The sequence below is a fragment of the Triturus cristatus genome, chromosome 12 (genome assembly GCF_964204655.1).
Source record: "Triturus cristatus chromosome 12, aTriCri1.1, whole genome shotgun sequence".
Lineage (NCBI taxonomy): Eukaryota > Metazoa > Chordata > Amphibia > Caudata > Salamandridae > Triturus > Triturus cristatus.
In genome coordinates this window covers 814,983,716-815,053,600 of record NC_140595.1, presented here as the reverse complement: position 1 = coordinate 815,053,600, position 69,885 = coordinate 814,983,716, and the positions used below count along the sequence as shown (strand labels likewise).

Sequence of the window (69,885 nt, the reverse complement as noted above, 5' to 3'; positions counted from 1 at the left end):
AAAAATAAAATGATAATAAAATAGTTACGAGGACGGGCTATTCTCCGGAGCTTCAGTAGTTGTGGGCACTACTAAGTGCGCATGGCGGTTTTGCCGGTCGTTTTAGGCCGGGTGGAGAAAAGCCACAGGTTCTCAGTCGCTATCTGAGCGGCAAAGCAGCCCACTCAGACCAATCCACGCACTTCTTTTATGCTGGGAATACTATTCCCAGCATGAGAGAAGCGCTGGGATTGGCATCTGGGAGCCTGCGCAGTGTGCACCAGTCAAGGATCAGGAGAGGAGGAAGACGAAGCAGACGCAGTGTCAGGTAAGTCGTAATTTTTTTTATATATATGCATATATGTATATATTTTTTGTTTTTGTTTATGTATTTATATTCCCCCTTCCCCACACTTGCCACCCTACCACGCTGCATCAGGAGCAGCCGCCACTGAGCTTTATATTTTATGTCATCTGCTTCTTCAAAGTGGTAAAAGCAATATCCAATTCATAGAGTCATAATCATGCAAACTCAATCTTACCCATTCTATAAGTTATTTTTGTTTATGCTATTCTTTTACACTTGATTTTCCTTCTTTTATCACTTGTTATTTCTCACCTTTTAATTTATATTTGAACAATTCTTTATAAGGTCGAGCCTAGAGCAGCGCATGCGCTGCATGCTCAACTTTTAGTAAGGGGGTTTTCAAAGTGCTACCAGAGGCTATTGTTGGCCTCAAGCTGGAAATTGAAATAAATAAACTCTTGGCTGCAAATGCTAGGTAGGGAACTGGTGTTAATGAATGTGTGAAACATTAAAGGCCAACTCTTTGAGTCAGCGCTGGAACATCTTTCGAAAACAACATTTCATGTGTGCCACTTACTTTTTCACGTGAGAGGGATACTTGCTAAAGAACAGGAAAAAGTAACTGCTTTGTGTACTTTGTTTTGGAATAAAGCTATTTGTTTTCTGCCAATTGTTCTCTAAAGAATGAAAAAAAGGATCCTTTTCCCTTCTGTGAACTGAATCATTAAATGTATTAATGTGCTGTAATACCTGTATGTATGGAAGACTTACTAAGAAGGGACAAAGACAGTAGCTTTGGCAATAGCGTCATGCTTGCAGTTTTCAAAGAAGTTTTTTGCCGCCACACTCGACAAACTAGCCTACATTACATGTGTTACATGCGTTCCTCTTTCTAATAATACAAGGCAGATGTGACCCATTTTCCTTTAATTTCTTGCCAGATGACTTTTTTTAAACTTGGTATTATGGTGCTTGTCTTTGTTTACACTCAGTTTCTTTTTTGTAGTTTCTGGCGTTTGTTTGCTTTCCTTTACTCTTGATAGAGAACTATAGAGTGAACCAAATTGTTAGAAATGGGATTTCTGGTTGGCTAGGGCTTGCGCCAAAGCCAGGCAGAAACCACCACTCTAGTCAGGGCTGGGGAGTTACACGCCAAAGATAACCCCTGCTCACGCCCTTGGTAGCTTGGCACGAGCAGTCAGGCTTATCCCGGAGGCGATGTGTAAAGCGTTTGCGCGCGCACCCAGCAACAACACCCAAGGCCCACCACAAAAGAAACTCCACACAAGGTATTATATAAAAATAGCCTTTGTATTATACCAAAACACATTAGGTACTATTCACACAATTTACACTGTGCCAACTGGCACTGGGCAGAATTTTACAAGGGATTATATGTACAGGGGACAGGGCCACATGGACCACTGTCAGGAATTAGCACTTTTAGAACTTAGCACTTAGAACATAGGATATAAAATTACTGTAGCACAAAATAACACATGTAGCACACAACCAGTAATTACTGGTAACAGGTAAGTACCACCTACGCAACCCTAACCACCTTAGGAAAATGTTACGCAGGGAACCAGGAACACACTAGTAACACTATACTAGGGAGAATAACCACCTACGTATCACAATACCTGTAGGGGTAGAAGCACATTACACATGATGCATCACAACACATTCAGAGGTGTAGGTTAGGAACAATAGCGCAAAACTCACATTAGCCATCACTTGTGGCGGTCCCTAGGCCAACTGGCCTCGTAGGGGCTAGGACGCCCTGTGTCCAGCAGAGTCAGGGCAAGACGGCGCAGGAGGCGCAAGCCAAAGCGTAAAGGGGGGCACAACCTACACGTTGCAGCTGCCCACTAAGTGCTGGGCAGCTGGGGAAAGGAACTTGGCACCGGCGTGCCTCCTGAGCCCTCTCTGGGCTCTGGGATGCCCCACGACAATGGGGGAGCCTCGTGGGCTCTGGAACAATGTGCCCCCGACGTTGGAGCCTCCCTCGGGGCTCTGACAACTATGCCCCGTCGTTGGGAGTCCCTCTGGACTCGTAAGCAACAATGCCCCCAACCGTTGGAGCGCACTGGCGCTCGAAGAAACAATTGCGGGCCGTTGGAGCACACCAGCGCTCGACACAAATAATGCTGGCCCCGTCGGAGCGCACTCGCGCTCTGCAGCCAACCAGGCTGCTCCGTGCACCCTCCAGGCCAGAGCCCCACTCACCGGACCGACGCGGGCCTCCTCGCGGCGGGGGACTCCTCCTCGTGGCCTGGCTTCACCCGGGCCCTCGTAGCGGGAACGGGACTTCGTCTTTCGGCAGGACCGGCGGCGCGGGGTAGGCGCCTGCCTGCTCTGGTGCCCAAAACAGCCGCGAGTCTTCGGTGGGAGGCGGGGTAGGCTCCCGCCCTCCTACTTCCGGTTCTGGTTGTCCCGGAGGCCCACCCCCGGCCTGCCTGACTTCCTGGTCGGGCACCGGAGGGGCGATTTGCGGGCAAATGCCGGGTGGGCACCGGCTCTTTCAAAATGCAATAAATCGAGGTGGGCACTCGATATGGGCGGCAATGTCCCTGGCAGGGTGGGCACCTGCCAGGGGACTTCAGGATCGGTCCAGAACAGGGCAAACGCCGGGTGGGCACCGGTTTTCAGAAATAAAGCGCTCCTAGCGCTAAGGATAAAAGTGAAAGCGCTCTCAGCGCTAAAGGCAAGTCCAGCGCTTCCAGGCGCTGGAGGCTTCAGCACAGCACCAAGTAAAGCGCTCCTCGATGCTGGGGTCCCAAATAAAGCGCTCCTAGCGCTATAAGTCAAATACAAGCGCTTCCAGGCACTCAGAGATACAAATAAAGCGCTCCTAGCGCTTAGGGGAGAATAAAAACAAGTCCAGCAAAGTTCTCCTCTGTATGCAGCAAGGCAGGGGGGGGGGGGCAAGGCTGGGCCCAGAGCCAGCTCACTGGGCCTCCAGGCAGGGAGGTAGTCCAAGTGGCGGTCCTCTGGCCCAGCAACAGCAGAAGCCCCCTCAGGCAGGATCCTGAAAGAGGACACAGCCCCATTTTTATACACCTTTTCCCTTTGTTCTGGGTTCAGGGTGAGGGGGAAAACCAGTCGCAGCTGGTTGGGGAGCACCCTTGATGTGCTCAGCCCCTCACTCTATTCACTGGCAGGGCTAGGGTCATCAGTCGCACCACAGGGGGCGGAGCCAGCATTGTGTGGGGAAATCCCAGCCCTATTCACAGGACCCACGTGCACCACTCCCTCACATCACACATGCTGATCTCAACACTCACCACCGGGGCAGACCCATCCAGACTCCTGGAGCCAGGCTCACCAGCCAGCTCCAGCCAATCACGTGTCAGCACCTTTACAGCACACGCACAGCCATGTCTAGAAGTGGCACTTCCACACTAGACACATACACGCTGCATACATCATTGCGCAGCATTCAATCACACGAGTCCGCACATACCAGACTCGACCCTGCACACCCCACGCATCAGGAACTACCAGGGACACCTACATTCCCCATGCATTCCAATGGGAGGGCAGGCCTATCTCACCACATGCACTCAGAGTGCGCACGCACTTTACTCTGGGACACGGGGAAAGTGCGCAGAAACCAAAAAATCACTACCACCAGGTCACCAGTAAAAGCAAAAAGTTTAGGGGTGAACCTGCCAGAAGGGCCAAGTCCAACACAAATTATTTTCAGTATAATTGTTAAAATGGTTAATGACAGAAGGTTATATGAGATTATATTCAAAAACGATTATATGGAATAAAATTACAGAGATTCCATTTAATCTAAACTTTTTAATGGACATTTTCACAATGAATGGCATTAAATTATTCATAGAAACCAATTCATAGAAAGTCTTTTGGGTCAAAATTGGCTTATGGGTGCTTATTTATTATGTGTAAATGCAATGGTTGCAGGTCTTAATTTCAGAAACTTTTTGTCGGAGATTTTTATTCGTTATTTACTTTAGGGTACATTATTTCATATTTATATTGTCTACATTGCCAGATAATTACTTCAGATGCTTTTAATTTTCTTATCTATCACCACCCATAAACGACATCCATCACTGATCCCTCATAACCTCTACACCCCATCACTCTGTGTCCCCTAAGACCCCGCACAACACCTAAATAACTCATCCCTGCAGCCTGAAAGTCATTTCTACCCAAAAGCCACCATTCATGAATTCTAATATTACGCACTGTCCCTAACCTTACCCATTCCTGAAACCTAAAACCCCTTCCTATGCCTAAACCCCACTCATCCCATACCCCTTAGCACACCCAACCTCCACCTCTCCGTGAACTCTAAAAAAAACCCTCACCGCCCTTAAACATTAGCCATCCATGATGCATAAGAACTCATCACCATAAACTACTCATCCATGAACCCAAAAAAAAACCCTTCCTACTTCTAAACTCAACCCATCCCTGAATCCTTAAAACTCCTAACCACCCTAAGCTCCACCCCATCCTGAACCATAAAAATATTTCACCACCCTATCCGCTACCCATAATTGAACCTTAAAAACCCTCACCAGCCATAAAATCCACCCATCCATATACCCTAAAACCTCTTGACACCCATACATTCCACCGTCCCTGAAGACTAAAATACCTCATCACACCTAAACACCACACATCCTGCACTGCTGGCCAATACCCTCCCCTTCTGTTCCTGGACCCTACCACCTGCCTGTAAATCCTGGGTGGCCCACCCCCAAAACCCTATTGTCGTGCTAGCACCCCCCTAACTCTCCAACAGTTCACACAGCCACCAACCACCCTGCTGCTCTCCCTCCACACCATTGCACCTCACCGGTCACTCGCAGTCCCGTATCTCTCCCTCAGACCTCTCCAAAAGCTCTCACAGTCACCTGTCATCAGAGCTCTTCCTCTGTTCTCTCACTTGTGATTATCTACCCCAGCTCAAACGTTACCTCTTCTGCCAGTATTTCACTCACTTCTCCTGTAAGAAAATGTCAGAGACACAACCCCTCAGGACAATAATAAAATTTGACTCCCACCGAAGGCAACAAGCATTGGCATAGCCAATAGTCCGCGCCTTTGGGACCTTATAAGTGTTTAGCCATGCAACACTTGATGTTGTTGCACCAAGGATATTGTGCTGGATAACCAAACACTTATAAGGTCCCAAAGGCGAGACCTATTGGCTATGCCAATGCTTGTTTTTATCATTTGATTGATACTGTGGACTGCGGCTTGATGTGATTCGATAAAAAATCCTTTATGCCCTGAAGGAGTGACATTGCAGTGGTGAGACACGTGTTGGTAGATTTTGTACAACAAAGAAGCCCAGTCGATGATACAAGAAGTAGATGATAGCTATCCTGCTGCACTGTAAGAATTTGCATTTGCATGGTTCTGTGGAATAAAAGAAGGATTAACTTAACTTAATTCGAGTCTGACCACTAATCACCGGCCTCATCAAGTCCGTTTTTTTGATGAGAACGATCTTTACCATGCTTTGTTAGGGCCAAATCGACCCTTTTCCTAGTTGTAGGAGGTAAAGGTGAAGAGTAGTGTTGAGTTTAACTGGCCCAGGACCTCTTCCCAGCCCATATCTGCATACTGTTCTCCAGTCCTGCTATTCTCCTCTCTAAGGGGCCTATTTACAAGAATGTCACACAATGCAGATCAGCAACTCACCTTGCTGCCCTGCACTGCGTGACAGCAAAAGGACAGTATTGCACCATATTTAAGGCAATATGGCGCATTCCTGCCTTCTCCCACCGTACTAGCACCGTTTTGGCAGCCTAGTGTCAACGCAGGCATCCTTGGGGTGCCTGCGTTGCATGCAGGATTGTTTTTTTGCAGGAAGTAATGAGGAAAAATAAAGATATTTCTCTTTTTTATGCCTCACCTGAGAAGGTGTAGCATTTTGGCGCATTCCCAAGTCTACCAGTTCAGGTAAATCTGTGGAAGCGTAAACAACCATGGGAGTTGCGTCGGAGCACCCACGCAATGCCCATAAAACACCTTCTGAGGGCATAATAAGGCAATGCAGTGATTTGCACGGTGTTGCCGTACTCCAGATACATGGAGCCACTCAGGGTCACGCAAAGTGGCCTTGCGTGGCTTCATAAATCACATGTAAGGTTTGTGTAGCTCTTGTACCATGTTGTGTGGTGCATGAAGCAATGCACACCGGCTCAAACATAGGCCCCCGAATCTTTCAAATTCCATGGGGAACTGCCATAGTCGAACCATGGGGTTCAGTATTGGATTATCTATGCACACAGGTGTGTGAGAGTGATCTAATAATGTTCGAGGGAGTATGTCGGTGGCAGTAACCCAAAGTGGGAGATCTTTGGGTGCTAGCCAATAATCAATGCAAGACTTGGAGTCACAATGATGAATAAAAGAAAACTGCCTTTTGCTTGCCATTTTTCAGCTGCCATATCTCCAGAAAATTTATCATGTCCAAAATGTGTTAACACCAATAGAAGAGTATTCAAAGTTGGGGAGCAAACGAGGGCTCTGTTCAAGAGAGTGTTGAAATTGTCCACCACATAATGCTATAGACATTCATTTCACAAGACTGATAGAGGACCCCGTCAGAACGATAACAGGAAGTCTCTGCTTAGGCCATATGTAGTCATCACTGTACCTAAGAAGCTCCCTTGCACTCTGAGAGACCTGCCATCGACACTGACATAGGACTGAGGATTTGACATCAAGAGGCTTATCCATGTCATGACTCCCCGGGAAGACAAGCGCGTCTCTTGTAATGCTGGAGCCATGCTATTCAAGATGGGCCAGTATCTTTACACAATGACGCTCTAGGCTGTCTCCACTCAGCAGGGGCAGTCACGCCAGCAGTTTAATTCGGCTCTTTCTGCCTGTGACCAGACCAGTATATCAGGGAGACAGAGCCTGGATCAAACCGCAACCCCACTTTCGCCCTGGGCTAACCCTCCACCACAGCTGAGAGGTGGGGAAGGACTCTGGCACACACCATCAAGGGCTTCATTAAACAAACAGGAATGTGTCCCACCCCAGCAGACCAGGCACGTTCAAGCTATTGTCATGCCACGTCCCTAACACGCCAAGGCAACATCACCTTATGCCAGTTCAGATCAATGGCAGTAGCACATGCACATCCCTGTACCCGGTGCAACTGAATATTTAACAAGGGGAGGGGGTGGCTCTTTCGCCTTCATGGTTGGCCACTATTTCTCCAACACAGGTTCACCATGGACAGGCTTGGCCCACACCCAAAGGCTTGTCATTGGCCTTTGTCGATGCCTGGCTACCATGGGGGGGAGTCTAAGTATGGTGTGAGGGATCATAGATTCCTTGCAGTCACCACCGACCTACCCAAGATGTCCACGTTCCTTCAGCGGACACCACCACCCCTTGAGCCATGTCCTTCCTTTGGTAAGCAGGTGGTCCAATTTCAGACCGACTGTGGCCTGGGTACCAGAGCTCTTACTAACGCTGCCATCGTGGAAGGCTGGTTCACTGGCACAAATTAGGAATAGCAATCTTAACATGATTTTGGTAAAAATGTATTTTCTTGATCATTTTGAAATCGTATAAAAAATTGTTCAAGGTCTGCTAATTTGTGAGCCATTTTTCAAAGTGCCATTCAAAGTAGTAGCAACTGCAGGGGGGCGAGTAACAGAATTCTGCAGAAAGACAGGGATTGTTATCCCTTGACAACAAATGTGGCTGCAAAGTCATGTTAGTGAGCAAAATCTAAACACGTGTGTAACTGCTAACCTTGGGGGTCGAGGATATATCCCTTTGACTTGTTATATTTCGCTGCACCCTGCTCCAGTTCCAGGCACATGAAGGTCAGATAGCAGGTTAAGGGTATTAACTATTAGATATCTGGACAAGACACAGTGTGTTATCAAAATCCTGATTGTGAATGTATTCATTGTGTAGTGGATGCTCTGGCTGTTCGATGTGCCAGAAGAGCATTCGATGACGGCGCCACTAGTATAGAATCGTCTGTGTATAGCAAAAAGGGATCTGACTTTGTCCGGCTTGTGGAGCATAGTTATGTGAACCCCATTGTTCCGTGCCACTTCATCCCACAATTCTTTATCCAGAGAGTGAGTCAACACAACAGTCAGTAAAACTAGACTTAGGATACAGCCTGCTGTAAATGATCTCTCTCCAATGTATCTTGAATTTGTGTCACTAGCACAAATGCAAGCATTCTATTGCAACCAATGGAGAGTCGACTAAGAAGGTGGATTGTCCTAAGTAACAAGAATCTCCAACGGAACAATCCTCTGTGACTTTTTTAACCCATCCTCAGATTTCCCATTTCTAAATGTCTTCCTATTCCCGTCTGTTCTAGGATTATCAAAGCCAGAAGAAGGAATCAGCCACATCGCATCAATAACACCCGTCTCCTTTAGCTCCAAAAATAATCCCCGATTTCTTCATTTTGTGTTTAGTTCCAGATTTACATACGTGCAAAATTACCCAAGAATTGAAACATAAATTCTGCTACAAAATCCTCCATGTGTGTTTACACCTTTGGCGATGCACCCAATGCAGGTGAGAATTATTGAGCACCAGGTTGATTGTCCCGTTTGTACCCTACTTACCACCAATATTTTATTTATTTATTTATTTTAAAGGTTTTATATAGAGCTAGCTAGACCTGGAGGTATCAGAGCGCTTTACATGAGTATCAGATCATAGTTGCAGGTTACATTGTTACAAAGGTTATACAGTTATTAGAGCCTGGCAACATAGTTACATGCAAGGTTGAGACAAACAATAAGGACATACGTAAGGGAAAAAGCAGGCAAGGGGAGAGATTCAGGGGAGGGGGGTAGGAGCAGGGGAAGTAGACAGAGAATGAAGGAGGAAAAGAGGAGGGGAGGGTTAGAGACACAGCATGGAAAGAGGAGGGGGAGGGCGACGGGGACACAAACCGGTAGACGAGTCAAAGCTGCGTCCAAAGTCCAGTAAGCTGTGATCCCAGGGGAAGTGGTATCATTTCCCCATCTCTGTTGCGAGAGGCTCCCTTTACGCAGTGGACTCTCTCAGAGGGATCTCTGAGACTCCAAGGCCTACCTACTGGATCCCTCCCCAAAAAGGGGAGAGGGAGTGCTTTGGCAAGGGGGGCCATACCATACCTCAGTTGTGAGTGGCCCCCTTGGCGCTGTGGACTCTCTCAGTGGGTTCGCTGAGACTCCAGAGTATAAATATTGGATCTTTCCCCAACAAGGGGAGAAGGAGCGCTTAGTCAAAGGGCACAAAGGACAGGGGGTAGGCGGTGTAGCAGGCAAGGGGAGAGATTCAGGGGAGAGGTGATAGGAGCAAAGGAAGTAGACAAAGAAAGAAAGAGTACTAAATGGGAACAAACAGCATCAGTTTGGGGAACAGACTGTTTTCTCTCTGTGGCCATGAGTTTGCCCATCTCTAAGGTAAGAGCCTAGCACAGGCCATTCCAGAAGCATTGCCATCCAGGACATGAAGCACACAGTTTGTAATTCGAATTATTTTTCTCAATTCATATTTAGTGTTCTTAATTTCTTACACTCAGAAGGACGTCACTTAGAGCTATTAACATCCAATCTTGAGGTCACTATTGACACCATGGTAAATATCACTGGTGAAAATGTGAAATCCCCTTATAGCCACCTCACTGATAAACCAGTTTTTTTCTAACTGTAAAATTTACAACAGTAGAGAAATACCAGTCAGAATCAGATTCACTTTAGACTAGCAATGGTAGGAGACATCTTCAAGTAACTGGTGCAACAGTAAGGGCCATGCCTCTTGTGGGGGCTTCTTGGACCATACCACATTTAGAGCTCCCTTCAATCCTTTTCATCCCAATTAAGGCACTGAGCAGAATGTGAAATGTGTGTAAACAACAGTGGAATTATGACTTTCCAACAAGTAAAGTTCTACTTTTATTATATATTTCTATACATGTTGCATTTGAATTGTACAGGTAAAGTTATAATGATGCAGCGTGAGAATGCAGCTTTTTCCAGACAATTATGTGAGCATCAGTAGCGAGGGCCTTTGCTCCTCCCACGTTTGGAGCCAGAAGTAAATTTTTTGATTGGCCTGAAATTGTGTGTGCTGGAGCAGAGTTTTCAGTTTGAAAATTCTGGGGCTTTTGAAGCTCTGGCATGTCTATTCGTTGTACTAATTTATTAATAATTAATAATTAATTATTTGTCTTGTGCAAGTGCGTTTATATTAATCAATCCGTTTGTCCTAACAAGACAAGAGAGAGTTACACGTGGGTGTGCATAAATGTGCTGTTTTAAAAATAACGTGCGTGTTTTCATGTTTAAACGTTGCTATGTGCTGTTTATTTTTTAGCACAAAACGCTTTCCGAATTAATGCTTTTCTATGTTGCAAGTGCTAGATAAATGCATACACATAAGGGTATTAGTGGGGTTAACACTGTTTAATCACTATGCTGTGGTAATGTTGTTTTGTCTCTTTTAATTAAGATGGTCTATTGAGGCCTATGTTGGCCTAAGAAAAGATGGCCGACTTGTGAGCCTGGCTGTGATTTATAATATGAAAACTGTGACGAGGGAGACCCCTGCTGGAAATGGTCCTGAAGCTAACTGACCATGGTCCTTGCTTGAAAAACTTTCCATGAGGACAGCAGCAGTTTTTGGGAAGTCTCCAAGTGAAATAAAAGTGTCCTTGGCAGCCTTGGGAAACAAAGGAGCCTTAGAGAGAAGCTCTGAACTGTGGCTCGATAGCCGAGGAGAAGCAGGATTAATATGATACATGTTTTATTTTCTTGGTTCCTGTTCCGTAGTCTTCATTATGTGTACTTTTCCTGAGCGGAGATTCTCAAATGTAGCGATGTTACATCCTTTCCTTCTCGTTCTGTTCAGCAAGTCCGGCGGACATTATAGTTTTTTCTATGTTCCCAATGTATCTTTCTATTGTTTAGAAACTATAAGAGATGTTAGCCTAGAGAGGGTCTTTGCCACTTGCCATTTTGCCTTTGCCGCGTACCAAATCTGCGTTGCTGAGGATTGATGCTGAAGGGACTTCGTCTTGAGAGACATTTACCGAGAGACTTGTCCTGACCCGTTCTGACATTTAGCTAGAATAGGTAACTATGAGAAATGATTTACTCTGATTGATTTTCTTTGACTAATTTTAGATAAAGCAATATAATTTAAAACATGGTGTTGGATATTCTTTCTTGTCAATTATTGGGTTTGCATTATTGATTATTGTTGTATATATTGTATAGATTATGCTTAGGGACAGTCACAAAAACCAGGTCTTATCGACCTCGGTATAGATGCAGGGTGTTTAGGAGTGTTTTCCTTCCACAGGTTTATTGCTGGTAGAGTATTTGAGCGTATGTTAGTGAAATGGGCCCTAGCGTATGATGTATGCATGTGCATGTAACTGTGAGATTACTTTATCCGTGGTAGTGGGCATATTGTACACACCCTGATCTCTATCAATTTCCTGGTAGCAGAGATTGATGGTTTTTGATGATTGTCTTGATCTGATAAGATTGTTTTATTGATTATTGATTATTGGTTGATGTTGGTATATGTACTAATACTATATGTTGGAGTCGTAATGTTGAGTTATATGTAGTGCTTCTGGAACTTGGAAGCTGTAGCAGTTCCGTAGTAGGGCAGAGGGAAGTATATGCTGCTCTCGGGAAAGACGGAATTGGGGAATAACGTGTGACAATCGAAGTTACGCGTCACATTGTCTGGGTTCGGAATTAGTGACATCGTCGTATGTTACTATTAGATATTTCTGGCATATAAGGAGTGTGTATGATAGTGAAGGTTATCTGTGAAACTCTGGTCTTAAGTCCCAGGGATCCGTAAGGATTTCCGTTAAAGCTTATCGCGGGAGGAGTAATAGGTATTCTCTGAGCTTATTTGAAGAACTGGGCAAAGAAAGCTTGCTTAGTTGGTGTATGTTATAATTCTGTAGTGGAGCAGATTGTCTGTTCTCGGGAAGCAGGATTCTGTGCGTATGTACTATATTTCCTTGTATGAATGTGCGTGAATGTTTGTACATTTAGTTGATTGTAAGACTCTTTGGACAAGTCCTAGAGGAAACAGTTAATGAATGTATGTTAGTAGGGCAGAGTAGAAGAAGTGCTACTGTGTCAATGAAAGGTTTCTTATGAAATAGACTCTCTTTTACTATTCTGTGGTTAGCGAAGCAGACAATGGAGATGTTTTTATGTTGTAACTAATAGATTTTGTAGAAATTTTGACACGAAGTCTACTGAAAAGATTTTGTAAAGGAGGGGTAGACGAGTGACAGAAGACAGGAGACAAACTGCAGCGACTGTTGACGTCAGAAAGACCGCGCTCTGATTGGATGGTAGATCAGAATAGTGCTCGCGCTAGGATTGGTGCGTTAGTGTGAGCCGCGCAAGGATTGGAAGGGCTATTTAGTGACGTAGACGTTCCAGGATTGGTGCGTTAGTGTGAGTCGCGCTGCAATTGGTTGAAAAATCGTATTGTATATTTATAATACGGAAAGAGTAGAGAGTTCTTTGTAAACGCTAAAATGTATTACCAAGAAGAGAAAAAGAAGGAGACATTTTTTGGTAAAATTAAAAAGTGGTTTAGCAAGGATAAAGATGTTAAAACAAGAGAGGGTGAGTTGTTACCTCCACCGAAAACACCTGCATCCTTTATGGCTGCAAGACATGGGTTTCATACCTGTATATGGTTGGAGAATTGGGTTAGGTATACTAAAGAAGATGGTGTTCCAGCATTTCCAGAACATGGTTCATTTAATCTGGCCGTGTTGAGAAATTTACGGGAAAAGATGCTATGTCTTGACCCGAAACCAAGACCTACACAGTTCGAGGCTTTAGTGGAATGGGAAGAGGAAGTACATGAGAGAGAAAAACAAAGATCTGGAGGGTATTATAGGTATATGTTTGGGAGGAGACATGATCGTGAGACTCATCATGATCGAATGAAAAGGTGGCGAGATGTTAGTATGTCAGAGGGATTATATCCGATGAGGACAGTTGAAGGAGGAGCAGAAAGGGTTCCTGAGTCAGAAATAAGAAAATATGGAGTTAATGAGTATGAGGATGAGGTCTTGAATGACATGATTTACAAAAGACCACCTCCATATAGACCAGAACCGGACAAAAGTACACCAGTTGTTTCTCCGATAAGAGATACAGTGTGTGTTAGTGAGACAGAAAATGAGACACCTGAGGTAAGGAGTGATCATTACCTTGATGAGAATGCCAGACAATTAGCCAGAACTACAACAGAGTTGACTGAGAAGATTAGGGAGTTAACGAAGAATCTAGAAGCTGTTACGGTGCCTGTAACAATAGGTCCAGTTATGCCTGTGTTTGACAAACAGAGGACAGGTGAGAATGGACTGGTGATTCCATATGTTGGGAATAATCTGACAAATTCAGTTGGTCCTTCAGGAGATTCAGGCAAAAGAGCAGAAAGAAGAGACTTGAGACAATCAAGACATGACACATGTAGTGAAATATTGGATGCTAGTGAAGCTAGTTGTTCAGGGATGCCAATTTTAGAACCGCAAAAGAGAGTGGTTCCAGTGAGAAAAACTGCTGAAATAACAGTTGATGATTTGAATGATTGGATGAAGGTTCTACAGAAAAAGGATAAAGATTCACAAGTAATTGATGTAGCTAAGTTACGTGTAGAACTAGAAGAGCTTGTCACAGGAACAGTTCCAACAGAGATTCTGAAGAGTCATCATGATGGTGAACTAATGTTTATGTGCAAGAGTGTTACCTGGAGAGCAAGAAATACACATGACAGGCTAAGAGCAATAGCAAATGAGCAGGGAGTTGACATTGATAAAGTGAAAGCTTTACAAAGAACTTACAGGATGGATTTTACAGAGAAGGACATTGAAAATTTGAATGCTACTGGTAGAACAGGACAGATTAAGGAAATGGTAGCATTATTGCGAAGATGGGGTGATGTAGAAAAATGGAAGGATAGGTGGTACAAGAAAAGAGATGAGGCTGAAGATAGAACAACTTATTCAGCATTTCCAGTGAGAGAAAAGGAGAAACCAGTGGATAATTATCCTATGAGAGAAATACCTGGAGGAGGATATGTACATGTTCCATGGACCAGACAGGATATTTTATCATTTACGAATGATTTCCCTCGATTGAGAGAAAAGCCCGTCGAGTGGTATAGGCAGGTAGATAGGTTTGTGAAATTGTCAAAAGTGCTGTGGGTTGACCTGAATAGTCTGTTTGATATAATTGTTCCAGCAGACTTGTGGACTGAGTGTAAAATAGTTGTGAGTTGGCCTACTGAGGAATATCCAAGAGACCCAAGAACAGGGGCACCAGATCCAGAGGTAATGAGGAAGTATGATCAGGTGATGGTATACCTGAAGAGTAAAGTACCTGCAAAAGAGACAGACTGGGTAAAGATAGATTGAACACAACAGGAAGCGAAAGAATCAGTTTATGCTTTTTACGAGAGGCTGATACTGGCATTTAAACAATTCAGTGGAGATGAACACCTGGGTGACAAAGATTTGAGTCATTTTGTATACAGATTTGTATATGGCCTTAGACCTGAAATTGGTGAGAGAATTCGTGAGCACACAGTGGATTGGCAGAGTAAGAAAGTAGATGAGATCCTGAGGCATGCAAAATACTTCAGTGATGAAATTGAAGCAAAACAAAGAAAGCTGAAAGAGAAAGCAATGTGGGCACAAGTGAAAGTTGCGGAGAGACAGGAAGTACAGTTAGTGGAACAGGCGAATAATCCAGGAAATAATGCAGGGAATAGACCTAGATATGCAGGGAAAGGAAAAGGAAGTCTTGAGGAAGCGAAGAAAAAGTTTCCTTGTCACAATTGTGGCCAATTGGGGCATTGGAGATCGGAGTGTCCTAATCCACCATTAGTAAGTAATGAAAACAAATCCTTAAATCAACAGGTGCAGAACGAAGGAAATAATCAACAGCAGCAACAACAGAAAGTTGTGAGACAGCAGAGTCAAGAGCCAAAACCGCCCTTGCCGCAGAATAGAGGGTTACAAAAGTATAATCAGGATTCAGGATTCTACAATGATGAGCAGGTAAACAAACCAAGACGTTCTAACAAAGTACAGCAGTACTTGTTAAAGAGTGAAGGGAGTGAGTCTGAGGGTGATTATTGACGGTGCCGAGGAGAGGAAGAAGAGTGCATACTTGGTGCAACTCTAGAAATAGACCAGGCAGGACCATTTGTGGATGGGAAAATAAATGAAGAGAGTGTTACTTTTTTGGTAGACACAGGTGCGACAAGATCAACTGTCAGGTCAACAGATGTTAGAAATCTTCCTCTCTCGGATGAAGCAATCCAAGTAGTTGGTGTAGCCAATACACAAATCAAAACACGTCTTACTGAACCTGTAAGAGTACAGATAGGGAAATTTTCAGACATGCACAGATTTATTGTCTGTGACACGAGTCCAGTGAACCTATTGGGTAGGGACTTGTTGTGCAAAATGAACTGCACAATTTTTTGTACACCGGATGGAATAGCCTTTGAGACACCAGATGAAGATGTTTTGTACCGAGTGACTCTAGAAAATAGAAAAAGTGAGTTAATTGGTGCATTTGCTGTGTTTAATCCGGAGGATTTGCCTCAAGAGCTGAGAGACACAGTGAAAAGGACAGTTTGGGATTTTACTGGAGAGGATGTGGGATTGATGAATAATGTAGATCCAGTGAAAATTGCAGTAAAAGAAGGAATCACATATCCTAACATTCCTCAATACAAAATGACACCAGAAATAATTGAAGGGATAACTCCTATAATTGAGAAAATGATTCAGCAAGGAGTCCTGAGAGAACTACTGAGTAGTCCGTGTAATTCACCGATAATGGGACTAAAAAAGCCCAATGGGAAATTTAGGATCGTACAGGATTTGAGAAAAGTTAATCAAATTGTGGTGGCATGTTGTCCTATTGTGCCAAATCCATCAGTGATCCTGTATCAAATTCCACATGATGCTGAGTGGTATACAGTGATTGATTTGTGTCATGCATTCTTTTCAATTCCATTGCATCATGATAGCCAGCCGATTTTTGCATTTAGGTTTGGCCAGCGTATCTTAGCATGGTGTCGAATCCCACAGGGGTATACGGAGAGTCCTTCGATATTCAATCAATTATTGAAGAAATCGTTGGAAAGTTTGATCATGCCCGAGAGTTCAGTGCTAGTGCAGTACATTGATGACCTACTGGTGGCATCAAAGACACGTGAAGCTTGTGAAGTAGATACCATAGCTTTACTGAATCATCTGGCAGATGGAGGGTTAAAGGTATCTCCAGCCAAATTACAGTTTTGCAAGAAAGAGGTGCATTATCTTGGACACAATATTGAAAAGGGTCTGAGAAAAGTGACTACTGACAGGATCAGAATAATCAGAGAAATGAAAGCTCCAAAAACCCAGAGAGAAGTGAGAATGTTCCTGGGTATGGTGGGTTATTGTCGTCAGTGGATAATTAATTTTTCCTTGATAGCAAAGCCACTGATTAAACTGACAAAAAGTGAAATGACGGATCCATTGGATCTAGATGCAGAACAAATGGCAGCATTTGAAGAGCTCAAAAGTAAAATGTGTGAGGCTCCAGCTTTGGGTATGCCTGACTATGAAAAAGAATTTGAGCTGTACTGCAGTGAAAGAAATGGATGTGCACTTTCAGTGTTAATTCAGAAGCATGGATTACTGAGAAGGCCTATTGCGTACTTCTCATCGACACTTGACCCTGTAGCTGTGGGTTTACCAGGTTGTCTGAAATCTGTGGCTGCAACATGCAGGAGTCTGGAACAGAGTGAGGGAATCATAATGGGATATCCTGTAAGGGTATTCGTACCTCACAATGTGGCAATTCTTTTGACAAGAAGCAGGACTCAGTACATGTCACATAGTCGATTGACTAAATATGAAAAAGTGATTCTGGGAGCATCAAATGTGACTCTTGAGAGATGTGTAAATGTGAATCCAGCGACACTTTTACCAGATGTTGAAAATGTGGGTGTGAAAATGGAAGATGATCATGATTGTTTGGATGTGCTTGAGTACTGTACAAAACCGAGACCAGACATAAGGGATCTACCCTTGAATGAGAGTGATCATGTGTTGTTTGTGGATGGATCATGCCTGAGAAATGATGATGGTGTGCTATGTGCAGCATATGCGGTATGCAAAGTTTCAGAGGTCATGGAAGCATCACCATTGAAAGGAGTGAAATCTGCGCAAGTTGCTGAATTGATAGCATTGACAAAAGCTTGCGAAATTGGGAAAGATTTGAGGACAACTGTATTGACTGATAGTCAGTATGGATTTGGAGTGGTGCATGATTTTGGCCAACTTTGGCTACAAAGAGGTTTCTTGACATCGAGTGGAACTCCGATAAAGAATGCTGAAATGATTGGTAAATTGCTTGAGGCGATACAGCTGCCTAAGGAGTTAGCAGTTGTAAAATGTGCTGCCCATGGACTAGGGGAGGATTTTATAACGGTCGGAAACCGTTATGCGAACGATGTTGCACAATATTGTGCCAAAACAAATCAGTCCATCAACAGGGACAGAGAAGGGGAAATGTCTTTATTCTCTGTGATGTTTACTAATGTCTTAGAAACCTGGGATGAAGTGAAACAGTTGCAAGATGAGGCAGGAGAGGAAGAGAAAAAAGATTGGATTAAGGCAGGATGTGCTCCAAGAGAAACAGACCATGTTTGGGTCTACAGAGATGGCAGACCAGTGATGCCCAACTCCATCTTGTCGTCAATGGCAAGGATGTATCATGGCCAGGGACATTTGGGGAGGGACGCGATGGTTAGGTCGTTCAAGCAAACCTGGTACAATGCAAAGTTCAGGACAATTGCAGAAAGCATCTGTCAGAGGTGTTTAGTTTGTCAGCAATTTAACACTGGGAAAAAGACAGTGGTGAGTCTGGGGACAATAGGCAGAGAAGGAGGTCCTTTTACAAGAATGCAGATTGATTTCATTGAGATGCCCCAAGTAAACAGACTGAAGTATGTTCTAGTGGTAGTCTGTTTGTTTTCAAGGTGGGTGGAAGCTTACCAGACTAGAAGAAATGATGGATTAACAGTGGCAAAGTTACTGTTAAAGGAGTTGATTCCTAGGTACGGGTTTCCAGTAACAGTTGAGTCTGATAGAGGTGGACATTTTCAAAATGAGCTTATGGCTTTAATTTGTGAAGCATTGAAAATACAGCAGAAGCTACATTGTGCATACCGACCAGAGGCTTCTGGTGTGGTTGAGCAGATTAATGGCACAATCAAGAATAGAATTGGAAAAATGTGCTTAGCCACTGGCATGAAATGGCCAGATGTTTTACCTCTAGTTCTGATGACTATGAGATCTACTCCAGATAGAACTACTGGATTGAGTCCGCATGAGATAATCATGGGACGTGCTATGCGCCATGCATTCGTGCCTGTCAATAAATTGGTGACAATAACTGATGACATGATTTTGGATTACTGTAAAGGCCTGGCTGACGCAGTTCATTCTGTGTTTCACCAGGTTGGAGAAGAAGCTACCACACTTGAGAAGAAGCAAGCCCATGATCTGAGTCCAGGAGACTGGGTGAGGATAAAAGTTCACAGAAGAAGAAATTGCTTGATTCCAAGGTGGGGAAGGCCGAGACAAGTTATTCTGACTACGACGACTGCAGTAAAGTGTGCTGGAGTGAAGCACTGGGTACATGCAAGTCATACTCTGAGAGTTCCAAACCCAAAAGAAGGGACTGGTAAAGAGTATTTTGAAGAGTCAGATTCCAGTGATGATGAAGATACAGAATCAGTGGGGAAAGAAGTAGGAAGAGCTTCGAATGAACCACTGCGAGTATCAGAGAAGAGATCAAATTCTGTAAAAGAGCCTGAAGTTTCAAACAGCAGTGAAGGAAAAAGAAAAGAAAAGAGAAATCACACTACTCCTGAATCAGAAGAGGAGGAGATTGAAGAACCACTTGAGATTATACTTGAAGAAGTAGGGTCAGAAGAAGATAGAGAGGGACAGATTGCGGAAGACCCCCGAGGAGGTGTAGGGAACATTCTTGATGAGCCAGGTGAAGGGACAAGTAGACAGCAAGAAGATTGCGTGTCGGAGATCCGAGGAGGGACAGGAGTAGGGAAGTCTCAAACAGTGGTGAGAAAATCTGTGGAAAAAAAGATAGCTGCTGGAAAACGGAAACAAGAGGCACTTGAAACAGATGATGAGGATGAACAAACAGAGGGTCGAGTTCTGAGAAAGAGAACTTGGATTGGAGAAAGAAGTAATAAAGAAATAAAGCCGAAAAAGGTGTTAAGAGGAGATCGTTGGCCTAACAACAGAGTTAAGAGGTTGAGATACAAAATAATAAGAGCAAATACATCGAAAGCTGAACAAGTGAATGAAGTTTCGAGTCAAAGTTCAAAAGCTGAAGGAGAAGAATCAAAGGAGTCAAACGAACCAGTGGAAATAAGAAGAGTAAGAAAACCCAACCAAAAGTACAGATCGCCGGAATGGTCTTATGTGGCACTGTCTGAAGGAGGAAAAGAAGAAGCAGTGACTCGAGATAATCCGGAAGAGATCTTGAGAGAAGTGGTTGAGGAAGATACTGGTGAAATTCTGAAAGTACTCTTGACTGACATTGGAGAAGAGTCGAGTACTGAAGATTTTGATGTTGGAGATCTAATACAATTTGATGTTGAAGAAATTGAAGTGAAGAATGACAAGTATCCAAACTGAATAAAGAAAGGATTCACTTGGATTTAGTGAACGAAGAGATCATTTGGATAAACTGAAACCTGAGGAATTGCTGAAGAATTTAAATTGAAGAAGTTCAAACAGTAGTGGAGTAGTAGAGGCTAAACTAAAATGGCTAACATAGAGGATAATAAAAATAGATGTGCCTTTCTTAAGAGGTGGTGTAGGATGTGCTGCTGCTGTACTGGATTATTAATGCTTCTATGGGGTGTTTTAGTTTTATTAGTTACTTTTAAAGTAGAGTTTGAAATGCATACAGAGAATGTGACAAATGTAGAGAAGAATTCACAAAAAGTAGTTCCAATTAGAATTAGTAATACTTACATACACAAAGATAGGTCAATTAATAACTTTTCTAGTAATGTTTTTTCAAAACTGTTATATGAATATGTGAAAACAGTGGAAGTAAGGGATTGCTACGTCTGTATGCAATTACCTGCATCCGTTTCAGAGGGTGTTACTTATCATCATTTACCAGCTACATATGGTATTTCCTGTAGTATTTTAAGTAGTGTTTTTTATTTGTTAGGGAAAGTAGATTATAAGATGTCTAACAGAGATAGTATTTTTGGGCATTTGCCAATGAACAAAGAGCTGAATCCAGCTAAAGAAGCTAACACTTTTGGTGAGATTTTTATTGAAGAAAAAGGATTAACATTAGATTACATTTTTAAGAATAATTTAACTTGCAGTTTGAAAGGAGAGGAGAAAGCTTTCCTGGATATGGTAGAAGAAAGGAGATTGAACATGCATGAGAAAGCAGGAAAATATAAAGTGAGTGAGACAATTTGGGACATTGAGATGGGAAAAGAGTTGAAGAATGGGGCTAGTCCAACTTTAGCTCTAGATGCACCACAGAAGGGTAAACTTTGCATTACAAGAAGGAAATCCCAATATGATACATATTTTGTCGGGACTAGTGAGTGCCATGATACATACTTCATTGCAACAGGTTGGGGTTTCAGAGGTGGAGAAGATACAATTTTTCCAGGAGTATATTATGTTTGTGGGAATAAGGCTTATTACAAGTTGCCTGACCATTGGTATGGCACGTGTTATGTGGGCCTAGTTTTTCCAAAGATTTTTCATATAGATAAAATAACAGATGTAGAACATATTAACTTACTAATGCGTTTTAAGAGAGAAACTTGGTCTGAAATAGTGGGTGATATTTTTGGGGTTTTGATTCCAGCAGTGGGAATTTCTTTGAATGCTTATGGAATTCGGAAACTGTCCACAGTGGTTGATCGCTTATCGACAAATACCGCTGGAGGGTTTCTTTTGGTGAATACGGAATTAAGTGCCGTACGTGCCATGTCTATGCAAAATCGACTTGCCCTTGATATTCTATTGGCCAAGGAGGGTGGAGTCTGTGGAATGCTGAAAGTTCAACATTGTTGCACTTACATTCCAGACGAAAGCAAAGACCTGAAGGTCTATATCAAAAATATTACTGATTTGCATGAAGAATTAGTACCACTTGAAGCTGAGAGTTTATGGACTAAAATAGCTAATAAAATGATAGCTGTTAAGGATTTTATTGCAAAAATAGGTAGTACTATTATAGGTAGAATTTTGTTTCCCTTAACTTGTATAATTGTTGCTTTATTGATAATAAGATTGGTGTGTGTGTGTTGTAAAAACAGGGGAGGGAGGAAGAAATTGAATAATGAAAAGAAAAACAAGAAATTGAAAAGAGAACCTCAAGAAATTGAACTAGAAGAATTTAGGGAGAGTGTTTACTTAGAGACAAAGAGGGATGATGAAAGAGTGACTGGTGTCTAATGTTGTGTAAAGGGGAAAAGACATTTCCGATTTCTCCTAAAATGGGACTAAAATTTTCACTAATTTTTTTTTTTGGGGGGTTTATTTGGTGATAAAATCACCAAAGGGGGGATTGCTGGAGCAGAGTTTTCAGTTTGAAAATTCTGGGGCTTTTGAAGCTCTGGCATGTCTATTCGTTGTACTAATTTATTAATAATTAATAATTAATTATTTGTCTTGTGCAAGTGCGTTTATATTAATCAATCCGTTTGTCCTAACAAGACAAGAGAGAGTTACACGTGGGTGTGCATAAATGTGCTGTTTTAAAAATAACGTGCGTGTTTTCATGTTTAAACGTTGCTATGTGCTGTTTATTTTTGAGCACAAAACGCTTTCCGAATTAATGCTTTTATATGTTGCAAGTGCTAGATAAATGCATACACATAAGGGTATTAGTGGGGTTAACACTGTTTAATCACTATGCTGTGGTAACGTTGTTTTTGTCTCTTTTAATTAAGATGGTCTATTAAGGCCTATGTTGGCCTAAGAAAAGATGGCCGACTTGTGAGCCTGGCTGTGATTTATAATATGAAAACTGTGACGAGGGAGACCCCTGCTGGAAATGGTCCTGAAGCTAACTGACCATGGTCCTTGCTTGAAAAACTTTCCATGAGGACAGCAGCAGTTTTTGGGAAGTCTCCAAGTGAAATGAAAGTGTCCTTGGCAGCCTTGGGAAACAAAGGAGCCTTAGAGAGAAGCTCTGAACTGTGGCTCGATAGCCGAGGAGAAGCAGGATTAATATGATACATGTTTTATTTTCTTGGTTCCAGTTCCGTAGTCTTCATTATGTGTACTTTTCCTGAGCGGAGATTCTCAAATGTAGCGGTGTTACATCCTTTCCTTCTCGTTCTGTTCAGCAAGTCCGGCGGACATTATAGTTTTTTCTATGTTCCCAATGTATCTTTCTATTGTTTAGAAACTATAAGAGATGTTAGCCTAGAGAGGGTCTTTGCCACTTGCCATTTTGCCTTTGCCGCGTACCAAATCTGCGTTGCTGAGGATTGATGCTGAAGGGACTTCGTCTTGAGAGACATTTACCGAGAGACTTGTCCTGACCCGTTCTGACATTTAGCTAGAATAGGTAACTATGAGAAATGATTTACTCTGATTGATTTTCTTTGACTAATTTTAGATAAAGCAATATAATTTAAAACATGGTGTTGGATATTCTTTCTTGTCAATTATTGGGTTTGCATTATTGATTATTGTTGTATATATTGTATAGATTATGCTTAGGGACAGTCACAAAAACCAGGTCTTATCGACCTCGGTATAGATGCAGGGTGTTTAGGAGTGTTTTCCTTCCACAGGTTTATTGCTGGTAGAGTATTTGAGCGTATGTTAGTGAAATGGGCCCTAGCGTATGATGTATGCATGTGCGTGTAACTGTGAGATTACTTTATCCGTGGTAGTGGGAATATTGTACACACCCTGATCTCTATCATGTGCGTCCACAAAAAAAGTGCTTGCCTTCCACACAGCTGTGATCATTTTGTTTATTTCTCCAGCTGCCTAAGCTTGACCGTTTAGGGTCACACACAACACTGTAATGCTTCTTGGATAACGAGAACATTTATTAGGGTTTTCTCTGGGAGCAGAACAGATGGGAGGAGGGGAGTCTACCCTACATGGATATTTAAGTCTGGCCACTGTCACCAGGCCTTCCTTTAAAGCCGGATGTATTGGCTTTGCCAATGCTTATTTTACAATGTTTCCAGTTGTGAGGGATCCATCAGGGTAGGGCATGACACCACCAGTGACATCATAATTCCAGTTGTGAGGGATCCATTAGGGTAGGGCATGACACCACCAGTGACATCACAATGCCTTGCCACTCCCACCTGTGACATCAAAAGGGGAAGGCAGAAGATGAAGAGAGAGAAAAAGGAGTGGGGTGGGGTATGTGGAGGTGGTGTGACCTCCTACCCAGATGTCGTTGGTTTCTTTCCCAGGATGAGAACAAAGAGAAATGCATCCTCGGCAGAGACGATACTGCAGACACTTTTGGACTGCTGCTCGTTGTGGTCATTGGGGTGCACATTGCGGTCAATCTCGCACGGCTGGTAAGAAAGGAAACGCTGCCAAGCAGATGTGGATGGCTCGGGTTGGGGGAGTGAGCACTTTGGTAGCCTAAAGATAGCCCCTTGGCGGTAATAAAGCAATTGAATTCTGGTCTCTACCTGTCTGTACAGTGTCATGGTTTAGTGGAGATCTATGAAACAATATCGTGGTAAACAATATTGTTGACAAAAATATTGTGTTAAAAATATTGTGTACCACAATATTGTTCTCCTATACTTATGATAGTAAGTACAAAACTATCAGAAAAAAACACATTGACACCAATATAAAAAAATATACAAAAATGTCTATTTTTTAAATACAAATAGAGTTTAAAGTAGTAAATGTTAAATATTTCAATATATAAATGTAATATAATGTAAATAAGTATATTCCACTAATATTTAATACTATATATATATAAATATATACATATATAAACACACAAGCATAAATATATGTGTTTGTGCGTGTGTGTGTGTGTGTGTGTGTATATATATATATATATATACACACATATGTATATAGTGTAATATTAATAAAATATTTATTTTACATTATATTTTTTTTTATCAAATAAATGTGAAAATATACATAATATAAATAAAAGATATCTACTTAATATTGTATTACGTTTTAAAAAATATTTATTTTTATTTATATTAAAATATATATGTATATATGTAGTAATAAATATAAAACTAATCAAAGTAATATAACGATAAATATATCTTTTTATTAATTATGTTACACTATATATATATATATATATATATATATATATATATATATATATATATATATATATATGTTTTTGCTACTACTGAAGATAAGATATATTTACACAAGAAACTACTGGCATGAGTTAGATACATTTTGGCGGAGCTCAGGTTACGTTCAGGACTTTATTACCCTGCTAGCCTTTTGAGGGAAATATCAAACCATTAAGACAGATCTTGCTTAGGGGCATAGCAAGCAATGGTGTTGTCCATATGCATCGAGGCAGAGTCCGCTATGATTCTGAGCCACATAGTCATGAAGAATGTGAACCCCTAAAAAGATTAAAAGGGAGAAGAACAAGTAAACTGTTAGGGAGGAGGACAACTGAACAGCAGTACAAGCAAGAGCTGGGAAGGTGAACTCAGGTAATCCATGTGTAGGCGTGGGCCCCACAAAGGACAGCCATCTATGGCACCATCGCCACCCACTGGACACACCGTTCTATATATATAGATTTTATTTATTGTCTACATTAATTAATATTTTTTTTCTTATTCAATTTTTAATATTTGTTAGGGTTTTACTGTGTATGTATGATATAATATACACATACATATGTAGGTATATATATTAGATAATTATATATACAATATAAATAAATATATATATATATATATATATATATATATATATCATACATACATACACAATAAAACCATAAAATAGATAAACAATCGAATAAGAAAAAATATATTAATTAATGTAGACTTTATGTAAACTATTAACAATTAAAAAACACACAAAAATACATATACAAAAAATAATATAAACATTAAAATAAGTGTAAAAATAACAAATAATATAAAATATTTTAAAAAATAATGATAATAAAAAAACTATTGGAGTCTATTAATATTAAATATACTATTCCCACTAGAGGTTACACAACAGTAGGGAAAGCGGTGGACTTCGGAGGAGTTAGATTCACTATTCCTACTCCAGTCAGTGCAACAGTAGGAAAAGCAATGAACTTCGGAGGGGTGAAATTTACTATTCCCACTCCAGTCTACACAAAAGTAGGGTATTTTTGGGTTTTGGAGGGGTTAAATTTACTATTCCCACTCCAGTCTGTGCAACAGTAGGGAAAGTGTTGGATTTTGGAGGGGTTACATTTACTATTCCCACTCCAAACAGCACAACAGTAGGGAAAGTGATGAACTACTAATAGGATAATTTTGCTATTTCCTGTGCAGTCTACGCAATAATATGGAAAATACTTCACTTCAAACAAATTTCATATATGAGTAACCCCATGAGTTTAGAAAAAATATTAAACACAAAAAAATAAAAAATGTATATATATGTATTAAAAAACTAAAAACTTTTAATCAATGTGCATAGTTACTATTCAATAAAAAATGGATCAATTGATAAATAATTGTTATTGAATTATTAATTAACTATCCACCCTGTACCCCTACAACCCTAGTAGTTCGCACCTAAAATCTAATAACAAAAAAAAAAAACTCCCTCATGTTCCCGGCTTGGCCGCGCATAACAGTAAAGGGACAAACGAGGTTCTTTGAAACAGCAGCAGAGACATGGGATTGGCTGGAAGATGCGGGACTGCTGACTGGGCGCAAACAACCGGCAGATACACACTAACTTCATTGGACTAAACGAAACCACTGCAGGGCTCGGGAGAAGGGCCCCAGGAAGGTGCACTCGCGAGCGGCAGTGCCTAACAAGGAACAAAGACAGCTGGAGCACCAGGAGGCTCTTAACTATGCTAGCCCCATAGCTTCTGAACTGGAATCACACTCGAGCTGCTCACCAAGCCCCTACTGATCATCACTGGCAAGATCCGACGATCAAGACTCCCTCCAGACCCCAACTGTCACGCCACAGACATCGGATGAAATTATCTAAATCTGAACAGTTGTTTACTGGCATGTATTCTTTTGTTTGGCACTAGGCTTGGTACATCACACACAGACCCTCACAGTGACACATTTGAATTGCTGAGCACTCATTTTAGCGGGCATGCTGCTTGGCGACAATGTCACATCTGCTAGATACCCTAAACTAGGCGCGCCCCTGAGTAATGCATGCCACACAGATGCAGCACAGGTATAATACAAGTAAAGGATATAGCAGGGCGAGACCCAACAACTTAATCAGAGGCATACGGTGGGGTGTACCACAAGCCACGCTGCAATGCAACACGCTGCCTCACGCAGTTGCAATTCACGTATGTTAATGGCCGCAGGTAAGCCTCACAGTTTGGACTTGCACCGCCCAGGTAATTGCCCTCATGTGGTTTCATGCAGCCTAGCTACACTTTTAAGATTTCCCCCTCATTGTGTTGATTCCCTCCTGTTAAAAGCACCGGCAAGTGATCCCTCCCTACCCAAATCACTGGCGCCCCACGCGCAAGACATTATAGAACTCACACATGGCGCAGACTAATATTGTAACCTGGAATGTTAGGGGCATGCACACACCCGCATGTAGGTACTCGGTATATACCTACCTGCAGCGCAGGCACACACACATTGGTTTCCTATAGGAAACACACCTGATCCAAAACGAAGCGGACCGCCTGCGCCGGGGCTGGCGCAGCCAAGTATACAGCACTAACTATTCCTCTCAGGCACGTGGGGTACTGATTTGGATAAAAGCAAGGGTACTATACACCAGGGAAGAGGTAGTCACAGACCCAGAAGGGAGGTACATTCTTGTGAAAGGGAAATTAAATGGGCAGGAGATGTTAATGGGTGCGATAGATGCGCCAAACACTGACCAATCTGCGTTCATTACAAAACTTACAGGGGTGCTTGCTAAATGGAACGGACTCCCATGGTTGCTGGGAGGGGACTTTAATGCTGTCCTCAGTACAGACTTTGATAGGTCATACCCGCCCCTCACGCGCACAGCAGCAATTTCCTATGCGCAGGCCCTAACAGAATGGCTAACGAACTGGGTGCTGATAGATATCTGACGCGCCCTTAATCTCAAACTGCGCGTTTACTCATTCCACTCCATAGTGCATGACTTACACGTCAGGCTGGATCACTTCGTGGGGTCCTCCACTCTCCTCCCACTTATCAAGCAAATAGAGAACTCGGGTGGGATGTGGGGAAGCGTCCGATCCCCACATGGCGTTTACAACCAGCAGCCCTTGAAGACCAAGCTTTCCGTGCCTCACTAGGAACAAAGATACTAGAGCATTTTGAGATTAACGACCACACTACGGATAACCATCTCTTTGAATGGGATGCATTTAAAATCACTATGAGAGGATACTGCCTGGGGGCACCTGGTGCATCTGTAAGTGTTTAACTGCGTCATTGAGCAATATAGAAAGGAAGCTGCAGGGCCTGGAAACTATACGGGCAGAAGGAGCTGGCAGGGACGGGGAATTTGAAGGTGCCCGGGTGGAGCATGCCGATCTAATGGAGCAACTCCGATATCACAACTATGTAGCGCATTCTGCATGGATGCATGCCACGGCAGACCGTGCGGGTAAAATGTTAGCATGGCTGATACGCCAAGAGCAGGCGCGCCAGCCTATAGTAGCCCTGAGAACCGAAGTGCGACCGATCGTGTACACGCAACATGAGATACATGAGGCAATTATGCCGCACTGTATCAATCGAAGGGACCTCAGATAACTCACCAACTCGCTCAGTTTCTGGCGCCGATACGCTTGCCAGTAACCACGACAGAACAAAGGGAGCGGCTGAAGAAACAGATCACAGCTGAAAAGATACATAGTGCAATAATGGCACTGGCAAGCAGTGAAACCCCCGAGCCGGACGGATTCCCTGTGGAATTTTATAAGGCCTATGCCACCACACCCGCTCCCTTCCTGCACGAGCTATACAAGTCAGCCATAGATGAGTGCTGCCTCCCTCCCTCAATGAATGAAGCCAATTTAGTTTCACTACTGAAACCTGACAAAGACCCAGTGGAGCTGGGCTCATATAGGCCACTGGCGCTCCTTAATGTAGATTATAAAGTGTTAGCGAAACTGTTGGCGGACCGCTTGGCGCTGGTGGTCCCCACTCTGGTACACGTGGACAAGAATGGGTTTGTACCCTCAAGAAGCATATCCCTAAACCTCCAATGATTTTTTAAAGTGGCCACCTACTCAGCCACCCAATGGCCAAGAGCGGGCTGCCTAGTACTAGACCTCGAAAAGGCATTCGACTCCCTGGAACGGGAATACCTTTTTGCCGCATTGGCTAAGTATAACCTGGGTGCGTCTTTCCTGGAAATGGTACGGCTGCTATAGAGCGCCCCCACAGTGAGAGTAAGGACAGGCCCCTACATATCGGAGCCACTAAATGTCAGGAGAGGGACAAGGCAGGGGTGCCCCCTCTCCCCATTGCTCTTGTCGTTAGCAATTGAACCAATGGCAAAGGCAATACGCACAGATGTGGAGGATGGCATTTTGCTGGGAGATGGCCTGCATATAGTCTCCTTATACGCTGATGACTTCCTGATATATGTAAGAGATATCCGGCGCATCCAGCACTGCCTGGCCACACTCTTAGAAAATGTTGCAGCTATATCGGGACTGCGTGTTAATGAAGCCAAGTCTAGCCTCTATCCCTTTAATGAGCAGTGCGAAAACCCCGGATATGTACTCAACGGTACAGAGGTCCGTTGGTGCCCGGATACGTTACGTTATCTGGGACTCCAGATCTATAGAACCCCAGTGGACCTGCAAAACGGGAACTTGGGTAGGGCCCTGACCGCAATTAAAACACAATCAGCATTCTGGAACACGCTCCCACTATCCACAACGGGGAGAGTAGCCTGAACTAAGATGGTGATACTACCCCGACTATTATACTACTTCACAAACCTTCCGCATTACATCAAACCATCATTTTTCAGACCACCGGAAAAACTAGTTAGAGATTTTATATAGGGCAACTCCAGCCACCGGATAGCTATCCATAAACTTTACTCACTCACTGATCAGGGAGGATTAGCAGTCCCGCAGCTAGAGCAATACTACTTGGCAGCCAGCTCTAATGGATATCCAGGTGGTTGGCAGGACGCCACACCGGAGAGACAGCGACAACACAACCACCCATGCCCGCTGCAGAGTTAACGGCGCTATTCCATTCCTGCTCCAAAAATAGGCCACCGAGCTCACTTTTAGTAACAGTAACACATAAGAGCTACTGTAGAGCACTCTACATTACCTGAAAAACTGTCCCATACGCGCCAGCCTTACCGTTGGAGGGCATGCCCAGGGGAGCGACAATCACCACAGCAGCAGAGTTAAGCGATTGGTGCGAAGCTGGAGTACAGGACATGGGCGATCTCTACAATGAAGGCACACTGACCCCGTACACTATGCTAGTGACCGAGGCAGACCTGTCCCCTGGTCGGTTTCTGCTGCACCGCTCCCTGCTCACAGCACTCACGACACAATGGGGTGACTTATCAACTGAGCCCACCACACATCTCACAATACAATACCTACGCCTCTGCCAACGCTGGGAAACAGCTATAGCTCGCCCACTCACAGACTGAGAATAGACTACGGCGCTGGAAGGCCCGACAAAAATCCTTCGGAACGCGCGCTTATCTCAAATTCAACTTTACATACTACACAGGGCATGCCTCTCGCCTGCAAAAATCAACCAATACTTTAGGCGATGTGACTCGGCATGTCCGAGATGTACACTTGTAGACGCGGACATAATCCACGTGTTGTGGGGTGCCCACGATTGGCGAGATATTGGTCGGAGGTGGCGGACGGCTTAGCGCACTGCATCAGCTATGCCATTCCATATGAAGGGCACGTTTACCTACTACACACATATTGCAGGAATCGCAACAATAGGGTCACCTTCAAGTTTCTTGACCTGGGAATAGCAGTAGCGAAACGCTTCATCACAAAGCGCTGGAAACACCCTGACCCCCCAAACATAGAAATGTGTCGATGCAAACCTGGGACAAAGCAGAAAGCGTAGCACTACGCGCGAAGATACGTTGGGCCAACGTAAGGTACCTCTAGCTACACACTGGGACGGGAAACAACCTTTACAACACAGTCATTACATCGCACTACATTTACAATGCAGGCATTACATTGCAACATCCTTTACAACACATGTCACTACAATGCAGCCATTACATTGCATGTCACTGCAACGCATGTCACTACAACGCAGGCTTACATTGCATGTCTTTACAACGCATACCATTACAACGCATAGTACCCCTACACTATCCAACACTTACCCTACTGTTGCACCCCCTGGAGTTAGAATAGTAATTTTTACCCCTACACTATCCAACACTTACCTTACTGTTGCACCCCCTGGAGTTAGAATACTAATTTTTACCCCTACACTATCCAACACTTACCTTAAATGCAATGTAATGGTATGCGTTGTAATGGTATGCGTTGTAAATTTATAATGCGATGTAATGGAATGCCTTGTAAATGTAGTTTTAAAAATTTGTTGTGATGGAAAGCGATGTAAATGTATGCCTTGTAAAGGATGTTGCGATGTAAAAACTGTGTTGTAAAGGCATGCGTTGTAAATGTATGCATTGTAACGTCATACATTCCACTGGGACACAATACTGGTGGCCTTAACTTCCCCATATGATGCAGACACTCCACCTCAAACCCCGGTGGAAGCTGAGACCGGGACAGTGCAGAGCCCTACGTGAAACACTTAGGATAGTACGTGCCCCAAGACATGCCTAATGACGCATTCACAATTGACACTAAACTAAATCTGCACCCAATGACATAGTAGAGGTGGGTCAGGGGGGAAGAGAGGATGGGGGGGGGGAATCCAAAAGCCGGTCCCAAGTTTTATACCTATTTAGTATTCTTTTGTCCTGGTTTTGTTATAATCCGCCTCCAAAGTTTTTACAGCATGTAGTAACATACAACATGAGTGCAAGATTGGAAGGTGCAATCATTTCTGTGTAAGACCTGTTACTTCGATGTCATAGCGTAGCAACGTACATGCAACCTAATACAAAGTAACAGAATGACCAATGTACGACATGTAATGTAAATGTCAGTTAACATGCTAATAGAAAAACCAATAAAAAACAGATTACAAATATATATAATTAAAAAAAAAAACAGTTTCATAACTTAAATATTTAAAATAAAAAAAATAATGATTTAACAATTAATAATTGTAAATTAATTATTACTTAATTACTTGCCCACCCTAGACCACTACAAACCTAGCATCCTGCAACTAAAAAAAAACCTAAAATAAATGAGTATTCCACAATGTACATATTAAACTTTAATTAAATATTTAATGTACAAATATTAATTCATTATTACTTAATTAACTTTCAGCCCTACAAACCTAGCATCATGCAGCTAAAATATAAGTATAATAAATCAGTATCCCGTATTTTAGATAGTTTAAAATCAAGTTAATGATTAATTAATAATGAATCATAATTAATTTATTACTTACCCACCGTATACCCCTACAAATCTAACAGCCCACAAATAACATATAACAAAAATAAATCAATATTACAAAAAAAACATAAGTATAATTCATATAATTAAATAAAATCTATTAACTAACTCTTAGTTAATTTTTACCTAATTAACTTCTCATCCAATCCCCAACAACCTGTTATGACAATATAAATTACTATTTAAATTGTAACCACCTAAAATTAGGAGCTATGTTTTAATAACAGTGAATAACAATTATATAAACAATACAAACACATAAAATGTATCTATCAACTAAAACACATAATAAAAAAACAATATTTTTAACCACAATATTAGTGAAATGGTATTAAAAACCTGGATATTAATTACGATATTACCTCAAAAAAAGATATTCTTGTCAACGATTATTGTGCATCACAATATTTGTGTGTCACGATATTTAAATTCCAATATTTCTGTGTCTCGATATCTTTAAATCAATATTTTGTCCAAACCCCATCAGTGGAGATCTGAATGCTCCAGCTTGCAGAACCACAAGTACAAATATAGCCATCTCTCACTGTTCTCAACGGGCCCTGTTCACACGTTTGTAATACAGAAATGTTGACTTTAATCAAAGCTGTGAATTTTAAAATGTTATAATAGTTACTCAGACCTTATTATTGAACGTATGTGGCCTGCTGGTAGGCTTCCACCCCGTCTCTAGAACTTTAAAACTTTAGGCTGTCCCTTGCTTTGCCACACCTGCTGCCTATCCTTACCGTGTTAGGTCTCTAACTTATGTCTGCTGCCAGGAAGCCTGAAGCCTCTTCCTGGACTCTTGAGATTTGAAGTCTCTCCTTTATCAGAGGAAACCTATGGGGCCGATTACGATGTCATCTGGAAACTCTTCTGACCGAATCGGATTAGTTTTCGACCAAACTGGGTTCTGCGAGTCTGACTGACAATTACGATGCTTCCGGACATCGTTCGTTCAGACTCGCATTGACTGCAATGGGAGCCAGTGTTCCGAATGAGAACACAGGCTCTCATTAACAAAAGGGGTGGTTGGGGAATACCTTGCACCCTGTGGCGGGCACTCCGTGCTGCCTGCCACACTGTGCATGCATGGGAAGGGAGGACCCATAGGTATCCCCACAGGCCCAATTCGTAGGGCCCCGGGTGAAGGGAGGCCTGCTATGGGCCCTCAAAGTCAGATTCCGACAGCCGATCCGTGTCGGAACAACCAATTCGGAAAGGCTGTCCAAATCCGACATCCTAATCACTCGGCTGGAAACGCTGTCCACAGACCGTTATGATTCGGCTCCGACCGACTCGGTTACTCCCAATGCCTTCGGAACCGAGTCGGAAAGTCAGAACGTTTTCCAACTATCGTAATAGCTCGTTGGAAAAAGTATCTGAGTCGGTCGGAAAGGCGTGTTCAGAATCAGATTCGGACTAATTGAATGCTGTTCGGAGCCTTTCCGAACCACACCGTAATCGACCCCTATGTTGTGATCCCATAGGATATAATGGGATTTATATTTCGGCAGACAGGGTATCCATCACCGTTGTGATGGAGTAACCCATCCGCTAAGATCTAAATCAGGCCCTTAATTTAGCCCGCACAAATGCAAAGCCTTCAGACTATCTTACCCCAGAACTCTGTCCCTGGCCTTTCTAGGGATGATGCTCGCCCATAAGCATATGAGGGTCAAGACTAGTACCTGAGAGGGCTGTTCACTAGGTTTACTTCTGAAAAGATGATGCTCCTCCCAGTAGTGATCCGCAGATGGTGACACAACTGACAGAAAAGTTTTGTATTTAGAAGAGTTCAGCATGATGCTCCTTACCTATATACAGGACATTCCCCATCTCTGTTTTCCCACATTCTGCATTCCCCTTGCAACACTCATCTTTCCACCTTACATCCTTCTCACCTAACGTACATAGTCTTCTAGCTGCCTTCCGTAAATCCATATCTCTTCCATTTGTGTCACTTATCCTTCCCATCCTTGCTCTTTATTTCTCCTTTTTCTGGAGGTTCCAAACACTCTGATTTACTATTTTCTCTGTCATTCTCTAGGTCTTCCATGGAGCCATGAATCTCCTGAGAAAGACCTTCAGTTATGAAGGTAAGGAGTTTGCTTACAGGCTGTAGTGTAACTGTCAGGAGTGCTGCATGCGGTGTGTCTTTAAGAAGGAAGGGAGATGCAAAGGAAAGCACGGATGTGAATGCTGTGGGTAAACCAAGGGGGTTACAAAGATCCTCCAGTGACAAAGAAAGGGTCTGGGACTCTGCATTGATGTCTGCACAGCAGGCAAACAGCTGCCAGGGATCCTTCCCATTTCATGCAGGCAGCTCTGGGTAATGAGATATAAGGTCCACCAAGATGTGGTTTCTTTAAAACAGCAGCATCTTGAGAGGATCTGTATGAAGATTTAAAAAAGTAATTGCAACAAAAAATAGCAACACTTTTTGTGCCTGCGCATCATGACCCCAGCAATCCTTTATTCACCCGTCCTGAAAACCTCACTGTCCATCGATGTGAGCCTCTTTGAGAACTCATCCCACCTTGACCTGGAAACACTGACAACAGCTGCATGCAGCAGCCGCGGCGGATTACTGCACATTCTAATTTGGTCTATGACTGAACAGAATTCCTGCTGATACCAGATATGACCCAAAGAAATCTTACCATGAATCGTCAAACGTCCACACAATTTAAGGCATTAAGATTATATATATCTGACCAAACTTGTAAAAAACCGTACACTTGAAAGAACTCAGCTAGCACTTTAGAAAACTCTCAGTACATAGCAGATATGGTGGTAGAGACAGTGTCCAGTTGTATCCAAAGCTTCTGTTCCTTGTCCTTAGTACATTGTTTGTTAGAGGCCGGACTCTGGCTGTTTGGAGGCTGTAGCTGCATTTTACTCGAGGACTGGCCGAAACAGGTGCGCGGATGGATATTCCTACAATTCAAACCTATTTGGAGAGCAACCTACCACGATCAATCTGAACAAGAAATAATCAGGAATTTGTACAATTTAGATGGACTACAACAGGAAGGAGTATCGTCGTAGGAGGGAGAATGCTTTCAGTTTAGGGCAGGCGGGGCACTTTCCACTGATGACCAAAGAGCTGCAGTTTAAAGCGCTGGGTTCTCAATTCTCTTCTGAAGCGAACAAATGATGGGAAACCTGAGGTGAGCCGGGACTGAATCTAGTCCGAATTTCAAATATATTGTTTTCTGAAGGTCTGGCTCCTGTTTTTAGGTCTGGGTTTTGACAGTGCGATGTCACAGAGATCTATTGTTAACAATAAACATAGAGTGGACTTTGGATCCACCACTTTCAACCGTTGGCTTTGTTCGACCAGCTTCCTTCAGCAATTGGCTTGAGACCATGTCAATCACTTCTTGGTTCAGCTCAGGGGAGTATTCATCTCTCACCTAATGCTAGTATTAAATGGAACTTTATGAAGGACTACTTTTTAATGATAGCACCCCGCCTGCTCTCTGCTCCTGTTGGCTCCCTCCTGTGTATTTTGCTGTATTGTGCTAATGCTGCATCCGTGTGCGCAGTAAACCCAGACCTATTGATTTGCGAATGACTGTTTTCTCTGTTTGGCATGTATAGCATCAAGCCTCACTTTGTTTGCTTTCTTCCCCATGTGGTAAATTTGTCTCATATGTAAGGACGTCCAGGCATTTTTGGCAAATCTGTCTCCCAAGCAAGGTGGTCCATGTATTGTTGGTATATTTGTCTCCCAGGTATGGAGGTCCATGCCTTGTTGGTAAATGTGTCTCCCAGGTATGGAGGTCCACGCATTGTTGGTAAATGTGTCTCCCAGGTATGGAGGTCCATGCCTTGTTGGTAAATGTGTCTCCCAGGTATGGAGGTCCTTGCCTTGTTGGTAAATGTGTCTCCCAGGTATGGAGGTCCATGCCTTGTTGGTAAATGTGTCTCCCAGGTATGGAGGTCCATGCCTTGTTGGTAAATGTGTCTCCCAGGCATGGAGGTCCATGCCTTGGTGGTAAATGTGTCTCCCAGGTATGGAAGTCCTTGCCTTGTTGGTAAATTTGTCTCTGAGGTATGGAGGTCCATGCCTTGTTCGTAAATATGCCTCCCAGGCATGGAGGTCCATGCCTTGTTGGTAAATGTGTCTCCCAGGTATGGAAGTCCTTGCGTTGTTGGTAAATTTGTCTCCCAGGTATGGAGGTCCATGCCTTGTTGGTAAATGTGCCTCCCAGGTATGGAGGTCCATGCCTTGTTGGTAAATGTGTCTCCCAGGTATGGAGGTCCATGCCTTGTTGGTAAATATGTCTCCCAGGTATGGAGGTCCATGCCTTGTTGGTAAATGTGTCTCCCATGTATGGAGGTCCATGCCTTGTTGGTAAATTTGTCTCTGAGGTATGGAGGTCCATGCATTGTTGGTAAATGTGTCTCCCAGGTATGGAGGTCCTTGCCTTGTTGGTAAATGTGTCTCCCAGGTATGGAGGTCCATGCCTTGTTGGTAAATGTGCCTCCCAGGTATGGAGGTCCATGCCTTGTTGGTAAATGTGTCTCCCAGGTTTGGAGGTCCTTGCCTTGTTGGTAAATTTGTCTCCCAGGTATGGAGGTCCATGCCTTGTTGGTAAATGTGCCTCCCAGGTATGGAGGTCCATGCCTTGTTGGTAAATGTGTCTCCCAGGTATGGAGGTCCATGCCTTGTTGGTAAATGTGTCTCAAAGGTATGGAGGTCCATGCCTTGTTGGTAAATGTGTCTCCCAGGTATGGAGGTCCATGCCTTGTTGGTAAATGTGTCTCCCAGGTATGGAGGTCCATGCCTTGTTGCTAAATGTGTCTCCCAGGTATGGAGGTCCATGCCTTGTTGGTAAATGTGACTCCCAGGTATGGAGGTCCATGCCTTGTTGGTAAATGTGTCTCCCAGGTATGGAGGTCCATGCCTTGTTGGTAAATGTGTCTCCCAGGTATGGAGGTCCATGCCTTGTTGGTAAATGTGTCTCCCAGGCATGGAGGTCCATGCCTTGGTGGTAAATGTGTCTCCCAGGTATGGAAGTCCTTGCGTTGTTGGTAAATGTGTCTCTCAGGTATGGAGGTCCATGCCTTGGTGGTAAATGTGTCTCCCAGGTATGGAGGTCCTTGCCTTGTTGGTAAATGTGTCTCCCAGGTATGGAGGTCCATGCCTTGTTGGTAAATGTGTCTCCCAGGTATGGAGGTCCTTGCCTTGTTGGTAAATGTGTCTCCCAGGTATGGAGGTCCTTGCCTTGTTGGTAAATGTGCCTCCCAGGTATGGAGGTCCATGCCTTGTTGGTAAATGTGTCTCCCAGGTATGGAGGTCCATGCCTTGTTGGTAAATGTGTCTCCCAGGTATGGAGGTCCATGCCTTGTTGGTAAATGTGACTCCCAGGTATGGAGGTCCATGCCTTGTTGGTAAATGTGTCTCCCAGGTATGGAGGTCCATGCCTTGTTGGTAAATGTGTCTCCCAGGTATGGAGGTCCATGCCTTGTTGGTAAATGTGTCTCCCAGGTATGGAGGTCTATGCATTGTTGGTAAATGTGTCTCCCAGGTATGGAGGTCCATGCATTGTTGGTAAATGTGTCTCCCAGGTATGGAGGTCCATGCATTGTTGGTAAATGTGTCTCCCAGGTATGGAGGTCCATGCATTGTTGGTAAATGTGTCTCCCAGGCATGGAGGTCCATGCCTTGGTGGTAAATGTGTCTCCCAGGTATGGAAGTCCTTGCGTTGTTGGTAAATGTGTCTCTCAGGTATGGAGGTCCATGCCTTGTTGGTAAATGTATCTCCCAGGTATGGAGGTCCTTGCCTTGTTGGTAAATGTGTCTCCCAGGTATGGAGGTCCATGCCTTGTTGGTAAATGTGTCTCCCAGGTATGGAGGTCCTTGCCTTGTTGGTAAATGTGTCTCCCAGGTATGGAGGTCCATGCCTTGTTGCTAAATGTGTCTCCCAGGTATGGAGGTCCATGCCTTGTTGGTAAATGTGACTCCCAGGTATGGAGGTCCATGCCTTGTTGGTAAATGTGTCTCCCAGGTATGGAGGTCCATGCCTTGTTGGTAAATGTGTCTCCCAGGTATGGAGGTCCATGCCTTGTTGGTAAATGTGTCTCCCAGGTATGGAGGTCCATGCCTTGTTGGTAAATGTGTCTCCCAGGCATGGAGGTCCATGCCTTGGTGGTAAATGTGTCTCCCAGGTATGGAAGTCCTTGCGTTGTTGGTAAATGTGTCTCTCAGGTATGGAGGTCCATGCCTTGGTGGTAAATGTGTCTCCCAGGTATGGAGGTCCTTGCCTTGTTGGTAAATGTGTCTCCCAGGTATGGAGGTCCATGCCTTGTTGGTAAATGTGTCTCCCAGGTATGGAGGTCCTTGCCTTGTTGGTAAATGTGTCTCCCAGGTATGGAGGTCCTTGCCTTGTTGGTAAATGTGCCTCCCAGGTATGGAGGTCCATGCCTTGTTGGTAAATGTGTCTCCCAGGTATGGAGGTCCATGCCTTGTTGGTAAATGTGTCTCCCAGGTATGGAGGTCCATGCCTTGTTGGTAAATGTGACTCCCAGGTATGGAGGTCCATGCCTTGTTGGTAAATGTGTCTCCCAGGTATGGAGGTCCATGCCTTGTTGGTAAATGTGTCTCCCAGGTATGGAGGTCCATGCCTTGTTGGTAAATGTGTCTCCCAGGTATGGAGGTCTATGCATTGTTGGTAAATGTGTCTCCCAGGTATGGAGGTCCATGCATTGTTGGTAAATGTGTCTCCCAGGTATGGAGGTCCATGCATTGTTGGTAAATGTGTCTCCCAGGCATGGAGGTCCATGCCTTGGTGGTAAATGTGTCTCCCAGGTATGGAAGTCCTTGCGTTGTTGGTAAATGTGTCTCTCAGGTATGGAGGTCCATGCCTTGTTGGTAAATGTATCTCCCAGGTATGGAGGTCCTTGCCTTGTTGGTAAATGTGTCTCCCAGGTATGGAGGTCCATGCCTTGTTGGTAAATGTGTCTCCCAGGTATGGAGGTCCTTGCCTTGTTGGTAAATGTGTCTCCCAGGTATGGAGGTCCATGCCTTGTTGGTAAATGTGTCTCCCAGGTATGGAGGTCCATGCCTTGTTGGTAAATGTGTCTCCCAGGCATGGAGGTCCATGCCTTGTTGGTAAATGTGTCTCCCAGGTATGGAGGTCCATGCCTTGTTGGTAAATGTGTCTCCCAGGTATGGAGGTCCATGCCTTGTTGGTAAATGTGTCTCCCAGGTATGGAGGTCCATGCCTTGTTGGTAAATGTGACTCCCAGGTATGGAGGTCCATGCCTTGTTGGTAAATGTGTCTCCCAGGTATGGAGGTCCATGCCTTGTTGGTAAATGTGTCTCCCAGGTATGGAGGTCCATGCCTTGTTGGTAAATGTGTCTCCCAGGTATGGAGGTCTATGCATTGTTGGTAAATGTGTCTCCCAGGTATGGAGGTCCATGCATTGTTGGTAAATGTGTCTCCCAGGTATGGAGGTCCATGCATTGTTGGTAAATGTGTCTCCCAGGCATGGAGGTCCATGCCTTGGTGGTAAATGTGTCTCCCAGGTATGGAAGTCCTTGCGTTGTTGGTAAATGTGTCTCTCAGGTATGGAGGTCCATGCCTTGTTGGTAAATGTATCTCCCAGGTATGGAGGTCCTTGCCTTGTTGGTAAATGTGTCTCCCAGGTATGGAGGTCCATGCCTTGTTGGTAAATGTGTCTCCCAGGTATGGAGGTCCTTGCCTTGTTGGTAAATGTGTCTCCCAGGTATGGAGGTCCATGCCTTGTTGCTAAATGTGTCTCCCAGGTATGGAGGTCCATGCCTTGTTGGTAAATGTGACTCCCAGGTATGGAGGTCCATGCCTTGTTGGTAAATGTGTCTCCCAGGTATGGAGGTCCATGCCTTGTTGGTAAATGTGTCTCCCAGGTATGGAGGTCCATGCCTTGTTGGTAAATGTGTCTCCCAGGTATGGAGGTCCATGCCTTGTTGGTAAATGTGTCTCCCAGGCATGGAGGTCCATGCCTTGGTGGTAAATGTGTCTCCCAGGTATGGAAGTCCTTGCGTTGTTGGTAAATGTGTCTCTCAGGTATGGAGGTCCATGCCTTGGTGGTAAATGTGTCTCCCAGGTATGGAGGTCCTTGCCTTGTTGGTAAATGTGTCTCCCAGGTATGGAGGTCCATGCCTTGTTGGTAAATGTGTCTCCCAGGTATGGAGGTCCTTGCCTTGTTGGTAAATGTGTCTCCCAGGTATGGAGGTCCTTGCCTTGTTGGTAAATGTGCCTCCCAGGTATGGAGGTCCATGCCTTGTTGGTAAATGTGTCTCCCAGGTATGGAGGTCCATGCCTTGTTGGTAAATGTGTCTCCCAGGTATGGAGGTCCATGCCTTGTTGGTAAATGTGACTCCCAGGTATGGAGGTCCATGCCTTGTTGGTAAATGTGTCTCCCAGGTATGGAGGTCCATGCCTTGTTGGTAAATGTGTCTCCCAGGTATGGAGGTCCATGCCTTGTTGGTAAATGTGTCTCCCAGGTATGGAGGTCTATGCATTGTTGGTAAATGTGTCTCCCAGGTATGGAGGTCCATGCATTGTTGGTAAATGTGTCTCCCAGGTATGGAGGTCCATGCATTGTTGGTAAATGTGTCTCCCAGGCATGGAGGTCCATGCCTTGGTGGTAAATGTGTCTCCCAGGTATGGAAGTCCTTGCGTTGTTGGTAAATGTGTCTCTCAGGTATGGAGGTCCATGCCTTGTTGGTAAATGTATCTCCCAGGTATGGAGGTCCTTGCCTTGTTGGTAAATGTGTCTCCCAGGTATGGAGGTCCATGCCTTGTTGGTAAATGTGTCTCCCAGGTATGGAGGTCCTTGCCTTGTTGGTAAATGTGTCTCCCAGGTATGGAGGTCCATGCCTTGTTGGTAAATGTGTCTCCCAGGTATGGAGGTCCATGCCTTGTTGGTAAATGTGTCTCCCAGGCATGGAGGTCCATGCCTTGTTGGTAAATGTGTCTCCCAGGTATGGAGGTCCATGCCTTGTTGGTAAATGTGTCTCCCAGGTATGGAGGTCCATGCCTTGTTGGTAAATGTGTCTCCCAGGCATGGAGGTCCATGCCTTGGTGGTAAATGTGTCTCTCAGGTATGGAGGTCCATGCCTTGGTGGTAAATGTGTCTCTCAGGTATGGAGGTCCTTGCCTTTCGGGTAAATGTGTCACCCTTGTAAGGAGGTCAATGCATTGTTTCGCCCTTGTAAGGAGGTCTATGCATTGTGTCGCCCTTGTAAGGAGGTCTATGCATTGTGTCGCCCTTGTAAGGAGGTCAGTGCATTGTGTCGCCCTTGTAAGGAGGTCTATGCATTGTGTCGCCCTTGTAAGGAGGTCAGTGCATTGTTTCAGCCTTGTTCATGGTGCAGAAGAGGCTGGAGATACACCTCTTCCACTGATAAGACGACGTGGCAGTGGTACCGATTGCTGTCATCCTTATTTGCAAGCGTGGGTGAAACTCGCATACCTTCCTTTGCAGAAGTCACACAAAAAATGACCAAAAAGTATGCGAAATTATGCATTATTAGGTGAGCTGTTTTACACCACAAAATGCATTCTTGAGGCCTATTTTTGTAGCGAGGACGCGGTACATGCTAAAAAATAGAACAATTGAACAACAGCTGCTTGTGCTCGGGTCCTTCATGTTGTTCCCAAGCTCCTGTGAGAGGATTTTTACTTGAACAAAGGGCCCAATTGAAATGTTGCCATTATGTATACTCCATTGCAATGGCAACAGAGTACACATCCCGCCAACATGAAGGTCCGCCCACCCGATTTAAGTGCGTCTGGAACCCTCGGTTTGGCTACTGTAGTGACTACTTCATCACCACCGTAGCCAAACATCTCTGATGGCCCGACGAGTAAGGGCAGTTTGAGAAATGACGGTATTTCCACCCACCCAATCAGGATGGGCAGACGTAGCCCGTCACCACTAGACGAACCCTGGCGGTGAGGGACAGTAATAACCAAATAATGCTCTCACGCCATGGGAGTAGACTCTTGTTTCAGGATTTTTTTTTTTTTTAAATAAAAAAATTAACTATTTGGTGCAGGGCCGCATGCATGGTTGCATCATGCTGACGCAGCCCAGCACGGAACAGCGAGATGCATTGACAGGAACCGATGTGGCAGCTATTCCTGCTAGTGCTTTAGAAATGAGCGCCTGCTTGACAGTGACTTATAAATTTGACGGGTGGTCCCCGCGTCATGGGGTTGCAGTAATTTACCTAGTCTCTGTGGCAGAACGGTGGGCCAGCCATTCATATATTAACCTGGTCTACAATCTCAGTTACACAATGTAGCATAATCTTGGAATAAAAAAAAAAAAAATTGTAACGTATAAATTGAGAAAATATGTAAAATTATTAAGCAGCAAACATCATTTCGCCCTGGCCTATTTATTTACTCGCTGTCTCCCCACATGATAAATGTGGCTGAATCCCCTTCAAGATTCTTGGAGCCGAATTTCAAATGCAGATTTTTGCATATGATATTGCACTATTAACACCATTTTGTTTTAGCGAACAGTCAAGTTATAGCTGAACGCTGATAAGAGAAACACAGACAACAGATCCATTTCTTCCCTGATTTGAATTGACCATATTAGCGCCTAAAAGAAGAACACATGGATAAAGTTGATGAAATCCGGAGTGCATCTGATAAAAAAACTTTTCTATTCGCCGTTGAATGGGATGAGTAGAACAGCTTCCCCTTGACATTAATAGGGATTGTATTCCCTAATGAGTATTTTCAAACATTTTTATTGAAATGTTATTTTTTCATTTACAGCATTTACGACAGATTTCACAGACCGACGCATGTCGTATGGTGTGGGGACACTGACACCTGCTGGTCAGAAGAGGTGCCAGGTTCTGAGTACATTTTATTAAATTTGCATGCTGAATCAGCTATTATACGTTAAATTAGGGTGAATACCTACCAAACCTCTTGCATAGAAGCAAACATATGTATTATTATATTTCAAGGGGAGGGCTGATTGCTTCTAGCCTACACAACAGCTAGGATTAATGTATCTAATACATTTCCAGCCCCACCACCCTTCCTAATGTCAGCGGGGGGTCCACTCACAGAATGGGAAGATTGGATTGACTGCTTGCGAGTATTTTGGTGGCGTCGGATGGCAGCAGATTCCCAGCTCTGAGAAAAAATGCATTGTTACCAGGGGCACTTGATAAATTCAGCTATCTCCCGGCCACCGGGGAAGGAATGGAAGTCGTGTACAGGAATGCAGTTTTGAAGCTACGCACCAGATTTGCAAAACAAGAGAATATTGCTATGCGCAGGCATACGCTTTACGCACTACGGAAACAATAGATGAGTTTGTGTCCAGACTACATGAACTGTCTGCAAAGTGTCAATTTGGACACATGACAGACGAAATGATAAGGGACCAGTTAATTGTACAACGCAGCAGCAAGAAAGCTCAAGAAAGTTTGTGGGCGACAAGCAATCCTACTCTAAAACAAGCCATTGTCACAGCAAAAGTGGTGAAGGAATCGGAGAAGTGCATGAGGCAAATGAAAACGCTCCAACAGGAGAAGGGGTCAGAAGTTGCAACCATGCAGGGTGACCTTGAGTATGTTAATGTAGTAGGAAACAAGACCATTACATTTGGGGTCAGCGCCAACAAACCTAAGGCAAGTAAGGGTGCATTTGCATCTGGGAAGAGTTCCATGCAAATGTGTCACAGGTGGGAATGTACTTTTCACCTAGCTGATTCCAAAAACTTTTTGCGCAAGGGAAGGAGGGCCATAAGTGTGGGGACAATGAGCACTACGTACGCATGTGTAAGGCAAATACTAAGAAAGTAGCCATAATTGAAGAAGAGGCTATAGAACATAGAGTGCTCATAATAAAGGAGGAAGATTCTTCGATACACTTGGAAAAGAAAAGGATTCGATCCAAGGCAGAGTTTGACATTATTGGGAACATGTTTTCCTTAATGGTGGACATGGGCTCATTGTACACTATAATCCCATAGGCAGTCTATGATACAGTGTGGAAAGGGGTGGAATTAATTTACTCTGATGTTATTTTGAAGGGTTATGAAGGGGCAAAAATTGGGATCTTGGGCTATATGAAGGCTTCCATAAAATCTGCAGGTAGGCAGAAGACTGGCAAAGTTTATATTGCTCCAGAAGGTCCTCCAATCCTTTAAGACGAACGCATCAATATGACATGCACTTCAGGGAGTATCAGAAAGTGGAAAAACAAGTAATGATTATTGAGGAAAGTAATTTACAGGATATACTAAGGCAAAATACACAGGTTTTCAAAGGTAGGTTGGAGGAAACCACAGGGTTTCAGCATGAGATAAAATTAAAGATAAATGCTGTCTCAGTCAAACATGTAGCAAGAAGAATCCCGTTGGCAGCTAGAGCACAAGTCAAAGACATACTCAAACAACTGCTAGATGATAAGGTCATAGACACAGTGGAGACGGCAGAATGGTTTGTTCCAGTTGTAATTACCAAGAACACTGATGGGTCACTTCGTTTCTGCGTGGAGTTAAGAAGTTTAAATAACAATGTGATAAGGGACCACTTCCCACTACCTTCCATGAATTAAATTATGTTAATGCAGTCAGGGGGAGATTATTTTCTAAACTTGATATGCGAAGTGCATATCACCAAACAAAACTTCATCCACACTCAAAGCAATACACATCCTTCATACCATCTGAGGAGACATTTCAATTCAACAGGCCTCCGTTTGGGTTATGTTCAGCAGGTAGTGCCTTCCTTCCAATGAATCATCACGAAAATTTTACATGGGGTCAACAAAGTTGTATTTTTCAAGATGAAATTTACATTTTTGGGAAATGATGAGGAGGAGCACTGTTAAATGGTAGCGGCAGTTTCAGTCGATAACCTTTCAAGTATTGCCCGGCGGTAATCGCCTCTCATACCACTCGATAATTTACCAATGAAAGAGGCAGGCGCCGGAGACTGGAAGGCAGGAAACAAAGTTTTATTCCGTCGGAGCAGAACACATCAGATCAGACAGCAAGGTATCGTCACGAGGTGCTCTAACTGCATCTCTGAGACCTGGTCTCTTATACACAGGTTTATTGCTTTATTACACATAGTACATTCTTGAGATTCCCTTGATGCATGAGAGAACATCCCCTGAAGCCCCGACTCAGATCCGATCCCACACATAGCTACAGTAGAAGTCCCCGCCTTACCCGCAGTAGGAGATGGCTATCGCGCAGCAGGGTATTCCGCCAATTCCCGGGGGTGTGTGTGACCGGTCGGGTCTCAGGGGGTAGGGGCTTTGATCTACTGTAATCCCTTTGATGTGGGGTGTTTCCCTTACAGTAGGGGCAATAAACTGCATCCGCAGGGCTAGGTGATGGCCTGGGACCAGTTCGGACAATGGGGCGCAGAGGAAGGGGGTTATCAAAGGAGAGGCATGACCATGTATGGGATGTCGGTCGGATGTGGTTCCGTAGCAGGGTCGCGCAGAATGAGAGGGTTTATGGCCCGTGTATGAGAGAGCGGGGGCGGCCGGCGCGCGGGGGATGCTCGCAGCACCAGGGGAAAGCGCTGGCGATCGAGAATGAGCGGGGAGAGAGTGGGGTGCTTAAAAATGGCGGCCGTGCATTCGCTGTGCGTGGCGCTGGGGAGAGGCAAGATGGCGCAGATAATGTTCAGTTTGCAAGCTAAATTTCCACAGTCCTCCCTTTTAACATATCTCGCCAGCTTGCCTAGTTCGGATCTATCCCCATAATACTCCGAACTTCCACCTCATACAGAGCTTTCATTCGCTCTGTTTCAAAGTCCAAAGTCTTAGGGCAGATGCAGTTCATAAAAAGCGAACATAAAGGTGGCAGACACTGAATCCCCAAGCAACATCCACATAGTATCACAATTGGTATGAGGATAAATGAAAACAGCCTCCATCCCCAACTTTTAATAGTGTCCCAAAACCAACTCCCCAGTGACCATTCTTCTTGCTCTTGATGGACCTCTGTGGACAGTCTGTGGAGGTGTTCAATTGCTTTGTAGACTGAGGGTGAGTTATCCGGTACGTAGGTACAACAGCTGGACCCAATGATGCGGCATGCTCCTCCACGATCAGCCAGAACCACATCTAGAACGAGGCGGTTCTGAAGGGCCACTAAGCGGACGGCCTGGAGCTCGGCGGTGTTGTTGGCGAGGGCGCCAGCCGTAATGTTCATCGCCGTTTCGACTGCCTGGGTTAAGTGGCGGATGGCACGGCTGTTTGCCATTGGACCCCAGAGTGGAACAAGGCCTTTCACTGCGTCCATGAACTGTGCTCCGGCGGAGTCGGCTTGCACAATGTCTTTGGCCCGCTTCTGTCGGTGATGGTTTGCTGGAGCCACATATGTCGGAGGAAGGACAAAGGCGATGTAGCAGGTGCCTCCCCAACCTTTCGGAAGCCAGGTGTAGGCCTTAGTACCGCAGACGAAGTACATATTCGGGGAGGCAACAAAGGAGGGTGGGTCAACTGAGTCCAATGTTCGGGTGATGAGGCAGGAGCTGTGGCCCACCAGCTGTGCCCCCAGGCCTTCGAGGCACACAAATCCAGTGATGTTGATGACGGACAGGGCCACTGTTAGGGTGGCGGCCGTCCGTTTCCGGAGGTAAGAGAAGGTGGGTCTGGCTGGGTTGTTGAACACTTGCATTTCAACTCGTTCTTTGGCAGGGATGTCCATGTGAAAGGAAGTGTTCGATCTCAGAGGGCAGAAGAGGGCAGAAGTTCTTCCAGTTTTGTTCAGCCAGAACCCATGGTAGAAGTGTGACATGGTTCTGCCGGAAGTGGCATTGTCCTTGTAGCTTTCTTGCAGGAGGATTAGCCAGGCGAGGCAGGAACCATGGACAGAAAAAGGTGAAGGGATGAAAGGGATAGAGTGTCCAGTGGCATGTGGTAGCAATCCACAGATCCAGCAATTAGTGGCGTTGGCAGCAAGATTGTGTTGGTGGAGCAACTGCACAAAAGAGTTATTCCAGAACTCCTTACGCCTTTCTCGGAGTTGGGGTGAAAGTGAGATCAGATGGTGTTCTTTCGTGGTGGTAGGTTGAACGGTGGTCAGCAATATCTTATGAGCGGGTGTGCCCTCCTCCATGATCCAGAAGGTGACCACGAGGAGAAGGCAAAAGAGAAGGGTAATGAAAAGTGCAATAGTCTTTAAGCTGTGCATTCGGTCAGTCTTTGGGTTTTTGTAGTGGATCTTCGGACGTCCGGTTGCTTCCATCATCTTCATGTCGGGCGCTTCCATCACCTTCAAGAGACTCGGTAGCGGGCAGAACCACAGACTTCGCTTAGTTTCTCTCCTGGTGGCCTTTGAGGTGACTAGGCTACCGCTCTGAAATTTCTACTTAGCCTGTGGTCTGCTTAGCCGAAGTTCTCTCCTTTCGTCGCAAGTTATACCCTTCCTTGGATGGCACGGTGGGATCAGGGTATCTTACTAACTCGAGTGTCTCTGTATCTGGGCAGCGGCTCAGGGATGGTCGGTCTTTGTCCAGAAGTTCTTCTTGGGCGGTGATGTTGTCCGTGGTTGTCAGGGTCGGTGATACCTTCTTGCAGTGGTGTGCATGCAGCCAATTGCGTTTCCCCTCCACTCGAAGAGCTGTTCGGGTGGTGATCAGGACTTGCAGGGGGCCCGTCCACCGGGGCTCCAGACTCTTGGTGCGCTGGAAGTTACGCACTAAGACGAAGTCACCGGGTTGGATGTCGTGTCCAGGGCCCCTGGAAACATCGGGAATGGCGTGCAGCACCTGCTGATGGATGACAGACAGCGTTTTAGTTAGGTTATACAAATAGTCAGACATGAGGACGTCCGGGACGTCGTGGATGGATGTTGGCTTTGGAGCAGCCCAAAGGTTCATGGGCCGCCCGAAGACGACCTCGTAGGGGGTTAAGTGGTGTTTGGTGGGGGTGGAACGCATTGATAGCAATGCTAGTGGGAGAGCGTCTGGCCATCTCAGTCCTGTGGTGGCGACTATTTTTGCTATCTTAAGCTTCAAGGTGGCGTTGTGTCGCTCAACCAAGCCTGCAGATTGGGGATGGAAGACCGCATGGAATTTCTGTTTTACACCCAACCCTTTTAAGATGAGTTGGATAACTTCGGCTACGAAGTGAGGGCCGTTGTCGCTCCACAAAATTCGACAAAGGCCGTATCGGGGGAAGAATTCCTTCAGTAGTACTTTTGCGGTAGTCATGGCGGTGTTGTCGTGGGTTGGATAGGCTTCCACCCACTTGCTGAAGGCACACACAACGACAAGTACGTACTTCAAACCTTGGCACCTTTCTAACTGGACATAGTCCATTTGTAGGACTTCAAAAGGGTGATTGGGGACCCCAAACCCTCCCCGGGGTACAGCAGTTCCTTTCCAAGGGTTGTGTTGGAGGCATACTAGGCATTGTTGGACCAGACGTTTGGCTGAGTCTGGGATCTTGTCGTTGTGCCAGACTTTGGAGACGAGTTCGATCATGGGGGCAGACCCTATGTGTGCGGGGGAGTGTGCCATGGTCAGCATGGGGATCAAGTATGAGTCTGGTAGCAACCATTTGTTCGAGTCTTTAGTCCGCCAGCAACCATCATCGTCCTTCAATCCCACCCGTGCCCATTCAGTTAACTCGTGTGGTGTACTGGCTAATTGGATGTCCCTAATCGTTTCCCTAGCATCCTTCCATTTCTCAGCTTGTGACCTGGTCACGTACATACGGGTCGTGGACCTATTCTCGGCTGTGGTTCGGGCAGTAATGTCAGCTAGTGCATTTCCCTGTCCTATAATGTCTGTCACCTTCTTGTGTGCTTGGCATTTGATCACAGCCAGCCGTGTGGGGAGGAGGACCGCTTCGGTCAGGGCAGAGACTAGATCTCCATGCAGGATGGGTGTGCCATGAGAAGTCAAGAATCCCCTCTCTTTCCATAAGAGCCCAAAGTGGTGAACTACCCCGAAGGCGTACTGACTGTCTGTGTAGATGTTTGCGGTTGTCCCTGCTGCCAGGATGCAGGCTCGTGTGAGAGCAATTAGTTCCGCCGCCTGTGCGGATCGCTGTGTGATGCGGGCTGTCTCAACAACTGTTCGGGCTGTGGTGACTGCATAGGCAGCTGAGGTGGTGCCATCGGGGAGCTTGATGCATGAGCCATCCACCCACAGTTCTCCGTCAGGGTCCGGGAAGGCAGTATCTCGGAGGTCGACCCTACTCTTGGTCTGTTCGTCGGTGAGGGTCACACAGTCGTGTATAGGGGACGCATTGGGATCAGTGTCAGGGAGAGGTAGTAGAGTAGCTGGATTCAGAGTGGTGCATCGTTTCAATGTGATGTGGGGTGCAAGCAGAGTCAGTTCGTAACCGGTCAGTCGTGCGCTAGTCAGGTGTTGAGTCTTGGTTTGGTTCAGGAGGGTGTCAACCGCATGGGGTACCAATACTGTGAGGGGGTTTGAGAGTACGATCCCCTCGCTTTGCCGGATAGAGATAGCCGCGGCGGCTACTGCTCAAAGGCATGCGGGCAAAGCTCTGGCTACAGGGTCAAGAGTGGCAGAGAAGTAGGCACAAGGGCGTTGTTTAGGGCCTATGGACTGGGTTAGGACAGACAACGCACATCCCTCCCTTTCGTGGGTGTAGAGGGAGAAAGGTTTAGTGTAGTCTGGGGTTCCTAGGACTGGGGCCGAACAGAGGGCGTCTCGTAATTCTTTGAAGGAGGATTGACATTCGGGTGTCCAGGGGAGGGGGAAGGGGACATCTTTAGCCAGCAGGGAAAGCAGAGGTTTTACGATAAGACTGAAGTTTGGCAACCATTGTCGACAAAAGGAGGTGAGGCCTACTAGGGACCGCACTTGCTTCTGAGTTTTGGGAACAGGGGTTTCTAGGATGGTCTGAATTCGGTCAGGGGTAAGTTTCCTCACGTCTTTGGATAGTAGGTGGCCTAGATACGTTACTTGGGGCTGGCAGAATTGCAATTTCTTTCTGGAGACCTTGTGACCATTCTCCGCAAGGAAGCGGAGGAGGTGAATGGTGGCTGTGACGGCAAGTGGAGTGGTGTCGGCCGCCAAAAGAATGTCATCGACGTACTGTATCAACACCACTCCATCGGGTAGTTGGACTGCATCTAGCTGCCTCTTGAGGGCTTGGCTATAAATACTGGGACTCTCAGTGTAGCCTTGGGGTGCCCTGCAGAATCTGTACGAACGGGCTTTTAAAGTGAAGCCGGACAGGTAGCGGCTGTCTGGGTGGATGGGGATGGAAAAGAATGCGTTTTTGAGGTCAATAACAGTAAAGGTGGTGGCAGTGGATGGAATCAGGGTGAGGATGGTGGTGATGTCTGAGACCACGGGGTACTGGGGTATGACTACTTTGTTAACCTCTCGCAAATCAACAATGAAACGGTAGGCTTTCTCATCTCCCTCGCCTTGCTTCTTTACAATGGGTAGGATAGGGCTGTTACAAACATTACTGACTACTTCTTCTACCACTCCTGCCTCGACTAGGGACTCGATGATTTCCACCAATGCCTTCTCGCCTTCGGGTGATATCCGATACTGTGGAAGCTTTGGGAGCACTGCGTCCGGTCGGACGGTTATGTGTACTGGGTCAATCACCATGCGCCCTACATCTGAGTCGGTTTTAGCCCATAGATGTGAAGGTAATGTGTCGAGTAGGGACATGTCAGCATCGGTTATAGAGAGCATACGCCGTGTGTGACAGGGTCTGGACAGATCTGGGCTATCGTGTAGGATGACTCGGACTCCGTCTGGGGAGCATCTGATGGTAGCTCGAAAATGTTTTAGCAAATCAAGTCCCATAATAGCATCGGGGGTGTTGGAGAAGAGCAGAAAGGTCGTGTCAGTGGTGTTATCTTCTAAGTCAAAGGAGATTGGTGCTGATAAGGGGTTAGTGGAGGGCGTTCCATCGAAGCCTATTGAGGTTACATGTGAGCCAGACAAGGGTGCCCTAGGGATCAGTCGTTTGGATAACGCACTACGTGTCGCCCCAGTGTCTACCAGGAATGGAGATTTTGTGCCCAAGACCTTAGCGGTGACGTAAGGACCTTGCTGGTCAACACGGAGTTCGACTGGATCCCTCCCTTGCCCCTGGCGGTCCTATGCGAAGTCATGGGTGCTTTCGTAGTCGGACTGCTGACACTGGTTTTGTCGGGGGCGATCAAAGGTGTTTGGTCTGCCTGGCCTGTCGTTGATTGCGTCGTTCGTGTGCCCTCGTCCCTGTCCTCTATTTCTGGGGTCATATGCGGTGTTTCTGGGATCCCTATTTTTGTTAAGTTCCAGAAGGACCGGGCACTGGGATTTCCAGTGTCCGAACCCTCTACAGAACGCACATTGGTTCCCATCTAAGTCTCTCCGTCCGTTGTAGGGTGTAGGGGTATGGTCTCTAGGGGGTAGCTTTCTTGGGGCGGTTGGTTGGTAATTCTCTTTCGGGGGTTCCCTTCCTATGGTCACCCCTTGCAACTGTGCTATCATTACCCTCTCCTTTAGTTCCTTTTTCTTCTTCTCTGACGCCCTATCGTTCTCGTTTTTCTGGTTTTCGTAGTATTGGGCCATCTGGAGAATTGCTGCGGGTTTGGAGGCTGCCCAACTACTCTCGCTGGTCTGTAGTTTCTGGGAAACTTCTTGTGACAGACCCTTCACATAATTCTGGACAAAGAGGTGATGTCCGGTTGCGGTGGTCATGTCTTGGCCACTGTAATCGGAAAACACAGTCTCGAATCGGGAGAAGTATTCAGACACATCCTCCTGGGGTTTCTGGCGACAAGCCGTCACTATTGACCAATCTACCTTTCTTTCCGGGATTAGAGTCTTCAACTTAAGTACAATCTTGTCTGGGAGCTCTAATATGGCTTTCGGGGGTTTCTGTCCCGGTTCTCGCTGTTTATCTATGGTATCGAGTTGTACCCAGGTATATCCGAACGGCTCAGCGTGGTCAACTTTCCGGATTTGCTTCCACACATCAGCCGGCAGACATAGCCCAAAGAACAAGTCGATATCTGCTAAAGTCATTATCGTAGAACCTAAGGCTGTACCCAGTTCAGTGTAGAAGGCAGTCGGGTTCTTTCTCAAGTCGGGTAGAGTTTTTCTAAAGGTCAAAATATCTTGCCGGTCCCACGGCTGGTAGACCCAGTTATATACAACCCTTCCCTTCGCATCTTGGTGGTTGATGTCGTCATGTGTTCCCTGACCTCGCGGGGGGACCCAGTAGGGGGCAGCTTCTTTGATGGGCATCATGGCATCAGCCCTTCCTTCCTGGGGCTTAGTCGCTATGGGGGTTTCTGCTTTGGTGGTCTGCCTGTGTTCTCTAAGGTGTCGATAGACCTCGAGTGTACGAGTGAAGAGGTTCGTTACATCGCCCTCTCCTTCTTCCCCAATGTCTACCTTCCTATATAGGGTCGCTAAGCCTTCGGGACCTTTATCGCGGTACCTATCCTCATATGCATTTAGGGCATGATAACAAAGTCGTACGACAAAGTGTCGTTTGCGGCTGTCTGCATACGAGTTATATACGTCTGTTATATACTCCTCACTTTCCTTACGCTCCACTAGAGTCTTTACTATTTTGTCGATTCCTGCTCGTTCATCCTTCGTTAGTCGATTCATTCTGGTGGAATCTTTCTTTCTCATCTCAGGGTCATCCAACGTTATTGCCAACGTTGTGTTCGGCACAGGAGGCTCGGCCGGCGCGGAGGCCGTGAGGACCGAGGCCCCTGTACTGCTTTCGTTCGTGTTCGGGGGTTGTGGGTGTTGCACTATTGATTGGGAGGGTGCGTATGGAGGGGGCATGTAAATGATCGGGGGACCTAATAGTAATTCATCATTCGTTCGCTGTTTAGAGGATATCTCAGGGTAGAGCAAAGAAGGGGTCCTAACAGCGTACTGGCCTGATGTTTCGGGCTCCTGTCTTAGTTTAGTTTCCCTTCTCTCCTTTATTTCTTCTTCTAACTTTCTAGCGGCAAGGTGAGCTGCTTTTCGTAATTCCTTTTCTGCTTTTACTTCTTCCCTCTTTTTCCGTTGCGTTGCTTCTTTGCGCCACATGCCGATGCTGTCAAGCATAGTAGGCGTCGTCTTATTGCTACGCAGAGCTATTTCTAGCACTTCTATCTTATGGTCGTCGAAGGATCCCATCAGTGGCCACTGACTCTCGGGGTCCTTCTTTGTATATTTATGCCATAGCTTGGTATAAGCTACGGCGACTAGTGCATATTTAGTGAACATGTCCTTATTAGGGGTGCCTTCCAGTGGGGCCGGATGGTCCACCTCTAATAAGCGGTCCGGGCAGAACCAACTACCAATCAGTGGGGAGAAGATAGGCATGACGGGTTTCAACGGGGACAAAAGTCAGCACTACCTATCTTTTCACTGCTTGCAAAGACTAGACAGAATATCTCTATTCCTCGTTATTTGTAAGCAGAGAATACCTCCAAAAGAACCAATATCGAACAACTAGTGTTCGGACAATCAATCAATCAATCAATGGGGAGATAAAGATAGGCACGACGGGTTACAACGGGGACAAAAGTCTGCGTTACCTACCCTTCACTATTTGCAAAGACTAGACAGAATATTTCTATTCTACGTTATTTGCAAACAGAGAATATCTCAAAGAGCACTATTCTTCAAAACAATCAATGTTCGGACAATCAATCAGTGGGGAGATAAAGATAGGCACGACGGGTTTCAACGGGGACAAAAGTCTGCGTTACCTACCCTTCACTATCTGCAAAGGGAGAGAGAGAGAGAGTGTATTTCTACTCCTCCCCGTTTGTAGACAGCGAATATCTCAAAGAGAACAATCAATGAGCACAATCAATGAGCAATACTAGTATTCCAAAGCTTCAAACAATCAATCAATTATTTCGCAATTTGTCGTGTATCACGACCTTACCCGGACCGCGTGGACAGTTTCTCGTCTTCCGCCTCCAGCGCCCGATCGTCCTCTACTCTCCGTATTTGCCGCGGCACTCCTGATGGTTCCCAGTCAGGACCGTAGATCACTCGAGAGAGGTCTGCTCGGAACCAGTGAAGTTCGGATGATCGACTGCCAGACGAGGGTCTATTGGGCAGGAGCTCTCCCGATCGTTGCAGTTGTTCACTCTGTCGTCGGGACCTCTCCCACTGGATCCACGTGTCGCTGATGGGCCCCACGTTTGGGACGCCAATTGTTAAATGGTAGCGGTAGTTTCAGTCGATAACCTTTCAAGTATTGCCCGGCGGTAATCGCCTCTCATACCACTCGATAATTTACCAATGAAAGAGGCAGGCGCCGGAGACTGGAAGGCAGGAAACAAAGTTTTATTCCGTCGGAGCAGAACACATCAGATCAGACAGCAAGGTATCGTCACGAGGTGCTCTAACTGCATCTCTGAGACCTGGTCTCTTATACACAGGTTTATTGCTTTATTACACATAGTACATTCTTGAGATTCCCTTGATGCATGAGAGAACATCCCCTGAAGCCCCGACTCAGATCCGATCCCACACATAGCTACAGTAGAAGTCCCCGCCTTACCCGCAGTAGGAGATGGCTATCGCGCAGCAGGGTATTCCGCCAATTCCCGGGGGTGTGTGTGACCGGTCGGGTCTCAGGGGGTAGGGGCTTTGATCTACTGTAATCCCTTTGATGTGGGGTGTTTCCCTTACAGTAGGGGCAATAAACTGCATCCGCAGGGCTAGGTGATGGCCTGGGACCAGTTCGGACAATGGGGCGCAGAGGAAGGGGGTTATCAAAGGAGAGGCATGACCATGTATGGGATGTCGGTCGGATGTGGTTCCGTAGCAGGGTCGCGCAGAATGAGAGGGTTTATGGCCCGTGTATGAGAGAGCAGGGGCGGCCGGCGCGCGGGGGATGCTCGCAGCGCCAGGGGAAAGCGCTGGCGATCGAGAATGAGCGGGGAGAGAGTGGGGTGCTTAAAAATGGCGGCCGTGCATTCGCTGTGCGTGGCGCTGGGGAGAGGCAAGATGGCGCAGATAATGTTCAGTTTGCAAGCTAAATTTCCACAGCACAACAGAACGCTGGGGGAAGTGTTAGCACGGTTGAGAGAGGCCGCTGTAACATTGTAGAGAGAAAAGTGTGTGTTTGCAGCACAAGAAGTGGACTATTCCGGGTACCTTATTAAAAGAGAAGATATACAACATAAACAGAATTTAGTTAGTGCTATATTGAACGTGGAATTGCCTGATGATAGGGACAAGCTAAAATCTTTCATAGGGTTGGTGGAGTATTACTCCAAGTTTGTACAGGATTTTGAGCATAAATCTGAACCTCTGAGGGAATTGCTATGTAAGGGTAGGAAGTTCACTTGGGATGAAAAGCAGCAGAGTGCTTTCACTTTCATTAGGGAAAATATAGAACAGGTAGAACTCTTAGTACCATTCAAGATAGATTTACGAACCATACTTACCGTGGATGCTAGCGCAGAGGGAATTGGTAATGTCTTCACCCAAATGCATGGTAGGGAGGAGAAAACAGTGGCCCTTGCCTCACGCTCCTTAACTGATGCCGAGAGGAACTATTCGGTAATAGAGCGTGAGGCACTGGCAGCTGGGTGAGGTATTTTTAGGATTTTAAAATGATATTGATTTCATAAAAGGAAGGAATAGGGAACATCAGCTGTCGCCTACATCCATCGGCCGGTGAGGAATAAGCATTAAAGTATTAATTCAATTTACATCAGCCTATTCCTACATCCATTGGCCAGCGCGGTAGGTAGGATACCAGGAGGAAAGGAGGGGAAGAGGGGGTTGAGGTGAATGAGGAAATATAATCCAAATCTACATCGAACATTGGATAAAGAAACAATACGTGCTCGTGTTGCTGAAGTTGCAGACATCACTCATTCTTTTCCCCTGGATCCACATTTCCGAGTATTTTTAAGGGGTGGGGTTATCATGCTGAGAACAGACCATAAACCACTCCTTAATATTTTTAGACCTGATGGAGCAAATAGTTGCTCTAGGAGATTGGAGTGTTTGGCTGGAAGGTTACAGGACTTTTCGTGCTGTGTAGAGCATGTATCTGGATGGAGGAACAAAGTGGCCAACTACCTTTCGAGGATACCAGACAAAAACACAGAGTGTGTTGACTAGCAAGTAGCGGATGTTGTAGCAAGTTCGGATGACATTACTGAGGGTCTTGGTAATTCCATCTCTAGAGAAGATTGGATTATGAGCATGCAACGTGATGAAATGTTTATGGGTGTTGAAAAAATGATGAAAGGAGGGGTGACAAGAGACAGTACCATACCTGAAGTTCTCATACCATTTTCCAAGGTCCAAAATGAATTGTCCACACAGGATGAGTGAGTAGTGTTGAGGGGTGAAAGATTTGTGCCACCAGAGTCCATCAGGGAGAGGTTAATTGGTTTGGCACACAATAGCAACCTGGGCCAGACATTAAGTAGTAGGAGGGTAAAGGAGAGGGTCTGGTGGCCAAGTATGGATGGACAAATAAAGGACTAGGTGGAAAAAGGTGATTGCTGCATAAAATCAGAAAAAAAATTGTGTGTGGGCATAGGCAAAGTGGATCAACTCCAGATGTGGAAGCTGATATTACTTGGGAGAAAGTTTGTCTGGATTTCATAGGCCCATTTAATGATGTTGAAGACCAAGAACGATTTGCTGCTGTTTTGGTGGATGCAAGATCAAGATGCGTGGAGGAGGTTTATATGAGGTCCATTACCACTGAATCAATGATTAATGTCTTGAGTGAGGTGTTCAGGAGGGAAAGTATTCTAGCAGTGGTCCTCACCGATAATGGTACACAACTAACATCAAAGGAGATGGACCAATTTTTTAAGAAACTAGATCTGAGACACGCCTGTACCTCACTGTATGATGCTCAAGGACATGGGTTGTGCTAGAGGATCAAGAACACGGTGAAGGGGATGATGCAGTTCGCCTTGCGTGTGGGTATACCAGTATAGAGGGCTATCAAAGAAATGCTATGGGCCTATCGTACAGGCCAGAATGGGTAAAAGTGCTTTTGAATTCATGCGGGGCAGACAACCAGGAACTAAATTGATCCCAACGTGGTTGCGGGAGGGACATGCTAAGAAAGTGCTGGTGATTTAAGGTGTGGTACAAGTCAAACCAGATGGGGTGAGTAAAGATTATCCAAGTTCAGAGGTCGGTACAAAGTCAAGGTGAGTGGTGGAAATTGGGCCAAGTTAGATAATGGTCAAACTTGGACCCTTAGGAGGGTGGCACTGTATCAGAAGCAAGGGGAAGTTCAAGCTAATTCCAGGGATGCAGAAGTGTCAAATTCCCCATGGTTCTTCATCAGAGACGATGAATTTAAGGGAACCCAATGCAATACAAAGGTTTCTTTGGAGGAGGGAGAGTGTGAATCACAGGTTTGCAAAGGGAAAGGAAAGTAAGACCAAAGAGAACTCCCAGTTATTTGAGGGATTACATGTGTGAGTAATGCATTGTTAACAGCGTCTTTCAAGGAAAGGGGTGGAGCTGTATAGCTTCTTTTGGTCATACAGCTTTAATTTGTTTATCTTATTCTTCACAGCGGGGCATTCCTGTATTATTTGTAAAATGCATAAAAAGGGGTGTATTGTACATAGTGAGTGTGTTTGTTGTGGCATTGTTCCTCCGCATGTGTTCCCAGTCCCACCCACGCATACGTTCCCCTTGTCTGGTGCATAGTCTTGTGGTGCTGTACTCTACCAGGGTGGGTTTTAGTTTCATTTCACTTACCGTATCTGTTTCATTAGTGTAGTGTGTCCACAATGCATTGTTAATCAGAGAATGTACAGAAAGGAGGCGTGTCGTAATATTCTTCGTCAGTCTCAGGTAGGCTGGGACTGCTGTGACATATTACCACTCTGGTGACGTGCTCGACATTCCGCGCTTGAGCGTCTGACAGTCGTGATTGCAGATGCGCCTGGCTGAGACACAGTTAGGTGGTTCCGGTCTCTTGATAACAAACCTCTTGCCAGAAAGAAGTGAGACCTGCGACTACGATTTATTGCGACAGCCAATGAATGAGCAGAGTGGCCAAAGGCTGGCACGTAGTGGCAGAGTAGTGTTTCGTGACTTGCCAGTAAGTCCTGCGAGGTGAAATTATTGTCCAAGCTTCCCATGTAATACATATGTATAGAGACCTGCGACTACGATTTATTGCGACAGCCAATGCATGAGCAGAGTGGCCAAAGGCTGGCACGTAGAGGCAGAGTAGTGTGTCGTGACTTGCCAGTAACTCGCATGAGGTGAAATAATTGTCCAAGCTTCCCATGTAATAAATATGTATATAGCCCCCTACACTGAGCAGATCCTGCTGTGTAAACATCTGTCTGTCCATAGCATTATTCATAGCTGAAACCACAGATGTGCCATATCCCCCCTCCCCCAAGGCTAGTACACTTCAAGGGACAGGTAAATGATGAACGCTTTGAGTTGCAAACGAAGCCGCAAACGTACAAACAAATCTCTCTATACGACCCTGTGCCGCCAATAGTGCAGCAGGTGCAGTGGCACCGCAGCCTAGTGCCCCCTATTTATAACTATTTTATGATCGAACTGGGAGCAGGGTTATCTTTTACTGCTCTTTTATTAGGGCCTGTGGTACCCTTGCCACGGCAACTCACGACAGCATCAGTTTAATAAGTAAAGATGCCGTATATTATTGATTTTTTTGTACGGTAAAATGGGGTATATATTTGCAAACCTCTCAAATTAGGTGTATTTCTAAACAACAGAGGACACCAACTGTTTGAAAAATAACACGTCCACGACATTCCTGTAGCTCTAATAATAGACTGCTCCCAGGTTAGAGACAGCGTAGTGCACAGGAGTCTAACATGGATGACTCTGAGATGAACCTCCTTAGATTGACGTCAAATCGATTATTGGCTGCGATATAAACACATGGAACGAGTGATAGCGCTGTGTAATAATCCGAACAGCTCAACATCTCTTGCATTTAGGAGCTACAAGCAGTTTTTGGGAGCTTTACACCTTCTTTCCGCCTCACACAGGCACTCCCATCTGTATGGTCGGAAGATGTATTAATGGCATACTCCACAGATGACCTGATGACGTAAAACTGCTTCGGTAGCACATACATTTTTAGAGAGCCATGCATGCACACTAGCCAGGGTCTGTACATGATTATTCACTTTATTTCTGTTTGTCCGAAGTTCTTTGGGAGAGATTACCCTTCTCTGGTGATGCTTATGTCCATATGTTTTGATTCATTATCCAGCTTCAATGCTCATATTTCCTTATGTCATCTTGCTTCCTGTGGGCCGTGGGGGGGAGGGGGGGGGGGAGGTGGTGAAGACCTCTGACCTCCCCAGTCAAATCTAGTATCCTGAGAACTCCCTTATTAATCCATGTCTTAACGCAAAACTCCCTTCGTGCTGTTTCTTATGCAAAAGAGGAATCACAGTCCAGTAAAATAAGCGTCTACTCTTCCCACCTCTTATCCCTCGACCTTAATACCCCCCCTGTCTTTTGTAGTCTTGTGAACGTTTCACAGTAAACAGCTTGCGGTATACCAGGCGTGTTGTCAGAATACTGCCCATCAAGAATAATCAATGGATTGCTACACCCTGGACAAAAACATGTCAATGAAGGAACACATCAACAACTCAGCCATAGGAGCGCTCAGCGCACTCAGACATCTGAAGAAATTCAAACCGCTTATTCCCCCAGATGATCTTAAGACGGTAGTGCAATCACGTGTCATCTCGAAACGCGACTACTGCAATGCCCTCCACACATGAACTCTGAAATGTCACCTTGTGCCCCTGAAAGCAGTTCTCAACGCGACTGCCAGACTCCTCACAGGAACTAAAAGATTCGATAACATCGCTTCTGCCATCGAGAGTCTGAACTGGCTTCCCATCGAAGGAAGATGCATCTTCAAAACAGCCTGTATCACCCACAAAACCCTTCATACAAAAAAGTAATACTTAGAAAACACAATTTCAAGAGCAGGAAGAGCCTGGGCACTGAGAAGCTCAGACGCTCTTCTTCTCATTCCTCCCAACCTAAAGATGAAATCATCCCAGGCGCGCTCCTTCTCAGGAAATGCTCCCAAGTTCTGGAACTCACTCCCCAAGGATCTCAGCTGCAACCCCTCTTTTCCTTTCTTCAAATGGGACCTTAAATCTCTACTGCTCAACAACTACTTCAACCCGTGCATAAGCTGTTCTACTTTCCCCTCATTGACTGGTTCCATCAAGATGGTCACGTGACTCTTTCAGTCTCCAATGTCATTCCTCAATGCGTCCTTGCGATATACTTTTGTGACTTGGTAACCACTTAATGCTGCATTGTTCTTTAACTTTGACTCATACTAATCCCCTCATATACCTCTTGTAAACACAATCACAGAACCTGTAAAGCGCTCTGATACCCTCGGGTCTAGCTAGCGCTATAGAAAACTCAAAAAAATAAAATAAATAATTTGGCAAAGATCTAATTGTAAAATTTGGGTTCAACACCACTTTTTTCAAGAATTCTTCCAAAACAGGACCAGCTAATTCAAGCAAGGACCTTTTCAGACCCTAACGGGGTGGTTCTGTTTCCATTTAGTTTTAAGAAGCTAATCAACCCATTGCATGTTACTAAACCTTTGTCTTGGTGTTACAATTACACATTGGTTGGGATGTAAATGGAGAGGCTATTGTCTAGACTGGCAACTAAAATTTTAGTGGTTAGTTTGGCATTTGGATTAGGTACCGCAATAAGCTTATAAAATATACAGCTGCACGGATTCTTACTCGGCGTGTATATGGGTGATATAGCTACCTCAGCCACAGAATTCGAAACCACCTTGCTCAGAGTCTCAGTCAGGTCACAATAAACACTCTGTAACCTTCCCCAGTGACCACTCTTACATTTAGAGATTGTTGATTGGTGATTATTCTTGAACAACAGTGCTTTCTATATAGCTATACGTTTTTCTTTCATCTGTGAATTGCCTTTATGGCCTTGGTTAGGATGGCAATGAAAGAGCCTCTGATGGTTGCTTTACATGCATCCCAAGTCACACCCACAGATGTGTCATACTCATGTTTGAATGGGCCACTCCATGCATGTCTGCAGAAACCTGAAACTTCCAAACACTTTAGTATACACACAAGACTAGTAGAACCTCAATCTTTTACCAAACATAATGTGTGCAGGTGGCAAACAACGGGATACCAGAGGCATTGGCTTGTTTGGATATTTGATTTCAGAATTTAGAAGACTTCCAGATTCAAATAAGGGTCCTCATTGCCCTTTCCTTGAATACCTACAGGTTCGGCTGATCAATCCTCTGGACTCTAGCATGAACCCATAGCTCCTGAAGTCATAGCTCTTAAATTAAAGTCAATATTAAGTTTTGGGATGGAAATGTCACCCTGTGCCGAGTGCCCGCCTGCATGTGCTTGGTATCTTGATTTTTGATTTTGGCCCTAGACTCACATTAATCTAAAGGGTTCAGGGACCCACCTGTTGAAGATTGTGTTGTTATCTGTACACTGTGTCTGACCTGTCAAAGATTGTGGTGTGATCTGTGCTGCTGTGCTTGAGATGTGAAAAGTGTGGTGTGTCTTGAGCTGCAGAGGCCAAATCTGCAGCATGTCCCCAGCTTTTGTCTCATCATAGCCCAGAGCGATGTGTACCTAAGTCTGTGACGTGCCTGAAGCCGCGGCCAAACAGCAGACCTGAGAGCATGTGCGAGGTCTCAACCGCTGATCAAGTCTCGATGTGCTAGGACACATCAATCTGGACACGAACAGTCTGCACAGGGCAGCATCGAGCACTCATAATAATAATAATTCCATATTTGTAAAGCGCAAACTTATCACCCCTCAGGGTATCCAGGCGCTGGGGGCCGTCGGAGAGATTAAGTGAGCTGTTGCCCAGAGTCACACAATGCTGAACTGTTGCTGGGGATCGAACCATGAGCCCGAGCTCTGGAGTCAGCCGCCCTGGCCTCTGCGCCACATCTCACCCACTCACTGGACCAACCATGAAGAGGATCTAGCTCGCCCCTGCGTAGCAATCCCTGATAGCAGCAACATCAACTGACATAACCACTGAAAAGCCCATAACTTATACAGTCGGTGGTAAGCAATAGGCAAAAATGGCGCTCTAAGGTCTATCACAAGTACAAATCAGTTAAGACAGGTAATCTGGCACGGTGCATAAGGTAGGGAAAAAACACCAGATCCCCACGTGTGTGGCCAGCAGATCGCTTATGCTATATATACAAATCCTCTGCATACGTTCAAAAGTAAATACATATCATTAAATATCACAATGATGCTTGTCTTTATATTTTCAGATGTCTTTAATTCAAGATCTTTAAGCCTTCTTAGTCAACAAGTGTTTTGTCGCTGTTATAGGGGATTACCCCGCGACTTCTTCAGGGCGAACACGCCATGGCCTGGAGATCCGAAGGGTTCTACCTAATACTGCCGGATGGGGCAGCTCTTCTAAAAGAAACTCCCTTACATTTGGAAGCATATTTAGCTCTCCGGACACAAGACTAATTGGTCAATCTCTCCAGGAGCAGTACTTATAGGAACCCCTTCCGGGTGGGAACTATCACCGGAATTAAGAGACTACTTGAAACTGACCTCTGCCCTGAAGAAGTCGCGGGGTAATCCCCTGTAATAGCGAGGAAACAAGTGTTGGATAAGAAGGCTTAAAGATCTTGAATTAAAGATATCTGAAAATATAAAGAGAAGCATCATTGTGATATTTAATGTAACTGAAGAGCCCATACTCAGCCCAGAAGTGGGTGAGCGTGCAAGCACCCAAGAAGGAGCCGGGCAAAAGCACCAGCCTCTTATGAACTGTGATAGACTTGTGGGTGGAAAACTGTTGAGACTGTGCACATATAAAATATGGGGGTAATCTGCGCCTACGCCTGAATCACACTAAGTGCCGATTCGGGGTATGAACCCCCTGGTACATAAGGGGAAGATCTGGGGTCAATAGCAGGGTGAGGCACAAGACTGCTGTAAGCACCTGGATAATAGGTTGCATTGTGTGCATATTACTGCATGCCGTATTAAGTTCTAATGTGAATTCAAAGTAATTATTTCCTTGGAAGTCAAGCACTGGGTTGGACAATCCATCACACGGATGTGTTTGGTGAGTGCTGAGCTCAAGCACCCCCACACTAGGTCTCTGAGAAGCCTGTGGCTACTTGCCCTCTCACCTTAAAGTCAAGGTGGAGAGGCTTGTACTTGGCCCACTATGGAGGCAACAACATCAACCCCCAGGGCTGAGGCCCAGTTGCGTCTGACTGCACGGCCCTCTCAAACGGGGCCTTAAACTGAGCTCCATTATTGATCCAGTGTATTCGTTGCATGCTGCGCGGGCTCACACCCTCGCCTTGAAATTATACCATTCTTGCTGGACATTAATGCCAGGAACGTTAAAAGTGTAGCATTTGAAGACAGTTTTCGAGATACACTCATCTCATCCAAGGCTAATTAATTGGAAATGCGTTCTTTTTAACCTGTAGCAAAAGCAAGGCGGAATCAGGACATTTGGCCATATTACAGGCTTATGTCTCACAAAAGAATATTAGACAGACATTTTCAATAAAATATAAGAAAGTGCACAGTTTATTCAATTTTCATGTATTAAATTGATAATTCTGGATGTAAATATTGATGAGTAAATAACATCGTAAATCTTTTATTTTGTAGATTAACTGCCTGGTAGTTGTTGGACTTGTGCTGGCCAGGATATGACTAAAAACAAACACACATATGTTATGTTACGTGTATTTGTAAAGCGCACTATCACCCACAAGGTTATCCTGGCGCGGAGCAGGTGTGTGCCTAGCCCTGCCGAGGGTAGGTTGGTTCACTGAGAAGCCAGGTTTCCAGTCTCTTGCAGAAGAGAGGAAGAGGCTCTGATGTGGAGTAGGAGGTTGTTCAATGCTTTAGAAGCGACGTAAGAGAACGCTCAGCCTCCTGATCTAGTTCTGTGTATGTGTAGGAAGTGTGCAAGTAGTGATACTGTGAAGCAGAGGTATGTAGGTGGTTGCTGGAAGAAGATGTGACTGTTGAGGTAGGTGGGACCGAAGTGTGTAGTGCCTTGAATGTGTGTGTGAGGAGTTTGAAACAAGAGCTATTGTGTATTAAAATTCAGTATAATTCCCTTGGATGTGGGTTGATGTGGTTTCTGTGTTGGATATTGAAGTCGAGCCTGGCTGATAAGCTCTGGATGGTTCGTAGTCTTCTGGTGAGTTGGTTGGTGATCCCAGTGTCGAGGGTGTCCCCGTAGTCCAACTTGATGGCGACTAGAGCGTGAATGACGTTTTTTCTTGTGTTGCTTGCAAGCCAATGTCTTTCTCAGCATCTTCATGGTGTGCAAACAGGATGCGGTGACAGAATTGACATTTGCGGTCATGTCCAGTTTGCTGTCAATGATGATTTCGAGGTTCCTGGCGTGGGTGCTGGGTGTGGGTCCAGCTGGAGTCCCATAGTGAGGGGTTCTTGCCGAAGATCACTACTTCTGTCTTGTTGGTGTCGAGCTTGAGACAGATGGCTTTCATCCAGTTGATGAGTGTCATAATGCAGGTATTGAACTTTTTTCTTGTGTTGGAATCTGGTCTGACAGGGAGGGTATGATTTGCGTGCCGTCGGCGTAAGAGAGGATGTTGATGTTATCTGCATGGATGACGTCAGACAGAGGGATCATGTTTGCTTTCAAGAGGGTGAGGTTGAGTGATGAACCTTGAGGCACTCTGCACATGAGTTTGCGGGCTTCTGAGAAGTAAGGTGCTTGTGTTCTATCCATTAAGGAGCAGATCCAGAGTGTGGGTCCTTGGATGCTAATCTCATGAAGGTGCCTGATGAGCACAGGGTGTAAGACTCAGTCAAATGCTGCAGAGTGGTACAGGAGTATGAGGGCTGCTGTGTCTCTTCTGTCAAGAATCATACAGATGTTGTCTGCGGCGGCGGCGATGATGATGAGTGTTGTTTCTGTACTGTGGTTGGGCCTGAATCTGGACTGCATGGCATCGAGGAGCGGGTGTTTGCCGAGGTTGTCGGTGAGATGTAGGTTGATTAGTTTCTTTTAGACCTTTGTCTGGAATGGTAGGAGGGAGATGGGTCTGTAGAGGGAAAGTGGCTGGGTCAGCAGATTGTTTCTTGAGCAGGAAGATATTGTGAACAATGAATGCAGGAACTGCACAAAACGGAACACCAGTAACACTGCTGAAGAGGCTGCTGTCCAAGGAGGAGTACTGATGGATTAATGCAGAGATCAGCATCTTTATTTATATATAAGGAAAAAAGAGAAGAAGGAATAAGATAAGTGAGTCAGAATTTACTCAAATAAGAGGATTTTGGTGAAGGTCGACGACAGGGCAGGGCTTGCAGTAGCAGCTGAGAGGGAGTTGGGTGGTTCAGTGGTGGACAGTATTGATCTTAAGGCGCTCAGATTCCCAAACCCTGACAGTGTGACAGCATGTTCAATGGAATGTCTGATCCTTGATCCATGCAGCGCAGTTATTCATGCTATGCAATGGAACAAACCACAAGGTGGTTCCTCTCTAAACAGACTCAACAGTATTATGAACTGGGGGGTAACAAGCGGAAGGTTTCTTAAAAAGCTAAATATGTTATCAAAACTTGATCTCAAACATATATTCATTCTCACTTATGGGGGAAACATTCGAAGTGGAGATACCCATCTCAATGGGAGCTGGAATTTGGGGCGGGACCACAACGAGGATCAATGGGGAAGGAGTTGCCAAACTATACTAAAACACCTTCGAAGTGCACCCCACAAGGAGACTGGATATAAAATCAGAATGAGGTGGTATCTTACACCACGTAGAATGTACGCCATAGATCCACATGTCAGACAAGTGCTGGAGGTGCAGGAGTGGGGCAGGAACCCTCTTGCTCATTCAGGGGGACCGAGCAAATATCCATATATTCTGGAAAGAAGTGTCGAGTCACATAGACAAAATTGGTGGATAAGCGAGTGAGAAATCTCCCAGACGCTACTGCTCATTGACACTGGACCTGAATAATAATGGCCGAATCACCCACATGCTAAGAGCGGGCAAGCGACTGACTGCAACATTTTGGAATTGAGCTAAAACCCATGTTTTGCTATGGATAGCAGAACTGGCCAACCATAGAGCTAGAAAAGTGCATACATGATGTGCAGAAGACTTCCAACAAATGAGCGCCAGTATTGATCCCTTGATATGCTATTTTACTTCACTACTATTGGTGATGGACTGTCTGACTAAGTTGGGAGAACTGGGACTGTTTGTAACACATTGTGTATGAATACAAATGCTGTAACCTTCATATCAGGGAACTGAAGAGAAATAGCCCCACAATACTCAGCGTACTTGAGTTTGCGGGGTGAGTGGAGGTTGGTTGATGGGTGGTATTGAGGGTACACAAACAAGCTGAGATTACACTGGCATTGCCACTGATATACGAAGCAGCTATCAATGGTTATTAACCTTTGAATCTGAATGCAGTTTGTGTATGATCACAGTGACATAAATGTGGCTTTCACTGTTGGCTTTTTTCTTGTACTTCCTTTATATAATGATACATGTGTTGGAAAAAAAATAATACTAAAAAAATTTAAAATATAAATCAAAAATATCCTTCTCTTCCTTCTACACAGACGTTACCAGTGAGCTGGACTCCTGCTTAGAACATGGTAATTCAAGGAGCAGAAAGAGTGGCAACTGCCTTGAGTGTGTGGCCAAGGCACGCAACCACCATTTCAAGTACAGGCTGGAGCCGGTGCGACTCACAGTAGAAGGCTACGGCATGAGTCCGGTGAGGAGTCAGTACTCTGACATGTGCTGCTGCCACCGGGCCACACCGAGAATGAACTTCTGGGACACTGATGACGAGAAGGTCAGTAGACGCCACCACTCGTGTGGACGGGATGAGAGCGGCTGTTGTCAGCACACCAGTCGCTTTCCCTATGAGGAGGATGTAAGCACGGGAAGGCTTCCCATGCAAAATGCTGCACCAGCAGATCAGTCAAACAGCAGACAGCCCAAAACGAAGCCTCAAGCCAGTGCAGAGAAAACCATGGCAAGTACCAGCCATGCCGAAGCACCGTCAGAGCGTGTGCGTCGTGGTCAGCTAGGTGACACACCCCGCATGAACTGTCAAAACTATGGCCTACAGAACAGTGGTGTATGTCCCTCGATCGAGACCCCCATGATGCCGAAGAGATGTGTCCTGCAGCCGAGCTTCACAAACACTAGGGGTGCAGGCGAGGATGCCATTTTGGCCAACAGGACAATGCTGCCACGCCCGCCAACCCCGGTGCGGGTGTGCTATCCTGAGCCCTGCTCATCACCTGAATTTTCCAAGTGTCCACCCACTACCAGGCCGATCAACCCCCTGCTGATGCCTGCTCCCCGCGGGAACAATAATCCAGAGCAAGAATCAAAAAGAAGTGCCGTCCTTGGGGATTCTGAGTCTGCCTTTCCCACCGAGCCTAACATCACGAAAATCTTCATTAGTCACCATTTACCTGTATCGCCGAGCAAAAGGGACCTGGGTGGCGGCCGCGTGTTGTATGATGCGCGAGCTTGGAAGGTCCAACAATCTGTGGAGCAGGAGGAACCCATGAATGCGGGGCTTGAACTGAAAGAGAAAACAAGCCAAGTAAAGGCCATTGACAGTACTGTTAAACAGGCAACCACTGTATCCCACCCAGCGACCCCGGCTCCCAGGCAGCCGCCACCAATTATTGCTCGGACTTCCCGCCCAGGAAGCTCCATGCTCAATGGGCAGCAAAAGACCAATGGGAAACCACCTTAAGGGATCCCGTGCCAAATGGTCAAAGGATTGGGGTCAACTTTGTTCCTGGTTTCCCCTCTATTACATGACAGAAGCAGCTGCGCCAGTCACACCTCAATCAATCTTTACAATAAACCATCAAAGCCAGATCTCAGAGTGGCTGTTCTCACAAACTCTCCTGTTGTATTCCCTGCAAGGATGCCTGTCACCCCAGACTTCTCTTGCTCAAGAGTGCCCCAGACGCCTCCATTTTAAGCTCACTGCACGTCTGATGAATGTATGGCAGGGGTTTCTTTAAGGACACAATATTCCAACGTTGGCCACCATTAACTGTTGGGCTTCCTGATTAAATGCACAGTACTTACCCAAAGACAAAAAAACACTAAATAGCAGCTGACATCTATAAACAGATTGGCCTTTACAAACTGAGTGGCTAAATTCCTCTCTATACATACCTTTCGCCATTTGTAAATCACAGCCTTCCGTGCCTTATCATATGCGTGATAAGGCGTCCGTTTTGTATCCCGCTACCCCCTTGCACTTCACCTACAGTCTCTTCCAGGCCGCCCTTCTTCCATTGGTAGTGGATTTGTCTCCAGGTCTTTAAGCGGGGCAAGTCCCTATGGGACCCCCTTTTAATGTATTTAGCTTTACAGAGAAATCACTGACAAATTTCTCATTTTTTTACTCCGCAAAACCTTTTACAATGCAGGGCTTTACACCGCAAACCATTACAACGCATTCGCCATTACAAAGCCCCGGTGGAGTTAGAAAAGTAAATTGCGTTGTAATGGACAATGCGATGTAATGGATTGCGTTGTAAAGCCCTGCGTTGTAAAAGTTTTTTTCGGAGTTAAAAATGTGGGGTAATGGCACACGTTGTAAATGTGTGCGGGGAAAAGTGTCCTATTCCTATGAGGTAGTTCTTGAGTATTTGTCTTTTCTATAGCTCTTTTTCATGCAACATAATTAATTACTCTTGTATGGTGGATACTGTGAACTGAGTTGCCTTCAGGTATCTCGGTGAGTTCAAGTTGTGGAAGGGTGTTTATAACGGGCCACGATTGAGAGCTCTGGAGCTCAGGGTGAAAGCAATGCAGATTTCTCACAGTGCCCGTCATTGGTTCATAAAGGTGTTCAGAATACATGTTCATCCAGTCCTTGGCCTCGTTGCAAAGCTCAAACAGCAATGGTCACATGTACCAACTGTAATTGTTAATTTCCAGTGTCCATCCTCAACTTTCCTGCATCCCTTCAAGGTTCAGTCAACTAGTTTTAATTTGCGGCAGAGACATGCTGCACCAAAGTGGTTACTTCGGAGAGAGCGGGCGCTGCTATCCGGTTGGGCTAGTTGCAGATCATGTGGGTTTGTGTATATCAAAGCGCACCTCTCGCCTACAGCAGCTGCGGAATGATGCCCAAAACATAGTAACCCATTTCGCTATGTCGGCTTACATGCAAACGTTTACGCGGGTGCCGTGGGTAATGTTGCCCTGGTAAGTTAAAGGAGCCGCGGAGCTGCGTGTACTCTTGTACACACCCCACTCAAAGAGCGTTGTAGTTTGTTAGGACAAGCGAGGCAGAAAACTATGTACATTGATCATTCCACCACGCACTTTTCTCTTGTTAATCGGTTTGCTTTATCTTGGATTTTTGAGGATAGACTTCCCGGCAGTGTGTCCAAAAAGCTGCAGTTTGTATTTTGAAGAAAACGTTCCAAAAGTTGGAACCTAGAGAAAATGTTTTGAGGGGAGAGCTTAGAGCTGAAATATCTATCTCGGCACGCTTTTATAGTTTTACGGCTATATTTTACTGCCATTGCTGTTAAAAGCTGCCCACCCCAGGTTTTTGCATAACACTAAATGTATTATGAGGGACTTTGATGTAATTGTGAACTAATTGGAACTTATTTCTGCTTGTATTATTGCTGTAAAACAAATTCACAGCTCGGACGCTCTT

At 45.1% G+C, this 69,885-nt stretch overlaps 1 protein-coding gene across 1 annotated transcript; it reads left to right on the top strand.

Annotated features, from left to right (window-relative positions):
- The first annotated feature begins 23,785 nt into the window (after positions 1–23,785).
- Positions 23,786–67,947, top strand: SPEM2 (SPEM family member 2). Its single transcript, XM_085637263.1, has 3 exons — positions 23,786–23,947; positions 34,208–34,256; positions 66,788–67,947. The coding sequence occupies exons 1-3, from the start codon at positions 23,786–23,788 to the stop codon at positions 67,945–67,947; spliced, it is 1,371 nt and encodes a 456-aa protein (XP_085493389.1).
- Positions 67,948–69,885: the final 1,938 nt, after the last annotated feature.

Excerpts from the sequence above, each read along its gene's own strand:
- SPEM2 (XM_085637263.1), top strand. The coding sequence starts at position 23,786 with ATGTGGAGGTGGTGTGACCTCCTACCCAGATGTCGTTGGTTTCTTTCC. Across the intron at positions 23,948-34,207 it reads CGGTCAATCTCGCACGGCTG|GTCTTCCATGGAGCCATGAA; the intron begins GTAAGAAAGGAA and ends GTCATTCTCTAG. Across the intron at positions 34,257-66,787 it reads AAAGACCTTCAGTTATGAAG|ACGTTACCAGTGAGCTGGAC; the intron begins GTAAGGAGTTTG and ends CCTTCTACACAG.